The sequence below is a fragment of the Gossypium hirsutum genome, chromosome A10 (assembly GCF_007990345.1).
Source record: "Gossypium hirsutum isolate 1008001.06 chromosome A10, Gossypium_hirsutum_v2.1, whole genome shotgun sequence".
NCBI classification, from domain to species: domain Eukaryota; kingdom Viridiplantae; phylum Streptophyta; class Magnoliopsida; order Malvales; family Malvaceae; genus Gossypium; species Gossypium hirsutum.
In genome coordinates, this window is record NC_053433.1 from 110,965,472 (window position 1) to 111,037,560 (window position 72,089).

Here is a 72,089-nt window from a genome sequence, read left to right on the forward strand (position 1 = left end):
GGAGTGTGTGATGGTGTTGGTAGAAGCATGGGCGATGGCTAGGTATGGGGTGACCAGGGATGGTGCTAGTGTCAGAGGAGTGGAGGAGGCTGAAGAGGGGAGAGCGGCTGAAGACTTTGGTGGCTAGGGTTTGCTGCTGAAATTTTTTAGATAGTGGGCTTGGGTTGTTAGGGTTTGTAAATTGGGTTTGGGTATTGTATTATTGGGTTTTGGTTGTAAATGGGGTTTGAATTTTGGGTTGGCTGATGTATTAGTTGGGCTTAATGGGTATTGGGCTGTTTATGTTAGGGTAGGTTAGTTGGGTTTTGGGGTTTAATGGGTTAGTGATTTAATGGGGTTTGAAATTGGGTTGAGGGATTATAAAACTGTAAACGGGTTCTCTGTAATAGTAGCTAAAATTGGCCTGTACAACACCTGTGTACTATTACACGGCCTATTACATGTACGAGTGGTCGCCCGTGTGTCGTCGATAGACTAGTTTTCGGCTTTCGTTGAATCTCTTTTTTAGTGCGTTCGGAGTACACACCTGATATCTATTCGATGCAAAAGCACTCCCGAGCTTCCCCAGACTTAAAATCAGAATACCTCATTCCTTTAGAACTAAAACGAGTTTAAATCGATTAATTCCCAAAATGTAGAGTCGGCTTACCGCTGCCCAAAATGAACTCAACACCAAATTAAATTGAACCCTAGCCTTTCAACCTTCTCCTAATCGCCATCAGATACAAAAAAAAATTAGTTACCAATCGTTCGTTGTAATACCATAACAAAAAGAAGAGAGGTACTTACCAACCCGTATACGTGCACATAACATTGCGAAACAATAGGAAAACTAGATCGAAAACGAAACAATAGGGAAGGAGCAATGGATTTTCGGCAGAAGAGTAAAAGAAAAGAAAGGGGAAAAATTTAGGGAGATGAACAGTTTTCCCTACGGAGGAAATTTGGGAAACTGATCACCCAAATCCTACTACCTACTCTATCTCAACCACCCATTACTCATATTTCCAGTACAACTCAAACTCTAAGCTATCTTACCGAGAAAAACAAATATTCCTACGCTTATGCAAAGATTCGAACCCAGAACCTCCAGCAGACTGACACTTTGCTTAACCACTAGACCAGCACGCCCATTCTGATAAGCTTTTACAAATTAATTCCTATAAGCCTATTATCCAAAGATAAGGCTTTATTCAAATGAAAACCAAAATTTTACCCAATCTAAGTATTGAACTCAAGACTTCTCAGACACTCCCAAAACACACAGCCACTAAAGCAGATACAGGTTTGTGTAAAAATTTTACGGAAACAATTTTATAAAATTTGAGGCGTTGCATAACTAAAAACTATTCTGCACTTACGCAGATTCGCGACGATAGGAAAATAACGAAGAGTATAGGAAGAGAAAAATATAGGCGGCGATGGAAAAAGGTGATGGTGTATTGGACAGCAGTAATAGAGGGTGAAAGTGCTACTGATATGCAGCAATAACGTTAAAAAAAAAAGAATATCAAAGTTTAACTTTTAGGAAGAAGGAAATATGAGCAAAAAAATAAAATCAAATAGGAGGAATTCAGCTTGTTTGACTTTAATGACACGATCGCTTATCTACTTGCACATCCTGGAAATCAATTTAGCTTGCTCAACTACATTGGATCTAATACAGACGACTTGAAAATAGGAAATTTTACATTTGGACTATACACAGTCTTGCTCATATAAGGCTTCCACTTATGAGATTTCATAGAAGTATAATTAGAAATACATATTTATAGGCGTTTGACATTTTGGTGTATTATACTTGCGAATTCTTTCATCAATAATTGTCTTTGCAGACTCATGTGCAATTATTTCCCTAAGAGATTATCTTTGAAGATTCTCACTTGTGGACTTATCAAATAAGACCCACAGATAATTCCTATGGCACGTGACTTGCACTAACAAATACAGATAGCTAAGTAAGTTATGCCTTAGTGAATAGTTTCTGTTGCGGATTGTTATTAGTAACTTGTCCTAACGGGCTCAAGTTTGTAGGATGCTCTTTATGGTTCATGTTTCAGACTCAAGTATACCGATCCATAATTGCGAAACATATAGATGGATTCATAAAAGAAGACTCCTATGTAGGTGCGAGTTTATAGATGATTTTCCATATTGTGGATATATACACATTTCGCACCAAGTCTTAGACAAATACATGCTTGAATAAGCAACTCACTCATTATAGATTTATAAAGGAAATGATTTCTCATATAGAAAAAAGGTTCATACTTGCAAACTATTTCGTGGACTTCCCTAAGGCGGAACCCCACGTATAATTAGCATGTAAGTGAATCAGGTGGACGGCCATGTCTTACATATATAGACTCATAAAATGTGAATTCCTAAAAGGAACTCCTTATATAGAAAAGATTCACATATGTGACTTTCCTCGCGGACTTCTACTGGATTATGCCATGCAAGTGAATCTAGCGGACCTCCATGGATTATGCCATGTAGGCGAATCTGGCAAACCTTCTTGGATTATGCCATGGCCATGGAGTTGCTTTCATTCATATGACTCAAAACCTTAGACTCCACAAAGTCTCATACTACTCTGAAAGGGTTTTCATACTACCCATAAAGGGCTTTCATACTACTTGTAAAGGACTTTCATATCCATGTGCACATATTCTCCATACAAACGAACTGAACCTTTACAAAGTCGATTATCATTAATACTCATTCACTGTACAATCTACCCAAACCTCCACAAAGCCGAATAACATAAGACATAAAGTGCACAGTGTGGCATAACACTCTCTATTATCCTCCAATATATCCTTCCATGTAACAACTTGTTTTTCAGTGATTTCGAGACCACAAATTCGAAGAGTGAGTCTTTAAATATTATAATTTAATATTTACAAGCCAAATATAATATTATATTAACTTTTAATTTGATAAATTTCGTTAATTGGACGAATAGTTAAGTTCAAGTGGTTTGTCCCTAAAGTCAAGTGATTTAAAAAATAAGGTATTGGGACCTTATTTTAGTAAACTGAGCCCTTAAATATTTATATTAAATATTTACGGAGCTAGGTATATTGAAGTTTGGTCTAAAAATTTTAATGTTTAGATAATTAATTAAAGAAAAAGGACTAAATTATAAAAAAAATGTAAAAGTTAATCACTATTGATTTTTATTAGTTAAAATGCATGATTAATTTTTGTTTAAGGATCTAAATGGTAATTAAACCCTTTTTAATGTTTTTGTACGGTTAGTGGGTGAATTAGTTAAAAGAATATGTATTTTATAATAATAAAATTATAAATAAAATATGTTAAAATAAGTAAAACAAAAACTATCTTCCTTATTTTTGTTCTTCCACCGAAATAGAAACATAAAACCACCATGTTTAAAGCTTAAAGGATTCGACCAAGTTGTGTTCACACATGGTAAGCCTTTGTTAATCCGTTCTTCGTAAATTTTATATTTTTGAGATCGTTGTAGCTTAGCTAAATCAGGGACTAATTTGTGAAACTTTAAAATGTTTTGAGTTATGTCATTGATGAATTGTGATGTTTTTAAAGTTTGATGATAATTATTAAGCTCGATAGTTAAATAGAACTATTTTGTAAAGTGGTTTTGGTTAGTTTTAAGTTTAAGGACTAAATTGATAAAATAATAAACGTGGCATGAAATTCTTGTGATATTTTAATAAATATGGGCTGTAATTGCATAGAGAAAAATTCAGCTAGCATGAAATTGGTTTAATTGTGATAGATTTGAAAGTTTCGGTTTTGGGGACTAGATTGAATAAAAGGCAAAAGTTTAGTGTAAAAGTGTAAAATGTTGATAAAAAGTCAAATATGCGAATTTTATTATTTAAAACCATTTGAATTGGATTGAATTGAATTATTATTGAATTGGAGTCGTGTTTGCTGCAAAATCGGTTTAGGTAAGTTTGTAAAATTAAATTAAACAAATTTAATTGTTGTTTTTGTGATTTAATACCTATCTACATATGTTGTGATTGAGTTTATTTGTTTGATAAATGGTTAGCAATGAAATGGATTAAGTTGCAATGTTAATTAAGTTAAAAGTTATGTTAGAAAATGGGAAACTACATAAAATGAAGTAATGTGTATATGATTAAATGATATAGATATGAAACATGACCCGTATGAACCTTGTGAATGCTTAGTATACAAATGACATGTCATTAGGGTTATTTATCATTTCTGGTGCTAGCCTTGGATGTCCTACCGATGGCTGTGGTCCTGCATTTGTTGCGGATTCTCCACAGTTTATGTAAGCAACATCATGTAGCCTAACATCCCGACCCACAGCTCTTGTGAGAAATTATAGTTACAGATTGTGTGATCATTTACAGTCACAGCTTGTGTGAGCATTCTTCCCGCGTATCCAACGCTATTTCATTATGGTTCATCAGGTGAAAAAAAATGAATAAATGAAATGTTTATATGAATCAGTTATATGGAAATAGATATATGAAATGGTTATATGAATTAGTTATATGGAAATAGATATATGGAATGGTTATATGAAAATAAATATACGAAATGGTTATATGAATCGATTATACGGAAATAGATATATGAAATGTTTATACGAAATGTTTTTATACGTATAGATATGTAAAAAGGGATATTTGAAATGAAAATGTTAAATGTTAAATGAATAGATGATGGATGATTAGTATATCAAATGTGTTTACTTGTATATTTTTTATGACATGAAGAAGTTACATGTTTTCATATATGTAAATTTACTAATCTTGTGAGACTTGTGATATGTATAAGCAATTAAATGAACTCATAACCTTGATTATGATTTTTATTGTGAAAGGTTTTAGTTAAATCATTTACGGTAAGTTAAAGTTTACGTTCAATACGAACTTACTAAACTTTACACAAGCTTACCTTATTTTGGTTTTTCTTCCTTGTAGATCATCGGATACGACTTGTCAATTGGATTACTTTTGGAGATCACACTATCCAAAAACTTAATCAGTAACTAATTGTTCACTTTAGTCCGATTATAAGTGGCATGTAAATAGGTTTTGGTAGATATATATGTTATAAGCATTATGGACATGTTTTGTGTCAATTAAAGTTTCAGATGTATATATTAATGAAAATCTCAATTAGTATTTTGGTTGATTGTGGTGTGTGATAGCAATGGTATGTTTTTGGTTTTAAAATGCATTTTGAATGGTTGGTTTGGTACAAAAGCTTAGGTAGTTTGGTAAACCTTGGTTGATGATTTTGGGCATGATAAATGAGGTGTATTTGATAGTTGAATAACTATGAAATCTTAAGTAGTTGTAACACCTCTAACCCATAACCGTCATCGGATTAGGGTTATAAGGCATTACCAGACAGACAAAACATTTCAGACCAATTCAGAATCACAGATATCACATAACATTAATACATAGGCAATTATCTACAATCCATCTCTTATGAAGGTCTACGAGACCTAAATCATATTTTTAAGGACAGTCGGGACTAAACCGAACACATTCATCAATTTCAAAACTCAGAAAAATTTTCAATTCTATTGATGTCACACGTCCGTGTGACCAGGCCGTGCCAAAACAAGGCATACATACTGACTTTCACCCACGGCCAACAGACACGCCCGTGTACTATGTCCGTGTGATACTTAGCTAGCTACTGACTTAAGCCCACGGTGATATGACACGCCCATGTGTCTTAACCATGTGGTCTTAGGAGCTTACTGCTTTGCATACACGGCCACAAGGCACACCCATATGCGCTGGCCATGTGGCACAATACAGGCTTAGTTTAAGCCAAATTGCCACCCCTTTTTGGGTCATTCCTACAAGCAACATTAAACAACATTTATACCAAAATTTTTAGCCAATTCCATGCTCAAAACATGCTTTACTATAACTGAATCATCATCATTCAGTAACTTATTCAAATCCATACCAAAACTAAGCACAAACATATCATTTGCTAGCCAACTCTCATAGCATAACATATATACATGTCAAAACTTACATACATAGATATTCCAGCCTATACATGTCATACTTAAAATATTTACACTTTCAAAAATACCAAAATGAGTTCGATAGAGTGGTGACAATGCTCGACTATCCCCGAGCCTTCAGTAGCTACGATAACTGTAAAACAGACAGATATCACACATAGTAAGCTACAAAGAGCTTAGTAAGCTAAATTCAATTGGTTTAACTATTAAATCATATAAAGTACAAATCAACAGCAAGAATTCATAACCATTTCACAGAATAGTTCATGAGCCTAACCATACTCATTTGCTTGTATACATGTCATATTTCATTTCCATGATTTCATACATACTCGTATTCATTATTTCACAGAAACAGAGTCTGTCATATTCAAAAATTTAGTATGATACAAACGTACCTGTATAGATTATACATTTTATATATTCATTCCCATATCTCGTATTCTATCATCAGACGATTCAGAAACGATACAGACACTCATAAATGGGTACAATGCCGACGTCCCAGACGTGGTCTTACATGTAGTTCAGTTTCAATGCCTCTGTCCCAGACAGGGTCTTACACAAAATCAGATACGATGCCTATGTCCCAGACATGGTCTTATACATAAGTCTCAAATCGAGGCTTGTGTCCCAGACATGGTCTTACACGATATCTCAGATCAATGTCAACGTTCTCTTAGAAACATACAGAGCTTTTCAGATACTAGCATATTATTGGAGTTTACTAGAAATTTATTCATCAGGCTCTCAAGGCCTTCCAATACAGATTATAGTTTGCATGCATAGAATTTTTTCAATTTAACACGTAATTGTAATTTGACTTACCTCGTACGAATTTCGAACGGAAACGAGTCGACTATTCAACTATTTTAGACTTCCCTTGATCTAAGTCCAATTTTCTTTGTTCTTGATTTATTACAATTCAAATTAAACCATTAAATCATTCATTTCATTCAAAATAATCCATGAACACATATTTAGAGCACTTTGCATTTTAACCCATACATTTTCACACTTTGACAATTTAGTCCATTTTTCACAAAATCACAAATATGCAAAATTCACCAAGACTATAGCTTGGCCGAATATACATAGCTTCCATACAAGCCAAAAAAACATATTTAATTCACAATTTAGTCCTTCAACACCTCATTTTCACAAATTAGCCCAAATAGCTCTATTCCATAAAAAATTCAAGAATAAAGTATGATAATATCACATATATCTTTCATAATTCATATAAAAAAATTACAAAGCTCATATAATCAGCAATGGCACATTTCATTACCTTCAATACAAACAGTAATTCAAACATGGGTTTTGAAGAACACGAAGCAACGATAACAGAAACGTAGAAATTATCAAAAACAGACGAAAATTCATACCTTAATTAAGGATTAAGCTAGCCGAAACCTAGCTTGATCTTTTCTATTCTTTTTCTTTCAAATAATCGACCAACAAAGGTGAAAATGCCTAGCCATTTTATGTTTTCTTTATTATAAAACATATTATTACACAAATAACTATTTTAACCTTAACTATTTCATTTTAAAATCCACCAACTAATGTCCATATTTGTCCACCACTAAAAAAATGGTAAATTTGGCATTCAAGGGCCCTCACTTAAATAAGCCAAATCAAATTGGTACTTTTAACATCCAGCACACAGCTTTTACACTTTACGCGATTAGGTCCTTTTTGCAAATTAATCACAGAAACTTCGTAGATATAAATTCACATATCACAGACACAGAAAATAATATTACAATATTTTTTTCAGAATCGGTTACGTGGTCTCGAAACCACTGTTCTGACTAGGGTCTAAATCAGACTGTTACAATAGTTGTATTTGAATGGATTATGTGTTAATGTTTGAATTGTGGTGTCGATGAGGGCATATTCGTTAAGCACTTAGGTTGAATGGTATTTGGTATATTTTGGCATATATTGATGTATTTTAGGTAGGTTTAATGAATGGAAATGGTATGACTTGTGGCCTAAGTGTTTTGGATTGAATTTTTTTTTTATTTCGAAGGCACTTTTAGATGCACCTGCCACATGGTTTTGTGCCATACACGGTCACTCCACACGACCATGTGGCCTATTTAATTTTGGTGCATGATTTTCCCACATAGCATCAGGTTGTTACAGGATCATATGACCTTGAGATAAACAACATTAAGTTGTTACACGGTTTGGCCACATGGCCCTGTGACCCTTGTTTTTAGTTTTTTCCATATTTTTCTGTTATGTTTCAGATTAGTCCCTATTTGTTTTTAAATTTATTTTAGGGTTATGTATCTTTATTTAAAGCCTGTACTTGTATTCATGCTATGAATTATGATTGGTTATGAATATTTGATATTTAAATTTATTTATGAATTGCTTTACATTGTTTTTAAATTCGTTAATTGTTGTAATACTCCGTAACCTTAATTCGGTGACAGTGACGAGTTAGGAGTGTTACACTCTATACTCCGCATATCATTCATATACATACATTTTATACACAAGCACTCAACCAATACTATTGTTAATACACGACACATTATTATACCAAAATTTCATCTACACAACACGGTTAAACTTACAGTCTGTCATGCATTTGCATATTAACACACAACATGCAACATGACACATTAACATTCAGCCGTAGAATAACTCATCATTTTCAGAACACTAAGTTAAACATACCTAGCACATGATACTAAAGAAATAAATGAACAACCATTTGAGACTTGTATTCTAGAAGTTGACACCAAATTCATCTACTTAGCTTTTCCCTTATTCTTGAGCCTCCTTAGTTAATTAAACATAACAACCATTTGAGAAATCCAACGAAGACGATTCACAACCATAAGACTCATAAATTGTTTTGCATGTAGAGTGTAATGCCTCAAATTTTGGGCCTAGAAGTTTTGGGTTTTGAGCATAGGGGCAGTGAGGTGATGGCACTTAAGTGATTAGTTGTGTACTTTAGTGACAGAATGGGCCTGCTGGTCTGGTGGATAAGTGGAGTGTTAGTGTACCTTAAGGTTCTGGGTTCAAGTCTTGGGGTATGTGTTTTAGGGAACCTTTTTATTTTTTATTCATTCATTTTTAGTTAATAATTATAAGTAATTATAATTATTAAATTTTGTGTTAAGAAATTAGATTATAGTGATTATTTTTATTTTCATTTTTATTTCTATTTTGGTTATTTTTGGACGTTCTTCTCTACTTTTTTCCTCTCCCACTTCCTTTCTTTTTGAGGAATCTTCAGTTCTGACTTGGGGTTTCAGGATTTTTGCTCCTCTACCGCCATCTCAGATTGCAATAAACAGGTGTGGGATTTTAAACTGATCTTCTACTTTCTGTTTTTATTTCATTTCCTACTTCAATTAATTGTATCTTGATTCGTGAGTCTCTTTTCCTACGGCCTTTTGCAATGATCATTCGTTTCTGAGCTTTTAGATGATAGTAGTGCTGAGAAATCACTCTTTTTCGATAGGGTGAGGTTTTGGGATCGTTTTGATAGTGAAAACAGCGAAAATGAGGCTGACTCGAGGTGGTTTTGTGGCCTCCTCGATGACCACACGAGTGTGTGCCTCGGCACACGGCTGTGTGGATTTGGGGAATTAAGGTCAAGGCTAAATTGGGTGCCACACGGCCATGTAGGCTGAGTTGGGGATTTTTGTCGGAAACCACACAGGCGTGTCTCATGGGCACATAGACGTGTGGGTTCGGTAATTAGAGATTTTGAGTTTTGCGGTCACACGACCGTGTAACTGATTTGGGGATTTTAAGGTTTTCACACGGGAGTGTGTTTCGGGACACACGACCGTGTAGCTAATTTAAGGCCTAAGGATTCCACACGAGCGTGTGTTATGGGACACACGGTCGTGTCTGATTGGCACACGGACATGTGACACCTTCACACGGCCGTGTCTGCTCTGCTTCTGAAATTAGTGGAATTGGACAGTGAGTTACACGGCCTACTCCCACGGCCGTGCCTCTACACCTCACAGGTGTATGCTTATGTCACACGACCGTGTGCTACCCTTCACACGGGCGTTTGGACCCTCACACTGCCTGAAGTGCTCCACACGGCCAGAGAACATGGGCGTGTGGCCCTATCTCGCCAGACTTTGGGTTTTAGGTCAAAATAAGTTCAAATGTGAATCTGTGTGTTGCAACCCCCAACTAAGCCTTACTAGGGGTAATTATGACTTTGATTTGGGCTTGATATGTGGGCAGTTGTGATTGGTTGTAAGATATATTAGATTCGAGATACGAAGGTACACATGTTTGATTCTATAACTGATTGACTGGATGTGTATGTCTGCTTTTGATTGACTGCCTGAATTTGTATTCTGAATTGTGTACATCTGACTGCATACATACATACATATGCATAAATCTTTTTAGGTGGGATGTTGAAGAGAAGGGAGATTTACGATTTGATAGTTTGTCTACATTCTGAAAGCCCTTAACAGGTTATAGGAGGTCCCAATACCCTAAGGGTCATGGGTGGTCCCAATACCCTAAGGGTCATGGACATTACTGATAACGATATAGCGGTTTATTGCCTTACACTGTACCACATGTACGTTAGCTACGCTACGTACTATTATCTGATCTGGCAGTTATACTGCACGTCTGTACCGCGATTCACTGCATTGCATAGTACAGCTTATACGCTAGCCTTGCTGCGTAGCACATTTGATCTGGTAGTTATACTGCATATCTGTATCACGGTCTTCCGCATGGCACCGTATAGCTTGCTGATAGCGCTAATACCCAGAGGGTTGTGGACAATGTAGATGATCATCATTGCCGAGCAAACTGGGATGAAATCATATAGATGGGTTGATTAAATCCCCATAGGAGGTATAAGGATAGATGGGCTCTTCGAGGTCCTAATTGAAGTGTAGGGATAGGTGGGTCGATTATATCCCCACATGAGGTATAAGGTTGGATGAAGATGATGTGTTGGTTGGATGGGTGGGTTGTTTTGTAACTCTTTCACACTCATATGCATCTGACTGACTTTGTTTGAGTGGTTGATCTAATTGACTGAATGCATGTGTGATAGAATGTATTTGACTATTCGCTTGAAAGTTACACGTGCCTGATAGTAATCTGTGTGTTTGACTATTACTGTACTAAGTTGGGCTAAAGCCCCAAACTGATACTAATATCGATTCTAAAGAGGGCGTAAACCTAGATTATGATTGTTGAGAACTACCGTTATTGTGTTTAATAGAGCCATATGACTGTAAAGTTACATATGGTCTGTATTTGATTTAGTTGATTTGTAAGTATGTTCTATTTTCGAACTGCTTCTAGTTTTCTGGTTTTACCCACTATTGAATATCTGTTTGATCTCACACTAAGCTCGAGTAGCTCACCCTCTCTTCTGTTTCCCCTTTCAGGTAAAGTTCTGGATTCTGGACACTGGACTCAGTACACGGAGATCTCGGATAGTCTTAGTGGATAAATTATGGTTTTTGTTAAAATTTTAATTTTATTCATTATTCGGTTAAATTTTAAACTGTAAGGATTTTTTTTAGCGCTGTGGTACAATTTTGATTTGTGATTATATTCGTATAGTTTGAGCTGGTTTTACATTGAACTTTATTTTAAGATTTGTACTGATTTGCTAATAAACGTTTTAAATGATTTGGTTTGATAAGATAATTTGTTTTCCAAATTTTCTTTCCTGCGATCACTTCGGTGATCAATGTAGCATTCCGATTTCGGTCTAGACTTCTAGGCGGTGTTACATAGAGGCAACTTAATAATTATCCACAACTTTACCCATTACACAATAGAACTAATCAATTAACTAAAATCCTTAACTTTCTTCTATTTTCTTAAATTCACTAATACATAGGGGTTAGAAAGCTTACCATCTACAAAAATTTTCAATTTATTAGGCTCAAACTTGAGTCTCTTCCCTCCATGTATAACACTCCTTAATCATTCTCTCTCCCAGAACAGACCATAGTAAAAGACGAAGAAAGAACAGAAAGAAAGAATAGCATCAGACAATAATGTCTCTTCTTATATAATCCTCTCGTACTTCCTTCATCAAAAGCAATTGTAGATATCCCTAATCATCATGTCTCCCACTAAGAATATTTCTAGTTCAAAAGTAACTGCACTAAAGGTTGAAAACTAATCTTTTATCAACCAGTCCGCAAATTGCTCTTATTTACATTAGAGCCCTATCAAATAGAAAGTTTTTCAAATCAATACCCAAAGCTACCATTGCAACTCAAGCTTTAACATTTCTGGGTGTGACATCATCAGACGTCTGAAGTAATAAAGCATTCCACACCTTACCAGTAAAACATAATCCATCAAATGTTCAAAGATTTGCCCCTTTTTGTTCTCAACCATCGGAGGTGTACTAGGATTGAGTATGGTTGACTTGTTAGTCATTGCCACTACCCTATTATTGATAGCAGAAACCTGCATTTGCCTATTTGTGACGAAGGTCTGTTAGTCCTCCCTCCCCTCCACACAAGTATGACCATTTTCTGACTAAGATCGTGAAAATAATAAAGAAAAGAAAATTTTGAAATAGATAAAATTGAACAAGAATCCCAAGTAAATTTTTGAAACGACAAAGTAGTCTCAGGCAAAATAAAAGAACAATTTATAAACTTCTTAGTTATTCTTCATAAAAGTGTCGTTTTAAAGACTTTAGGTCATGATCGATAGCATTTGGCCACCTACACAATGTTAGATGCTCCTCATCATGATTACTACTCCCCAAAAGAACATTGCATTTATGACAACTATCTGATGATGCTTCACCTTCTCCAGCAGGATAAGCCTTTATTGGGGCCTCTGAGCATGTCTCACGAAAGGCCACTTTATAACCTTCCGCTCGATTGGGGGCAATTGTTATATCTCTCTGCCAAACAGACATGTGTTAGTCCAAAAGGTATTGTTGACTCTACATTGACTTCTTGAGCATAACCACCCATCTTACCTCAAATGTAACCATCTACCTAAGCTTAAGGGTGAATGTTATCCTAATGTGAATACAATTCCAAGGTAATAAGGAGTCTATTTAGGTTTAACTATCTCGTATTGATAGAGTCTCATGATATGTGACAATGATTATTCATTACCCATTTAACTGGATTGAATGTATATCCTGACACGTTATACTCGCGGACAAGGGGACCTCTCTCATAAATACTCTGAGAAACGAAGAATAAAGGATCAGCCTTTTAGCACCTTAAAGTTACTCTAAGCACTTGTCTACCCAATTAGCCTATTCTCTTATCCTTGTCCCAGCTGTCAAACTCTACAAGTGAATCGGCTTCAATTACCTCACCTTGACCTCCTTCTTGCTTCACCTTATCCTCTTCCTTTATAGTAACTTATATCAACAAATTTTAAAAACATATATTTTTTTAACAAAGTCATATCTAGATTATTCTTAGTAAACCTACGTTTTCAAAATTTTGTATGATATAATCGTCACTATACATGAAACTAAGGTTTTATTGGATCAAAGCAACATGTTAACATTTGCAAGTGCTGTACCATCCGCTTGCATACAAATGTTTCCATTTCTCTGGATTCCCTCTTTCTTTCGAATCTTCTCTTTTACTTTTGTGCTGCATAAACTTCCAAAATTTCAAAGAGAAAAGAACTCCGAAAGGTGTTGGAATAGCACTAAGATTCTTTGTAGAACCTTTATGTAAATAGTTGGGTTACGTTTTAGCATATAAGTGGTTCAAGAAACAAAGCTCAATAGGAAAATCATTGAGCTACCAATACTATATTTATAGTTCACAGAGCTGCAGTTAAATATTATAATAATATTGTGTATATATCCAATATATATAATTAGTTCTGACTTCATAGTTAATTAACGGGAAAAAACTTGACACATTCAAAAGTCTTTATCTGATTGTCTATTTCCACTTAAAAGATTATATTGTCATTTTCGTCGAAATAATTTTGATTGCAAAGCTTACCTTAGTTAGCTTATACCTTCATCAAATTAGTTCGTTGTGTTTAGGAAATTGAGCCGAGATATGTGTTTTATGAAGAGAATTAATTAGCGGGTTGAATAATAATTATGATTTTTAATTTGGAATAAGGTATTTGTGTTTTTTTACAACTATCAAATATAATTCTTTGGATTCTACATGAAGATTTAATTAATATTGTTAATTATTTTAATCAAAATGTTAATATCAGTTTTCCTTAAGAACATTGTTTTAAGAGAAAAATATATATATATTTTATCATGACAAGTTTAAATAGATGTTTTTGAGGAAAAAAAACTTAATAAGAGTTTTTCCCGTTATCTTTATTGTTACATTACTAGATTTAAAAAAAAATTAAAAATCTCGCACCAAAACATTTAATAAAAATTTTTAGTAGTGGTAATAACTAGATTTAAATTTTTAAATCTGAAAATTAAAAGTACTAAATTCCTAAAATTAGGAGGAAGATAACTAAATTTCAAATGTACGGAGTATATAAAAACTTACAACATATTTTAACTTTTAAAATTTTTTGTCTAGAATTATTTATAGCCTCTCCCTAACCCATAAATAAGAGAATAATGCGTTTTAGCATACTCGAATCCACATTCTCCTACATTGATAATTGTTGACACCATTTTTTGGATGAAAAACGGGGTCGACTTGGGTTTTGACGAAAACAAAAAAACGGGAGTCGCCACCGATCTTTTTAGATGAGGTGTGATCGGGTCACCTCGAAAAGTGGTTGTTTTTAATAAACGGTTTGATTTTATTAAAACAACAAGTTTGGTCCATGAAATTCAGAAAAATGGGTTCGGGAGTCGGTTACGCACGAGGAAGGATTAGCACCCTCGATACGCCCAAAATTGGTACCTAGTTGATTACTTAATGTCTTAATGTCGAAATTTTAAATACGATCCTTTCTTTTTGAATAAAATGAATTGGAAGATAAAGCTCATTTATTTTAAAGAAATAAATTGTTACACTGAGTAAGTTAGAGTGCAACATTTCAAATCCTCAAAATTAAGCTTATTCTTCGTCTTTTAAAACCTATGCATTTTAAGGAGGATATCCGATTATCTGAGTCAAATGAGAAAATCAAAACCCAGTAAGTTAGGGTTCGATTTCACAAAATTTCTAAATATCGAGCATTGCCTTTATTTTTAAAATCCTCGTCTCGAGAAAATAACATGTCATATCCAATGCGTTAGGATACAACGTGTCGAATTCCCGAGAATGAGCTTTTTACTTATGGGTTTTGATTAAAAAGGATGCTCGGTTATCTAAGTTCATCGAAAAATTTGAAGCCCAGTAAGTGAGGGCACAATTCTCGAGAACTATGAGAACGAGGCTTTTTTGAAAATTATGAAATAGGGTGATTGTAGTGCTTTGATAAAACACGATTTTTACAAATATGACATGATTGAAAAGTGATGTATGACGTAAAAGATAATATATAGTTCAAATGCATATCAAAGAATAATGAACAAATAATGAATTAATACTAACAAACATAGCAACAATAATCTTTATTGTACATTATGCTAATATCAATATCTACATTCAAAAACTAAAAGAAAACGAGTCAATTAAGGCAAATACGGACCAAATGTATGAGTTTTGAAATAACTAAAAAATATATAAAAATGAAATTATATTTATATTTAGATAAATAATATATAAATGAATATTTGAAAGGAATTAAAAATATGGTTAAAAATAAATACTACATAGAATAATAGTGTCCAAATAGGTTTTAAAGTAAATATTATATAAGGAATAAGTCACAACACATTAAATAATATATATATATGTGCACGTATACATGATGAAGATTAAACAATAATACATAATAATTTTTGAAACGAATGTATAATAAACCCAAAGTGTTAATACTATTTTATTTATTATATAAAATAATACTACATTAAAAATACGTGATGAAATTAACCATTGATATAATAATACTCAAAGTAATAATATAAATAATAAAATTATAATACGTGTACATAGATAAATAAACATATAAATAATAGAACTAATGTTAACAATAGTAAAGATAATAAACTAAACAAAATTAGTAATAATAATGAAACAGAGGATCAAATTGACACCAAAGCTGAAATTAAAGGAAAAAATCTAAAATAAATAAAAGGGAAGGTCCGAATTAAAAAGCGCGAATGACATGGGGGACTAAAAGGGTAATATTTCCCACCCTCCAAAACGCAGCGTTATGGCGAGGACCGAAATGAAGCGGACATCAAATTAAAGGGCGAAAATTAGAAATAAAAAAAAATTGATTTGAACGCGCTGCAAAAAGGGGAGGACCATCTGCGCAAATATCCCCAAAATGGAAAACACGCGGATCCTCCTGGTAATGGGTCGGGTCGACGCGCGGATCCACCCCCACCAAAACGGCGCCGTTTTATAATTAATATAAATATAAAAAAAGGGCCCAAAAATTTCATTTTCATCATTTTTCTAAAAAACAAAGGGCTTTCTCTCTCTCAGGCCCCCAAGGCCTGCCAATGTCCGGCTGCCTCTGATCATCGGGCCACCGTCCGTCGGCCACCGTGCACGGTGGTCGGAGTTCCAAAAATGGGCCTTTTCGACCTAAAATGATCTCCTGAACCCCGATCCGAGCCCCAAAATACCAAAAACACTCACTAAACTTAAGAAAAGGATGAGGAAACCTTCGTTCCCCTCAGATCTGGTGCCGAAGACGAAGAGTCACCCCGACGACGCGATCACGGGATGACTCCGGTGAGTATCCCTTCCTCCTTTTTGACTTTATTTTAATGTATAAAATAAACAAAAAATAAAAAATAAAAGACGAAAAAAAATGATGTAAATCTGAAAAAAACTTTTAGAAACGTGTTTCTGTTTCTTTTATTTTCTTAATGTTTGTCAAAAGCCCCCTCTTTTACAATGTATTCGGCTTTTGCCAAAAGAAAAGAAGAAAACATAAAGAAAAAAACCATTACAGTTGAGGCCCCTTTACATTTTCTTTTTTTCCCTTTATATAACCGATTACAATACCTATTTATCTATTTCTATTATTTTTTTGTTTTTGCCTTTGCCTTGCGTGTTTGTTTCTCTCCTTGCAGGTGGAGCAGGTAGAGCGACGTCAGAAGGGCAGGTGATCGGCGGAGTTAGTGGCGGTGGCAGAGGGTAGGTGATGGGTGCGGCGGCTAGGGTTAGGGGTTAGGTTTTTCTGAAAGTGTTTGGGTTATTGGGCTAGTAGTTGGGCTTTGGGTTTGTTTTGGGTCTTGGGTTGGTTTTAGGTTAAAATTTGTTATTGGGCCCTGGGTCAAAAATTGGGCTTGTACAGCTGCCCCTCTTTGCTCGTTGTCGTGTAACGATAACAGAGCAAAGACTAAGAAAGACCAATTTTTGTCCAGTCTTTGCCGAGTATTGACTTCTCTTGACGCTTCTTTTCAAGTAACTTTATTCTAGTCCACTGTGTCTTGTTGCGTCGACTCACTCCACTGTAACTTCCAAAAGACAAAACTTGTAGCTTCAATCCACTCTATTGTAGCTTCAGGGAGTAAGGTCCATCATTTTGACCCGCTCCACTGCAACTTCAGGGGGATAAGATTCGTGACTTCAACCTGCTTTACTGCAACTTCAGAGAGACAAGGTTTGTGACTTCGCTTCCATCTATTCTACTACAACTTTAGGGGAATAAGATTAGACATGATAAGAATCACTATCTTCTGTCCGCTCCGCTACAACTTTAGGGAGACACGCCTTATTGTTTTCAGTCTGTTCCACTGCATCTTGAGGGAAATAAGACTTGTATCTTCAAACTACTCCACTGCAACTTCAGGGAAATAGGATCCGTAGCCGATCTACTCCTTGCTTCAACCTACTCCGCTGCAACTTCAGGGAAATAAGACTTGATACGATCTACTCTACTATAACTTCAGAGAGATAAGATCCTTTATTTTAATCTGCTCCACTGTAACTTCAGGGAGATTGGATTATCGACTTCAATTTGCTTCGCTGTAATCTCAGGGAGATAAGATTTCTGGCTTTAGTTTGCCCCACTGTGACTTCAGGGGACAAGATCTGTAATTTCCAACCTATTCCACTACAGGTCAGGGATATAGGACTTATGGTTTGAATCCGCTTCCTTACACTTGAAGATAAGATTTGCTGTCTTTGATCTGCTCCGCTACGGCTTAGGGAGACAAAATCTGTAACCTTTAACCAGCTCCAATGCAACCGATGGAGGCAAGGCTTTGTTTTTTTTTTATCTGCTTTGCTGTTAATGCAGGAAGGCAAGATCTGCTTCTTTAACTAGCTCCACTGCAATCGATGGATGCAAGGCTTTGTTTTCGATCTGCTTCGCTGTTAATGTAGGAAGGCAAGATCTTTTGTCTTCAACCAGCTCTATCACAACCGAAAGAGGCAAGGTTTGTGTCTTCGATCTGCTTCGCTGTTAATGCAGAAAAGCAAGATCTTTTGTCTTCAACCAGCTCCATCACAACCGAAAGAGGCAAGGTTTGTGTCTTCGATCTGCTTCGCTGTCAATGTAGGAAGGCAAGATCTTTTGTCTTCAACCAGCTCTATCACAGCCGAAAGAGGCAAGGTTTGTGTCTTCGCTGTCAATGCAGAAAGGCAAGATCTTTGTCTTCAACCAGCTCCATCACAACCGAAAGAGGCAAGGTTTGTGTCTTCGATCTGCTTCGCTGTCAATGTAGGAAGGCAAGATCTTTTTGTCTTCAACCAGCTCTATCACAGCCGAAAGAGGCAAGGTTTGTGTCTTCGATCTGCTTCGCTGTCAATGCAGAAAAGCAAGATCTTTTGTCTTCAACCAGCTCTATCACAGCCGAAAGAGGCAAGATTTGTGTCTTCGATCTGCTTCACTGTCAATGCAGAAAGGCAAGATCTTTTGTCTTCAACCAGCTCCATCACAACAGAAAGAGGCAAGGTTTGTGTCTTCGATCTGCTTCGCTGTCAATGTAGGAAGGCAAGATCTTTTTGTCTTCAACCAGCTCTATCACAGCCGAAAGAGGCAAGGTTTGTGTCTTCGATCTGCTTCGCTGTCAATGCAGAAAAGCAAGATCTTTTGTCTTCAACCAGCTCCATCACAACCGAAAGAGGCAAGGTTTGTGTCTTCGATCTGCTTCGCTGTCAATGTAGGAAGGCAAGATCTTTAACTTCATTGATCTGTCCCTTGGGGAACATGACCTGTATGTTCTATTTTATGAACCTAATTGTGCCTAGTGATTAGGATGACATAATCAGAATGAATCAAATGCTCCTAACTAGATATGTATGAATGACATTTGAATGAATGCAAAATGTCATGAAGATGATTCCTTAATGCTTAGGTTAACATCACGTAAAAACTTATTAAGGTTTTATCACTGACGTACTACAACGCCTTTTTGCTCGTCTGGTATATCCAAAGAAACACTTAATCTGGTTGCCCCCCACTGTAAACCTTAAAGTTTAATCTATTAGGGCACAAAATTTGTACCATCATTCTCCCTCTACAATCCAAGGGTAGAAATATGGTTTTTCCTCAATCCTCTTTTATCACAATTCAAGGATATAGGATCTTAATCTTTCTGGTCCCCCTTACACCATTTCCAGGGTGTCGTTTCAAAGACTCATGCACAAATGAAGGCTCTCTTCTCCGAGGTAACCTCTTCCTATTGCCTAGTGATCATTGCTTGCTTGTTTATTTAAGCTTTTTCATTGACACGACATCTTGTCATTTTGTTCAATCAATGCATTTGTTCAACAAAATCCAAAGAGAAAGTCCAAACTTAGACTCTTCCTTCTCAAATTTCCAACCTTCAAATTTGGCATGTTCTAAACAATAGTCCTGTTTCAGGTTCCTGTATTATTTAGAAACTTTTCAGAGTAATATGCAAAACTTCCTTTGTGAAAGTTTTATTAGTCCATTAATCATTATTCCAATGCTTGCAAAAAGGTCATAACAATGGATAAGAATAAAGTTGGTTCTGAGCATAGCTCGAAAGAACAAATTATCGAAAATAGTGAAGAAGGACAACAAAAGAATTAATTGGGAATGTATATCTTGGAAAGAAAGAAAAAGTATTCCAAGAACAACAAATAACATGAGAATTGGGTGCCCCAGATATCACAGCTTGGACTTCTCTATACAAACTTTCTGAAGACCCTTTTGAGTTGGACATGTGTTTAGGAGATCTAAAATGCTCTGTCGATGCCCCCAAGATGTCGCCTATCCTTTCCTGTTGATTCAGGCATGGCAAGATCAACACATGCCTCAATATGAACAAAACTTGAGCAGCTTATATCACCTCATGCCCCATTTTGATCAGTATTTGAGCCGCCTCTTTCGGGTTTTCAACTCAAATCCCCTTTGGCCTAAGGTGCCCTTTGCGGGTTTTCCCCTTAGCCTCTCCATTTTTACTTTTTCATTTTTCATTTTTTTCATCTTCTTCTTCTTCTTCTTCTTTTTTTTTTTGAATCAAAGTGCCCTTTTGCAGGTTTTCCTTGGTCCTTCCTTCTTCTTTAAACGAAGTGTTTCTAGACTGGATCCGAGTTTATAGGATTAGCAATCTCACTCAGGATCACTGCTCTTCTAAAAATGGTCTTCTTTACAACATAGGGACTTTCCTAGTTTGGCATTCATTTCCCTTTAGAATCCTTTCGTTAAGGAAGAATCTTTTTCAACATCCAGCCCTCTTGTGGAATTCTCTGAGACGAGCATGTTTATTATGGGCTCATATTATTTATTTATGGTACATCTGACCCTGATGAATAGCTTTTAACCCTTTTCCTAGGGCCAACTGATCACATTGCGATTGGATCCCTTCAACAAGCAATGAGGGGATTCTAATAGGTAGAACTACCTCAATCCTGTAAACCAAAAGAGAAGTGTTGCCCCAGTACCGATGTTCGACAAACAATGAGGGTAAATGGTAATTTCTCACGTCAATCCTCGTAAGTCTCAGTCATTTTCCTTCAATTTTTGATGTTCAACTCTAGGAACTTCAGTGACGAATCGTGGTGTCCACTTCTGAGCTAATTTGAGACTTCAGCTATCGTGCTATTGTTTAACCTCAATGCATTCTCCAATACTCTCTTCTCTAAAATTCTGTATCGGTATACGATGACTTTAGCTCATGAAGTAGCCTCTCAAAATGAAACAATGCCCATTAGAAGTCTTCGATAATGGTGATGTCCATGCCCCATTGTGCTCAAAATTTGAGTCGTCCTTTTTCGGGTTTTCAACTCAGATCCACCTTTGGTCAAAGCGCCCTTTGCGGGTTTTCGCCTTGGCCTCTCCTTTTTTCTTTTTTCCTATTTTGACTTTGATTTTTTTGATTTTTTGATTTTTTGAATTCATGAGATTAGGCAAGTTCTGGTCATGCTTTTCGACCAGAATCAATGTTATTCTAAAGTCTTCCACATAAGATCTTCCACTTTCATCTTGTATGTGAGAAACCTTCTTTGGTACCAGATTTCTTTCATAGAGCCCTTTTGGGACGCAACTACGACAGAAAAATTTGGATCTCTATCTTTAATCAGGATAAAATCCAACAACATCTTGAAGGGATGGAAACTCAACTTCAAATGGGTAAAGCTATGCTGACTCAACGAGAGAGGCATTGCCCCGACAAAGAATTGCATCGTTCGCACTGTAAATTTCTGACATCGTGCTGTTGTGCAAGTTTTATTATAAGAATCGAGGCATACCCTGGTATGATCATACAAAGACATCTTTGAATTTTTCGTCTCTGTAGGCAGGTCAATTCTAGTCTTCATCAAGCTCACAATTTCTAATGATTCACTGAGAGGTAGGATCTGTTTATCCTTTTGTTCTACCATCCTCAACAAGTTTGGAGATAAGCTACGCTCTGTGTCAACTTCAAAGTCGTGAGATCCCTCTAAACACATGTCTCGCTCAAAAGGAGATTCTAAGTTTGTGGCAGTGTCATTCATGTCGTTGATATCCAGGGACCTATTGTAGGTACAAAATAATATATAAAGAATGTATGAATTTAAGAATAATTATCTGCACAGTATGATTATGAATGAATGAAAGAATGATTTGGATGGAAGAATAAAAGAATAATCAATGAAAAAATATTAGTTCAAAAGATCGCAAAGATGCATTCCATTAAAATAATGACGTTCAGACATAAGCCTTTTTCACAAAAGACTTCTTGTTGCTCTAGGCTGAAAGCAACAAGTGTGTTTTGAATATTACTCTGAGTAAGCTCTAAATACTACAAAGGTTTCTTTAGAACACTCCCAGGTTTATAAGGGCGAACATCTAATAAGATCCCTTCTTCAGTTGCTTGTGCATTGCATTCACTCCACTCGTCAATTATGATTGGGTAATGGATTTTCCGCAGTGGAGGAATCATCAAATTTAACGATGCCCATACTGATAAGCCTTTCAACCAGTTTCTTAAAGGCAATGCAGTTTTCTATGGAATGCCCCGTATTTCTCGCATGATACTCGCATTGTGCATTCGCATCGTGCCATTTGGGGTACGGAGGCTGTGGAGGTTTCGTGTAGAGAGGGGCGACAATACGTGCGTTGAATAAGCTTTGATACAACTCCTTATATGACATCGGAATTGGCGTGAATTGAAGGTTCTCAGTGCCTTGCTTCACATACGATTCTTGTCTAGATGAACCTTGCTGACTAGTAATCACCTTTCTTGGCTGTGCAATCGATTTGTTGTAGGTGTTCACATTGCTTACCTCATTTTCCTTCTTCTTTAAGTCTGACCTCCTATTATTTTCTCCAGCATCAATCTTTCCACTTCTCACGGCACTTTCAATCATTTCACCGCTCATGACTATGTCTGAAAAACTCTTCGAAGCACTTCCTAACATGTGGGTGATGAACGGGGCCTTCAATGTGTTGATGAAGAGCATCGTCATTTCTTTCTCTAGGAGTGGCAGCTGAACTTGGATAGCGACCTCCCTCCACCTTTGTGCGTATTGCCTAAAACTTTCATTAGGCTTTTTCTCCATATTTTGAAGGGTAATTCTGTCAAGGACCATATCAGCTACATGACTGTATTGTTTCATAAAGGCTTGTGCTAAATCCCTCCAAGAGCTAATCTGGATACGCGTCAATTGATTGTACCACTTAGACGCTGCCCCTGTGAGGCTATCTTGAAAGCAGTGTATGAGCAGTTGGTCGTTGTTGACGTATCCGGCCATACGCCTACAGAACATAGTAATATGAGCTTCTGGGCAGCTGGTCCCATTATATTTCTCGAATTCCGGCATCTTAAATTTGTAAGGAAGCACCAAATCCGGAACTAAACTCAGATCTTTCGCATCTATTCCCCGATAGCCGTCGATACTTTCTATCGCCCTAAACTTCTCTTCAATCCATTTCCATTTCTCCTCAAACTGCTTTGGTAACTCCTCCTTCATCTTGTCTTTCTCCGCTACTTCATCGAAGTCCGGGACAACCAGATTATCGTCAGGACTAGAACCAGATCTGCCCTGAAGGTTCTTCGGTATTGAAGCGTCACCTTGAAAGTGCTGAGGCCTAATCGAAACAGAAGATCTTCGTGGATGTGGTTCAATCTGAATTTGCGCTTGCGGAGGCGTGTATCCTGGAGAAAAAAGTGGCTCATCATTGTTTCCTTCTTCATCGCAAACCACAGGATTTTTCCCTTTATCCACTCCCTTGGTTATTAATTGCGTCAATTTAGTCATTAGTTCATCCTGAGACTCCTTCATCTTTTGTGCCATGTCTTTCTGGATCTTTTCCATATGTTCTTTCATTTGCACCTGTAACTGGTCTTGCGTCTCTTTTTGCGTTTGCTCCAGTTTCTCTAATCTTTGATCCATTTCTTTGGCTTTGCGACGAGTACCGTAAGGATGTTTGGTTGATTGGTTTTCCAGATTAGCTGAAATAATTTTACATAATTAGGGTCACTTCGTGAAAATCTAATGCATATGATGCAATGTAATGCAAATGCATGAAATGAATGCCTAAAGAGACGTTGATTCTGATTCAATTACATTTAGGAAACTTTTCTAGAAAGCAAATTCCCTTACATAAAACGGATACATGTACGACCTCACCCTCATATTCCAAGAAACAACATCGATTTTTTTATTCATCCGCATGTTTGAGGTAATCTCACCAATAGATGCCATTGCTAGCTCATTTTCTTGATCCTGGTTGCGATCCATCATCTGCCCATCTTCATAAGGCTCGTCAGCTTGTTGAAGGCTTTTGGACAATCGTCTCGAATCCCCAGGCCACCAAGCAAGGTCACGAACTCTTCCATCGCCATTCTTGTGTTTCTCAGAATATGTTTGGGAAGTCGTATTGTTTTCCACTTTATCAAGGAATTCGTATTCCATGACAAGCTTTCTAATTTAGTAATTGGATTTGAATCCATATCTCTTTCCTAAAATGCAATGCAATCATAATCAAAACAAAACAAGATCGGTTAGTAAAAAACAGAAGCAAACAAGGAAAACAAAAAGTACCTAATCGGGTAGATACTAGGGGTTTGGAGTGGCTCTACCTAGGTTAAGTTCCTAAGTCTACTATATGAGGGTTGGTTCTAAAGTAAGGGTACCCGAACTAGCAGATTCCTCGATCCTCACCCATTATAGGCTCATACGGACTGAGTTCAGTTCAGGGGAATACATTTCCCTATGGCCATGCGGAGATGAAAATCTCACGAAGACATAGGTACGGATGTATCCCGAAAGCGATTCACTATCCCATGCGGAGGTGAAAACCTCACGAAGGCGTAGCTTCTCACTCCCACTTAAAAAGGGTGTGACCAACGGTCATGCAATGCAATGTGCAAAAATAAATCTGAACTTAAACACAGCAATTATGAATCACAATGACGAAGATCATAATAAAGATAAATAAAAATACAATGAAAGGATCGTATATTTAAACTAAGTTTTTGATTTTTGACAAAAAGACAAAAAGTAATCAACTCATGGCTTGACTCTCGTGTTTCGTCCCCAGTGGAGTCGCCAAGCTGTTGACACCATTTTTTGGATGAAAAACGGGGTCGACTTGGGTTTTGACGAAAACAAAAAAACGGGAGTCGCCACCGATCTTTTTAGATGAGGTGTGATCGGGTCACCTCGAAAAGTGGTTGTTTTTAATAAACGGTTTGATTTTATTAAAACAACAAGTTTGGTCCATGAAATTCAGAAAAATGGGTTCGGGAGTCGGTTACGCACGAGGAAGGATTAGCACCCTCGATACGCCCAAAATTGGTACCTAGTTGATTACTTAATGTCTTAATGTCGAAATTTTAAATACGATCCTTTCTTTTTGAATAAAATGAATTGGAAGATAAAGCTCATTTATTTTAAAGAAATAAATTGTTACACTGAGTAAGTTAGAGTGCAACATTTCAAATCCTCAAAATTAAGCTTATTCTTCGTCTTTTAAAACCTATGCATTTTAAGGAGGATATCCGATTATCTGAGTCAAATGAGAAAATCAAAACCCAGTAAGTTAGGGTTCGATTTCACAAAATTTCTAAATATCGAGCATTGCCTTTATTTTTAAAATCCTCGTCTCGAGAAAATAACATGTCATATCCAATGCGTTAGGATACAACGTGTCGAATTCCCGAGAATGAGCTTTTTACTTATGGGTTTTGATTAAAAAGGATGCTCGGTTATCTAAGTTCATCGAAAAATTTGAAGCCCAGTAAGTGAGGGCACAATTCTCGAGAACTATGAGAACGAGGCTTTTTTGAAAATTATGAAATAGGGTGATTGTAGTGCTTTGATAAAACACGATTTTTACAAATATGACATGATTGAAAAGTGATGTATGACGTAAAAGATAATATATAGTTCAAATGCATATCAAAGAATAATGAACAAATAATGAATTAATACTAACAAACATAGCAACAATAATCTTTATTGTACATTATGCTAATATCAATATCTACATTCAAAAACTAAAAGAAAACGAGTCAATTAAGGCAAATACGGACCAAATGTATGAGTTTTGAAATAACTAAAAAATATATAAAAATGAAATTATATTTATATTTAGATAAATAATATATAAATGAATATTTGAAAGGAATTAAAAATATGGTTAAAAATAAATACTACATAGAATAATAGTGTCCAAATAGGTTTTAAAGTAAATATTATATAAGGAATAAGTCACAACACATTAAATAATATATATATATGTGCACGTATACATGATGAAGATTAAACAATAATACATAATAATTTTTGAAACGAATGTATAATAAACCCAAAGTGTTAATACTATTTTATTTATTATATAAAATAATACTACATTAAAAATACGTGATGAAATTAACCATTGATATAATAATACTCAAAGTAATAATATAAATAATAAAATTATAATACGTGTACATAGATAAATAAACATATAAATAATAGAACTAATGTTAACAATAGTAAAGATAATAAACTAAACAAAATTAGTAATAATAATGAAACAGAGGATCAAATTGACACCAAAGCTGAAATTAAAGGAAAAAATCTAAAATAAATAAAAGGGAAGGTCCGAATTAAAAAGCGCGAATGACATGGGGGACTAAAAGGGTAATATTTCCCACCCTCCAAAACGCAGCGTTATGGCGAGGACCGAAATGAAGCGGACATCAAATTAAAGGGCGAAAATTAGAAATAAAAAAAATTGATTTGAACGCGCTGCAAAAAGGGGAGGACCATCTGCGCAAATATCCCCAAAATGGAAAACACGCGGATCCTCCTGGTAATGGGTCGGGTCGACGCGCGGATCCACCCCCACCAAAACGGCGCCGTTTTATAATTAATATAAATATAAAAAAAAGGGCCCAAAAATTTCATTTTCATCATTTTTCTAAAAAACAAAGGGCTTTCTCTCTCTCAGGCCCCCAAGGCCTGCCAATGTCCGGCCGCCTCTGATCATCGGGCCACCGTCCGTCGGCCACCGTGCACGGTGGTCGGAGTTCCAAAAATGGGCCTTTTCGACCTAAAATGATCTCTTGAACCCCGATCCGAGCCCCAAAATACCAAAAACACTCTCTAAACTTAAGAAAAGGATGAGGAAACCTTCGTTCCCCTCAGATCTGGTGCCGAAGACGAAGAGTCACCCCCGACGACGCGATCACGGGATGACTCCGGTGAGTATCCCTTCCTCCTTTTTGACTTTATTTTAATGTATAAAATAAACAAAAAATAAAAAATAAAAGACGAAAAAAAATGATGTAAATCTGAAAAAAACTTTTAGAAACGTGTTTCTGTTTCTTTTATTTTCTTAATGTTTGTCAAAAGCCCCCTCTTTTACAACGTATTCGGCTTTTGCCGAAAGAAAAGAAGAAAACATAAAGAAAAAAACCATTACAGTTGAGGCCCCTTTACATTTTCTTTTTTTCCCTTTATATAACCGATTACAATACCTATTTATCTATTTCTATTATTTTTTTGTTTTTGCCTTTGCCTTGCGTGTTTGTTTCTCTCCTTGCAGGTGGAGCAGGTAGAGCGACGTCAGAAGGGCAGGTGATCGGCGGAGTTGGTGGCGGTGGCAGAGGGTAGGTGATGGGTGCGGCGGCTAGGGTTAGGGGTTAGGTTTTTCTGAAAGTGTTTGGGTTATTGGGCTAGTAGTTGGGCTTTGGGTTTGTTTTGGGTCTTGGGTTGGTTTTAGGTTAAAATTTGTTATTGGGCCCTGGGTCAAAAATTGGGCTTGTACAATAATCATATCCATGTCAATCGAACTAAGACACCATTGACAACTTATAAAGTTTTAAACTATAATTTAATAGAAATAATTAATTAATTTAACGAAAAACATAGATTAAAAACATATAAAAGGAAATTGAAGTTTTAGAGACTGAAACCATTTAATTTCTACCAATTTTTTTCTGTTTCCCAACATTATGTTAAATATTCATTAATGTAAATATGGAAGTACGTCTGTAGTATTAAGTTTGGACGGCTGGCAGCTCCTAATTTTCACCTAACATCCTCTAGAAATCTACTCAATTTCGTGCGAGAAGAACACATCAAGAAAAGTGAATGTAAAGATGACCTCTCATTTCAGCATGCTGTAAAGCTAGTGGATGGAATTAATTGGCCTTGTCTATTCGAGATTATCATTTGGCATATGTAGAAAAAAAGAAACTTATGCACATTTCAAGGTCTTTTTTGGAGTTCCAAGGAGGTTATCAAGGCCTCCTTATGTTGGGCAAAGCAATATGTCACTGTATTTGGATCAAAAGGCACTAAACTTTAAAAAACGGCTTTTGTTCTTGGTTCTTCAGATGGTTGGATCTATTTAAACACAGATGATTTGGTCAAATATGAAAATATGTTTGCAGCAACTGGAGGGCTTTTGAGAGATCAAAAGGGATCTTGGATTGTTGGCTTCACAAGGTATTTGGGAAATCGTGAAGTTATTGATTCATAATTATAGGACATTCTGGATGGGTTATAAATTGCCTTGGATCGTGGTTTCCGAAAAGTTCTCATTCAGAAGGACAATCTTGAAGCAGTCAACCTCATTCATGAAGGATTTCATGAAGGTTCAAATTCTGCTTTAGTTACGAAAATTCTTTTGCAGTTAAAGCTTCTGAGTCATTGGAATCTTCAACATATTCCAAGAGAAGAGAATGGAATGGCAAATATGATAATCAAGTTTAGGAGAGATAGGGAACCAGAGATGCGGTTAGTGGATAAGGATTATGTTTTGAGTTTTCTTAATGTTTAATTTCTGAATTGTAATTCCTTTTTTTCACAAAAAAGAAAAAAGATGACGTCTCATTTATTTTAAATAGATTGATAGTCAATAAATCAAAATCATAAATGTTACATTCCTATTCCCATATGTTTATCACTCAATTTACATAATTCACATAATTTTTTAATATGTTAAATTATTTTTATAACTTTTTAATTTATTCTTTTTTAAATGATTAAATTAATCTATTAATCTGGTTGAATAAAAATTTATCGGTCTAACAAATTTAGGACTAGTTTTTCATTGTCTTTGAAAAGTTATGTGAAAAAGTATTTTTTAAAAATACTTTTGAAAAGTTCAGTTTAAAATTTAAGTGTTTAGTATCTCTGTAAAAAATGATTTTGAGAAATAAAATATCTATGATAGATATGATATTCTAAAGTAAAAACTAAAAAAAATATGCATTTAAATAATGTTCAAATTTATAAATATTATGATATTTCAGTAAAATATAAAAAAGAATTTATTGCAACTCATTATTAATATTTATATATATAATATAAATTTTAAATATTTTATGCAATCAATATTAATTATTTGTAAAATTTAATATGAATATAAAAAACCATATTTTAAATATTAAAATATAATCATTACAAATTCAAATATACAATGTTATATATTTGAAATCAATTCAATAGGAAAATATTTGTACACCCAATATTAATATTACATAACATGCATTAGATTATAAATAAGGGTTAAAAATATCATTTGACTCTGAATTTTTTTTTTCCAAACACAAAAGCTAGGAGCTAGTTTGGGACTTTAGTTGTGATTAAAAAATGTTTTTAAAAACTGTTGTGGGCGAAATATTATAGTTTGTTAATTTCAAGTATTTGGTATTGTTGTTAAAAATTACGTTAGAAAGTTAAAATATCCATTTTAGATATAATATTTAAAATTAAAAATAAAATAATTTGGATCATATTTATATAATTTTATATAATTATACATGAAATATGCTTTTTTAAGTAATTAATAAATTATTTGTAAATTTAATGATAAATGAAATATTTTAAATTTTGCATATAATGATAAATAATTTTTAAATAATTAAATATAATGATATTTGTAATATTTAAATAATTTGATATAATGATAAATTATATTTAAATAATATCATAAAATATAAACTAATCTAAATATTCAAATATATTTTAAATAGTAAACATAAATAATATTATTTTGATAATTTCACTTCAAAACGCATAAATTAAAAACACTTAAATTTCGATTTTTGTTATTAGGTGATAGAACACTTTTTAACGCCAATTGAAATCTTAAAAGATGAAGTGTTTGACATTACAAATGAGGTTTAAAAACACTTTTTAACTCAAAACCTCCAACCACAATTTAGAACGAGACTAAAAATTATAACTTTTATGTATAACTTTCAAAACTATCTAAAAATTCTTGTGTCTTTAATCTCGCACCCAGTGCTTATAATATTGCCTTAAAAAAACAGAAGAAGAAGAATCTCGGTTTGCATGTTTCTTCAATGTTTTTCTTAGCATAATATTTGTCCAAAATTGGATTAAACTAAACACAGCTGAAAAGACAAATCTGGAGTACAAAATATAATTAAAGTCTATAAACTTGTTGTGTGTCTATTTATGACAGCTTGACAAATCACTGACAAACTTGTCTAAAAAATTTAATGAAAACCAACCAAACTTGCACTAAATTTCTGTTGTCTGCGAATCCATCATTCATACGACCAAAAAACAAGAATCCATCAGTCAGGCTAAATTATTATGTGAGGAATAAACTCTTCAATAATTATATATAATACAAGGGCATGTGTTCTTATTTACGTTCAAGAGAAAATACACAAAACTTTATACTAGCTTATACAAGAATATTCATATAAAAATCAAGAATATTGTATAATAATTTTTAACATATGGGATCGTATAATTACAATTAAATTTAATTATTATAATGTATGATCAAATTAATAAATAAAATGTTGAAACAAAATAAGTTGAAAATTGTTGAGTGGCACTCGACAATGTCAACTGCAAACTACGATTAAGGTGGTTAAAAATTTGTCTTATTTATTTTGACAATTTAATAAAAAATCTTTAGATCTGGTTATTTGTTGTTTTATTGAAGATGTTTTTGATTCATCTATGAAAACTAATCTCTGGCATTTGAAAACTGGATTGGATTCGTATGAATCAATTAAGTCCTTAGAATGTAGAGATTTAATCGAGATAGTGCTGTTGATTTTGGAGAGTATATCTTCGAGTGATTTTATTTTATTGACATTGGTGTAATAACTATTTTTAAGGAATTACTTTGTATTCACTTAGATTCTATGTTAGCAAGCCGAAACTAATATTTGCTTGGAGGCTTGTATAAATTTTGTATGAGAGTTTATTGGGTGAATTCTAATCTGTTCATTGTGGAATTATCTTGTGAGAGAGTGCAAACTGATATTGTAAACATTGTTGAGTGTTTACTGCTCAAGTTCTCAGGGGACAATTTGGAGGTGAGTGTTTTAGTAATTAAGTACAAATGTGAGATCTCTATATTTGAAAAGTGATAGAGTATGAATCACTTATTGTATTGTGAATTAAAGATAGTGTAATTACTCACTGAGCTAAACTCTGCAAACAAAGAGAAATTGAACTGTGTAAACAAACATTAAAGTTTTTTAAGTTTTTGTTTACACAGTTTTAACAATGTTAAATTATAATAGCTAGTACAGTCTAGCGTTCCATTATAATTATCGTTTTAAGCAAACAATTAACTTAAAATAATAACATAAAATATATTTAAATTAAATTTAAGATAAATTTGAATAAGATTTACATATGATAAAACTTAAATCAAACTAAATTTATTATATTCAGCTATTGAGTAGTAATAAATGGATTAAACATCTCAAAATCTGCAGTCTTTTGAAACTTTTGGCAGTTCTAATATGACAAAATGATATATTCTTTTCAGCTATCTGTCCACGCTAGTTTAATGTTTTGGATAAAGATTTAAACAATCAATCACTATTTTGAGAATTTTTTTTTGGTTTTATTTCCTACAATGATTAAGAAGATAATTCAATGGAAGATTGATGCAAAATATGATGAAGAGCGGGAAAATGATGATAATTGGACAATGACAATGAGACAAAGGCTAGTGGACTTACGTAAATGATTTCATCTTCTAAATGCCAATCATCATTAATTCACATCTTCGTAGGCAAATTAATTAGACACACATATATATTTCATTATCGGCAAAATGCAAGTGTAATGCTCACTAACTTTCAAAAATTTTGAAATTTGTATATATATCATACTTACGACGTATTTCTTTTTGGAATAGAACTGTGAGGTTCCCGAATTCAATTGGATAATAGTTTATAAGTTGAGTGCTATACTGTGCAAGCTACCTCTAGAAGCCTAAGAGAGCTAATGTTACATGATGAGAGTCACTTAAATCGCAATACTTGATGTGATTCGCATTTTGCGTGTTTTATAGTAAGGTTGACGAGGAAATCAAGCTTTAATGATATCATTTATAGTGTAATGCACGTAATTCGTAAATTTAGTTAACTCGATTATTTTGATTAGAAAAGTCCATTTATTGAAAATACTTCACTCAAATACATTTTATCTTGCATAATCATTGACATTTGTTTCTTACATATTTTAACATTTGGTTCTTTTTCAATCACATCAAAATTTATCTAAGATAATTTATAAAGATAAAGACTCTCTCTGACTTTCAAGTCACATATTAAATGCTCATCTATGACTCAATGAACCTACAACTGAGTGAGATAGTTGACTTCATTTGGGATTCATGTGAAAAATCTATAAATACCACCATCATCAAAAAGATAGATAAAGACGACACACATTGTTACTCTGTTCAAACATTCTCTCAACCCCTTTTTCAAATTACAGCTTTATGCATACACACTGTGTGAACCATCATCAATAACTTAATATCATCTTTGTATCAATATGGTGAAAAGTCTAAGAATCTATAATAAAACATAGGGTTCATATAACATTTGATATCTAAACTTGACATTTTTTTCTCTAATTTGATACCTAAGTTTTTCTTTTTTGTCCAAATTTGTACGTAAACTTATCAAATGTTTCCCAAAATACAAACAGTGTTAGTTTTTTTATGAGGAGACAAATAGCTAATGTATGACCTACACGTGATAGGTGGCATAGAATTTAATGATAAGGATGATTGCATTTATTTGGAGTTTCCTCTGTTCTGATATTACTTTGATTGCTAATTGTAGGAATGATTCAAGAACGCATGCTTAAAGCATGAGCAGACACAAAGCCCTCATTCCCAAAAAAAATTGTAAATATCAAAGAAAATTGGTATTCAAAATTTGTGTTTTGAGCTATGCTTAGTAAATTGGGTAAAAAGACCTCTCTAGTCCTTCTCAGTTTCGAAATTGAGTAAACTGGTCCCCCTAAAAAAATGGAATAATTTAATCTCTTTCAATTTTGAAAGTGAGCACATAAGGATAATTAATCACAACGTTAATGTCTTTGTCAATTGTACATAATTTTGATTGGTATAGTAACAAATTTAGCATTCCATGTTTACATATTTTGTCATTTTGGCCTTAATCTTAAAAAAATTGACAAATTCAACCTCAACATTTACACATTTACACAAATGTTGTGGGATAAATTTTCTAAATTAGGACCAATTTGATAGAACTTGTAAACTTTGAGGGCCAAATTTATTATTATACCAATCAAAATCACATACAATTGATGGAAAACATTAACATCATGATTAATTGTCCTTATTTGCTCACTTTCAAAATTGACAAAGATTAAATTGCATTGATTTTTTTAAAGGGACCAATTTACTTAATTTCAAAATTAAAAGGGACTGGATAAAACTTTTTACCAACAAATTGATATTCAAGAAGAAAACAATAGTTTTAAAAATCCCATAATAAAATAAATTCACTGTGTTAAAATTAAAATTTAAAGTAAATTAAACTAAATTAAAAGTAAATAAACATTTAAAATATAAATAAAAAAGAAATTTCACGTAACTTGTCATGAGTTTAAAGAATAAACTCTAGAGTAATTGTACAGGGATTACTTACCAGAAAAATTATTTGTATTTAAAGTGTTGTGAGTTGTCGGTTCAATTTTAGCTTGATTATTATTAGTATTATTGTAAGATGTGAGTTTGAGTGTACTGAAACGCATTATCCTCCTATTTGAGAGTTAATAAGAGACTACAGATAATTTTAAACATTATATTAAAAAGAACAAATATGATAACAACCTATAAATAGATTAACGGTGGTGTGAGTTAGGGCTAAACCCTTTTTAAGCATCCAAGAAGTCTAAGAATTGAAATGTAAGGTAGATTTCGTCACCATGATTTGTGCTTAGGTAACCAGCTATTTCTTGTCTTTGATTTGAAAGAAATTGCAAAGGTTAATCTGTACTAGCTAGCTAGACGGGGAATCTCATCTAAATAACAAATTATATAATCAAATCCTACATATATATATCTCAAAATTATCTGTAACAGTAGCATTTAATTAATATTTCAAAAGTAAATTTATGATGTGATCAATTATTCACATAAAAAAACCGATCTTAATGAATAAAGAATCTGCTTCTGATAACGTAAATGTAATTAGTCTTACCTACTTTTCTAATCTTTTTGATATCTTCAATTTAGTGTTTGGTTCATCAGTTAAATTAAACAAATTTTAATCATATCAAAATTCTAAAAAAATAAAATTAATTGTAAATCATTATGTATATTAGAGAAAAAATTTTAAGTAGAATTTGAATTATAAATTTTGATAAGTTAAAATATAATTTTAATGTGATTTTATCATATATTTTAAAATTTAAATTTTATTTTTCATTTTAAGAGGTTAAGGCTTAAGCCTCTACTTATCTTTTTTGGCGTTGCCCCTTTATATATGAGGAGAGTCTACTTATATTAATATAAAAAAGAAAAAAAATAAAGTAGTTTTACATAATTATATAATTTTTTATACGATTAATATTTTAACAATTTAACTGTTGTAAATTGAGTCTTAGTTTGTTTGGCATGAATATTGTTGCCAATGTAAGAGAACGTGGGTTCGAATGTGCTAAAACGCATTATCTTCCTATTTATTAGTTGGGGAGGGGCTACAGATAGTTATAAACATCGTGTCAAAAAGAACATATATGATCAAAACTTATAATGAGATTGTTCAAAAAAATAATTCAACTGTCATATTTTTATATTACATTCATATAAATCATACATATCAAATTTGGAATATAAATTAAAATTTTTTAACTATTTATATAAAAATTTTAACGGCTAAATTGTTGAAATATATTAAGTAATTTTAAAATTTTACATAATATTAATCTTAAAATATCTAAATTTACTTTAATTTAACACGTTAAAACCATCCTTTAATATAAAAAAAAAGCTTGATAATGCCAAGGCACATCACCATTATTAATGCTTAATGAAAAGACTGATAAAGTCTAGGTAATTAATGATCATAATTAAATTATATAAATGTCTTGCAAGGTTACAACTAGAGTTGTCTATAGGTCGGCCAAGTAAAAATTTTAAGCCTGTTTTTAGGTTTGGACTTAGTCCGACCCTAAAAATAAATCTAAAATATTGTTTAAATTTAACCCAAATAAAATTGTTAAAATTCAAATTCGATTTGTCTGTATTGAATTTTTTATATTATTATTTTAAATAGAAATAAATTTAAAAATATAATATATCAAATATACTAAAAATATTAAAATAAATATTTTTTAACAAATCGAAAAAAATAAAAAAATGTATACTTAAATGATACTAAAATAAGTGCAGCTTAGCAAACAAATATTTCTAAGATAGTAGCAAAATTAATAATAAAACAAGAGTTATCAATATCTAAATGATAACAATAAAATAGTAGCAATATAATAGTGAAATGACAACAAAACAATGAAAAAATAGTAAAAATAACAACAGATTTTTTTACAAATTCGGGTCAGGTCGGACTGAACCCGAACAAAAGAAAAAAAAACTTACCCAAAGCTCAATCAAACTTCCCACTTTTCAAACGGACCAGGTGTCCCGACCATGGTTACAACCAGGGCGAAGCCAAGGGGGCTGGCATGGTCCCCAGCTCCCCCTAAAATGTAAATTTTCTCTTTTGGTCCTTAAAATTTTCTAAAAATTTTAAATTAGTAAAGGTAAAATTACACTTTGGCTCCCCCTAAAATTATAAAAATTCGATTTAATCTTTTACAAATTATAAAGATATAAATTATAAAAAATTAAAATTTTATCCGACCCCCCTAACAATTTGTTCTAGCTTCGACCCTAGTTACAACACATTTATTTTATTTATATTTTGAGTATTATGAATTGAATTTGACCACTTATGAGTCAATTTTTACTAACGAATCACATGGTTGCAACTTGCAAATCTATCCAATTCACCAACTAATTTATTTTATCATGTAGGTCCAAATTACTATTAGAATCGTACAATATTTTATTTAAATTTAAATATATTAATATATGGGTTTTTAATATTTTAATACATAATTTTATTTTAGAAAAGCCTTATGAACTAAATGATAGAAAAAAAATGTTAGCGAAAAATAAAATAAAAATTTATGTAGCTTTTTATTTCTTTTTCTTGAACAATCAACTAGAAATCTGGAATGGTTTTTTTATCAACTTTATTTTAGCTATTTTATATGTTTCCTAACAGGTGTCCTCTGCTCCATTGAAATATTTATTTAAATGTTATTATTTCTTGTTACTTTTGTATTTATTATTATTATTATTATTTGGTTAACAAGATTCCTTTCTTTGTTTTATTCAACTACTCATTTCCTTGTCCATTGGCAATTGCATTGATACAGCCCTACACCTCATTGATTTAGGGGCTACTTGTCTGCTATAGAAAATCTTTTCAATTTTCCACTAATAATAATAATTTAAATTTAAAAAATTAAATTGCATTTCTTTCATAGTATATCCATATCTAGGGTTTAAATTACTTTGAATCAGTCAATCTTAATTGAATCAAAAAGTAAGCTTTATTTAAACATAAAAATATAGTGGAGGTTTAGATATTCTATTATTGGAACCAATCACAAAAAAAAAAAATTTAAAAAAAGAGAATAGGGTAAACTATATTTAAGGTCATTAAATTATTAGTAAGTTTATGTTTTGGTCATTCAACTTTAAAAAGTTACAAAATGTTCACTGAACTATTTAGAAATTTCCGTTTAAGTCATTGAACCATTTGAAAATAAGTTATTGGGTTGTTAAGTTTTTTTTTTCTTTTAAAAGTCTTGTTAGCGACCTCCAACTGATGATTTGACGATCAATATGGTGGATCAATACTCATTGACAAGTAGAAAAACACACTTTAGATCCAAGTTGATCTGCCGATTAGTGTCAGTGATCGGAAAAGAAAGTTGTTTAGATTTTAATTTGTAGATTTATGACGTTAAAAACTGTTTCATGGAAAAAAAACTGAATTGTAGAAGGGAAAGGGGAGGAGAGATTTTTTATTAGTATAGGCAATATAAATAGAGAATGCCATAGATTAACAATTTTAACATCTTAGTGAGTTAAATATAAACTTTTGAATAGTTCATAATCATTTTATAACATTTTAAAGTTAAGTAATCAAATCTTAAACTTATTAATAGTTGAAAGAGTTTATATGTAGTTTACCAAAAAAATATATAAAAGAGTAACTAAAGAACTTCTTCGTGATGTACTAGATATAAGAATTTCTTGTCTTGTTTGTCCATACTGGCATATTGGACTGTGATGTGTGATATACATAATTAATAGAATTTTTTAATAATAGTTTCTAAGTTGAGTTATTATTAAAAAATGAGTTATAAATATTTTTTATTATTGAAATTAAATAATTATGATGATGTATGAGATTCTTAGCGGAACTCGTAGATTATGGTGTAAGAAAATTCATGACTAATGAAGATAAATAATTGGGTTGAAGTTAAATCCTAGATTAATATTTTGAGATGCTGATCCAACCACATATGGTATAATATAGTTTTTTTTTAAAAATTATAATTACAATTATATTAATAGTTATTAACAAAATCAATTATTATAAAAATTAAAATGAATAATTAATTTATTGTACTTAATTAATCAAAATAAATTTGGATCAAATCTAGACATAATGAGATTTAAATACAGAAATCTCAAAATTCTAAGTAATCTTCTTTATCATTAAGCTAAATTCTCATTAGTTAATATATTATTAATTTGAAGTGTTATAATATACATTGATAATGACAGTGAGAATGACCGCAAAATAATAACAAAGAAAAATAAGAACACGCAAATTTTATATGGAAAACCCTTATCGAGAAAAACTACAAGAAGAGGAGGAAGAATTTACTAATTTTAAAAAACAACAATACAAGAGATTTTCGGCTATGCTTTGTCTTTAAGGGTTAAACGACCTTTTTGTAATCAAAGCATAATAGAAGAAGTATAGTCTTATATGGATTCAACTTGTGCGGCAAGGTCCGTACTACTAAATTTTGTCTCTCTATTTTATTTCTTTAACAAGTGAGTTACACCCAAAACTTTTCAAACCGGATTAAATAAGATTCGGGTCACACAACTCTAACATGAAGATTAAAAAAAAGGACACATGGATGTTTTAATATTCTAACTCTTAAATTTTTTTAATGCATTTTTAAAAAATACTATTATATAAGCCAAGTAAATTTAAAAATACATAATATAGCCTACTTTTAGTATGTATAAATTAACTTGCACCAACCTTAGCTTTTAATTGATGAAAATCTTTTTGTCTTTTTATAGTATTATCAATTTTTTAAAAAGTTGACCTTTGACTGTAAAAATTTTTAAACTTTAAAAACAAAATAAAAAGTTTATCATTATTATTTGTTAGTTTCTATGAATCTCTTTTAACCAAATAAAATCTAAAAAAAACTCTAATTATTTATTTAAACTCATTTTTAGTATTCATAAAATACAAATTAAGGTTCCATGAAAATATTTTATTTTTCATTTTCATTTTTAGAAAAAAAGTTTCATTTTTTATTTTAAAAAATTCAAATGGTAAATAAAAAATTGTTTTCAATAATGAAAACATGAAAACATATTTGGTAACTATTTTTATTTAACAAAAATAAAAAAAAAATTACATTTGTATGGATTTTAACCATGGTACCTGATTTAATATTTGAAAAATTGTTGAAAAAATATTTTTGCATTTATCTAGATTTGAATTGGGTTAAAGCATCTAAATTTATTTTTATATTTTTATATTATTTTTTTAATTTTTACATATTTTAATTTTTGTTTTTTTGAAATTATTTTAAAAAAATTAACTTAGCACATTTTCTTTAATATTTTTCATTTTTTAAGTAAATGAAAATGATTTATGTTTTCTTAACCCAAATAGAGTCTTAATGTGTTAAAAAAAATACAATAAAAAAGAAATAGAGAGGGCATAGAATTTCCATGCACCTACAAGTGACTTGAAAATCTCTCATGGGAATGTGATGTGTATATAAACACCCTCAAACTATTCCTTTTTCTTCACCTACTCTTTCCTCATAGCTCTTGTTTTCTTTTATGTGTATTATTAACTTGCCTAGATCTTCATTTATCCAATAATCTCTGTTTTCTTTTCCTTTTCAAAATGTTAAAGCCCTTTTTTTTTCATCTCTTAACCCTTTTTTGGGGGTTCGTTTAACTTTGAAGATTGAAGAACCATGAAATATAACAAGAGAAGAAATTAAGAACCCTTTTTTCTCTTCTTTATTTATTTATTTTGTTTTTTTTTGGGTTTTCAAGGTAAGTTGAGTTGTCAACTTTACTCAACTTTGATGTTTGAAAAAAAAATTGACCCACAAATTTAAGAACCATGAAATCTAACAAGAAAGAAAAGTATGTGGTACTAGTAGTTGGGAAGTGTGTTCTTTATTTTTAATATTTCACAGACTTTTTTCTTGTTTTTGAAAGGTAAAGTCATTTTTTTCTATACATATTAACATATAAAATCATTTTTTTTCAGATTTTTGCTTATTTTCATGCCCTTTTCTTTTGTTTAGTAAAGCTATACATATTTTCTGTATTTAGGGTTTCGATCCATTTGTGAAATGCCAAGTTGCCATATGCTAAAAACAAATTCAACCCTTTGTTCTCTCTTTTCTTTTTTTCTTTTTTTTAATTTCCTGGAAATTTCACACTTAGTTTCAGATTTATCAGTCATTTTTTGCTGATGCAGCATCTTCAAGATTCACATGCAAAGTATAGTACGGCCAGGCCATAGCTTTTGTTTGAAGCATGAGAATCTTGATGATGCTGCATCGGCCATTAATGACTCCATAACTCATCCATAATGGAAAAATCTTTATAGATCTTTCAATTTTCCACAGCTTTTTTGGCAACCATAAAAGGTAAAACTCCACTTAATCCTAATACCCTTATTTTGGCTTCTTCTTTTATTTATATATATGTGTGTGTGTGTGTGTGTGTCTGGTAAAAAAGCTGAATTAATATTCGACTGCTGTTGTTTCTTTTTGCAGTACATCACGATGATGATGATGACTTTTAATTATATCAAAACACATGAACTGTTTCAATTTGATGAAATTAAGGTTAGAAGAAACTTATATATGTAGTTTTAGAGATTATAAGTATTATTTCCCCCCCCTCTTCCGTACAACCCCAGTTTCTCTTTTTCTGTGTTTTAATACTCGTGTTAGGGTTTTGAGAATTTAGGGTTTCTTTTTAATGCCCTTTATCAGAAGCTTTTTTTTTTTTGCGTTTTTGGTATTAATTTCTTGTAGTTCATCCACAAACCTCAAATGGGTTTCTTCTGAAAGGTACAAATACTTAATAGTTTTTTAAAAAAATGATCCTTGAATCTCTTGTTTTTGCTAGTTTGAGATCTATTGTTGTGTTCTTATTTTTGAATTTTAGGATAAATTTCATGGACCAATATTTCTCTTCAGTTCAGGCTTTTGTCAGCTTTCTTCTAATCATTTAAGGAATCTGCAATTTAAAAAAAAATCTTTTTTTTCAACATATGCACATTAAATCCTTGAGACAGAAAAAAAGACATTAATAAAATAACATATTGTACTCCATGTTCCTGAGTGGTTTGAGGAAGTATATATATGTATATAATTGAGGCAAATTCCCAGACTGAAACGTCCCACATGCAAAACATAAGAAAAAACAAATTATACATACAAGCATTAGCTGTAAGTCAGCAAAAAAAATGGGAACCAATATGATTCTAAATTACAAATCTGCATTGCATTATCTTTCAAAATAGCACATGATTATACATGGAGACATCATGGGGTAAATGATATGATGGACTTTGTTGTTTGGTACCTGAGCAAATTAACTTCAAATTTTCTTTTTCTTTTTTCTTGGATATCACGGGGGTAAATGCTATTGAATCCAGAGCAAGACCCTGAGAAAGTATATAATTTAAGAAACATACTTTAGTTATAAACTTGCCATGAAGCTTTTGGGGAATTAGCTTATAGTGAAGTGAGAAATGGTGATATGAAACCATGTATTTTGTGGAAGAATTTTAAAAGCCATAATAAAAAGCAGTGGAGAATGGACGCCTGCTGGTCGAGTGTACGGTAAGGATTAGAGTTTTAACAATGTGAATGAAAAAAAAGTTAAAGCACTATTTGAATCCTCAATTTTTTTCCAATTTAATCCTAAACTTAGTAATTGTTTCCATATTGAGACTTAAACAATCTTTTTCCAAGTTAGTATTTGAATTTGACAATTGCTCACACATTGAGGATTGAACTTTAGGTTTTTCAAGAATTTATTAAGGATTAACTTGGACAAAAGAAATTTAGACTTCAATGTGAGAACAATTGCCAAGTTCAGGACTAATTTGAAAAAGAAATTCAAGCCTCAATGTAGGAATAATTGCTAAATTCAGGGGCTAACTTGAACAAAAAAAGTTTACCAAGTTCAGGGGTTGGGGGCTAAACTTTTTTTTTTCTAAGTTAGCTCATGAACTTGATAATTATTCTCATATTGAGACTTGAACTTCAAGGTTTTTAAGGTAATATCAATGACTAACTTGGACAAACAAAGGTTATAGCTTAAACGTGAGATTGTCAAGTTCATGGACTAACTTGAAAAAAAATTATAGATCCGATTCAAACACAAAATATTAATTTAACCAAAAGAGTCTAGGAAAGCTTTATCTTCTATTTAAAAAATTGACCTGATTCCATTGAATTTAGTCAAAACCGAAAGTAATTATGGGTATCAACTATATACATATAATTATATATATAAAGTGGTGGCATTTAGTGACAAAAGCTATTATGTCATTTTTGACAATGGAAATGAAAGTGTGATTTGAATCATTCCTTCTTCAAACAGGTCCACTCAGTCTGAAGAAAAAAACAACTTCAAAGTGTACGATGTTATCCGAGCAAATCAACCCTAGATGCCCATGTTTACACTATATATAAAATATATTTTTTTGTGTTATGCTTTATTTTAATTATATTTTTCATGTAATATTCCTTTTTTTTTCAAGGTTTTTCATGTAATATTCATATCAACGTGTATAGGCTTTTGATGGTAATGTTTGGGCTGAAAATAATTCATTTTATACACTATCATCACTATATATATACTGTTTCATTGAATTTAGTTAATAATTTTTTCTTTTTCTTTTTTATTTGTTGCTTTCACTATTTATTTATTTTTTAAGTATTTGTTTTTAATGCAAATATATCACACATAAATATGATAATTTCATTTTTCCAAAGATTTTTCAAATAGATTAATTTTAAAAAAAATCAAATATACCAATCCTAAACACATATCAATAATATCCAATATTCTCCCAAATAAAATTAATAGTTCTTCACTCTTTCTAGCCAAATAATTATTTTACTTATACAGGTGATATATCTTGTCTTCACCTACCCTAGGGAAAAGCATTATTGCAGTCGGCACTACATACATATACACATTTTTAAAAAGAATATATATTCATGACCATCTATTTATTTTAATGCATGACAGCCTTCTTTTTATACATAGAGTACTATGTTTGCTTCTTAATTTCTTCACGCTCTCCTCGACCCTTCAAGCCATATGCTATTTATACATCAAATTTAAGAAACACTGAATCAGACAAATTCATGGTCCCCTTCTCACACATTTCCTTTGATTAGGTAGCTCTACAATAACTCATTCGATTGATTTATATAGTGAATTCTATGATTCTTCTTTTAATCTTGGATTAAAACAAATTAAGTAATATGGTTGGGCCATGAACATGTGTAGTTGAGCAGCAATGGTCCCCCCTGGGAGGCATGATGATAACAAAGAGTTAAGGCTTTGAGAAAAAAAAAATACAGTAGGAAATTGAAGGGCGATGATGATGAGAAATGAGTGATCATTATAATCCATTTACATTGTACGTTCCGATTTTAGACAACACAAATTTAAATGACGGACAGACAGCTAGATTTGTGGGATTTATGACAAGCATTAAGGTTTCATTTACCATACATACATATATATAACATTATTAAGGTTTTATTTACTGATGCATATATGTCTATATATATATACTATGAAAGAATTCAAAATTAGGGTATAAATGAGACACTAATATTTATGAATTATTCGAGTTTGATTAAGAAATTTAAACTCGATTTGGTAATTATTGAGCTAAACTCGAGCTTGAGTTATTAATAGAGTTGAATTTGAGCACCATAGTACTTGATTCAAATAGTCATCAAGCCTAACGAGCTTTTCGCTTTAAGAATTTCAAAAATTAAAAATCAATTAATCCCCTATAAACTTTTTATCAACTTTTTACTAGTAAGACCCTTTGATCGACATTGTCCATTAGGAATTAAAGGCAATGCTGACATGACCATTAACAGATGTCATGTCAACCAATAAAGATTGACATGGTGATCCTCGTCAACACTAGATGCTAATGTGGCACTGCCACATCAGTAAAATAAAAAATTTCAAAACAAAATTAAACTTTTTAAAAAATATCTAAAAAGAACTTAGACAACTGATTATCCAGATTCATTTGATTTTGGACATGGTGTCCATATTCATTTTAAAATTATTAAAAAAACGAATTTTTTTATAAAAATCATGAAAAGTTAATTCAAAACATAAAATTTATAAAAACATAAAAATGTTATAAATTAATTAAGATGGTAAAAAATCATAAAATTTATTGAAAGTACATGACAATTATAAAAAATCATAAATTGGATCTTTTCATATACATTTGGTATTTCAAATCAATTATTTTTTCATATAAATATATTCAAAATTAAGATAGATCATTTTCAATTGAAATATAAGAATGTGGAATGTAAGTATAAATTAATGGCATTAAGTACACGAACGTATATAAGAAGTTAAACAAAATTTAAAATATTGAATACTTTTAAATTGAAATAACTGGAATTTTAATATATATATATTATGGTTTGATTGTAAATTTAATGAGCTTTTTATAATTCTTTTATGTTTTCTTATAGTTTTTAATTATTTTAAAATTTTTATAATTTTAATAATTTTTTTAATTTTTTATTCTAAACTGAATCTTGATAAATAGGTGCTTGAATTCAAATGAAAATGAATAATTATTTGTCTAGATTCATTTTGATTTATATTTATATTTTTTAAATTTTTTATTTTATTTTCAGCAATCAGTGTCGATTTGACGTCTATTAACGATCATGTCAATGTTTTTATTAATTTTTTAATGATCAATATTGGTCAAAAGGTCTTATTGGTTAAAGTTATAACATAGATGTTCAATTGGATGCACAAAGTTGGGAGAGGCTTAATTGATTTTTTTTTTTGAAATTCTTTGAGGACCTTTTATACTATTAAGCTATTTTTATATTGTAAAATACAATTTTACCCCTATTATATAAAATGATGTTAATTACGAACAAACTCGAGCTTGAATATGAACAAGCTTAATCAAGCTCCAGTTTGAACTTGAATATAAAAATTATTAAATGATCTTAATTGAGCTCAAGCTCAAATAGTTGGATTATGTCTCGACCCCAACTCGTGATTAAGAATTGATGTTGGAGTTGAGCTATTGTTACCAGATTCAAGCCTTAGGTGCATTAAATATGTCACCTTCTATAGAATCAAAATAGTATTGTAGCTTTGGTATGAAGGGTAACAATCTGAAAGGAAATGTTGTTGTAGCTAATAAGCTAAGTGAAAATTTAAGAAACAAGTGAAGGAGAAGTGAGAAGGATAGTGGCAAAGACTCATTATATATCATACATAAGGTGGAGAATCTAGGGAACAGAGGAGAATGAGAGTCAGAAAGCACAAATGCCTCCATTCCCACCCCTTGAGGTTGATTACAGCACTCCAGCTCAAGTCTTGAAACTTATAATCCTTCTGGTAATGCTGATGCTTCCAATTCTGATAACGCTAATGGGTTCAAGCCTCCCAAATCGCCATGATTGTTTTAGGTTGGAACGTAAGGAGATTCTGGTTGACTCTAATGTCGTATCAGTGTCACCAATTCACTAAGAAATATGAGATTACTGTTTGCTTTTTAATGGAGACTATAAACAAGGTAACCTTTTTTGTAATGCTTTAGCTTTGAAATGGGGTTTTGATTATGTCGATAGGACTTATAGTATAGGTCTTAGTGGTGGCACTTATGTAATAAAAAATGCATTTTCATCCTTTTTGTCTTCGTATTTTTATATCATCTTTAAATAAAACTAGGCCTGATCATGGGTCAGGTCATCTGCCAAATCCCGAAGGCTTACTCGAAAAGGGAGAGTATTTGGGCAAAAGTATAGGTTCGAAAAATGGATTTAGACAAAAAATAAGGCACTAGATCTTGGGTAGAATTTTTATGCCCAAGCCCGGCCTGAATCAGCTGTTTTGTTATCATTTCGCTATTATATTGCTATTATTATTTTTTTGTTATTGTTTGAATATTGTATAACTCTTGTTTTATTGTTAATTTTGCTACTATTTTAGAGGTATTTGCTTGTTAAGTTGCAACTATCTTAGTGTTATTTAAGTATAAATATTTTTTAATGTTTTTTCAATTTGATTTATTTTAATGTTTTTAGTGTACTTGATGTGTTATATTTTTAAAAATTTTTTATATAAAAAATAATCTAAAAAATTTAATATGGACAGGCAGAGTCAAGCTCGATTTTAGCTTTTTTAATTTGAATCGAGTTTTAGTAGAATTTTAAGTCCATATTTTAAGCTGGACCTAAAAAATTTAAAATTTTGTATCAATTCAACTTAAATCCAACCTGACCTGACCCATAATCAAGCATAGGTCGAACTCACATCCTCCCAATGCTGTTGCAATAGCAACAAAGTGAATGGATGTGAAAATGAAATTGGCCCAAAATGAAATTTGAAAAGAGGACAAAAAAAACATTGTTGGACTATAAATTGCCCCAAAAATCTTAGCCCAAACCACAAAATAATCTAAAATGTTTTAGATCATGAAACCCAAAAATTATACACGAAATTAATGTTCTCCATCAACGAGTACCAAAACCTTTAATGCCTGAGCTCTGTTATTCTCAAACAACAATTCTCCCCCAAAAAAATGAAATTGAAAAATTTCCTCTCGATTCCAATTTTTTCAGTGTTTTTGGTGATGGGTTTTGTTTATTATATCACAGTTTTTATTTTAATTGAAGATTGGGTTGGTTTGCAGACCTCAGCTGGGTCTTTAAATTCCATGATCTTCACCACCTTGGCTTGTCTTTGTGTCCTGTCTTTCCTCGTTGGTGTCCTTACTGACCCAGGCCGTGTTCCTTCTTCTTATATCCCTGATGTTGAAGATGCTTCTTTTGCCTCAGATCAAGAGCCAAAGAAAAATGTAAGATTTCCCCCCTTTCTAAAATTTTGTATTGAATCAAATAGTTTCAGAGAAAGTTTTGAATTTTTGGCCCAATTAGGTTTTGATGATATTTGGGTTTTCCTTATTGACTAGGAAGATTAGGGAATGAATATGAAATTTTGGGTCTTAATGGTAGATCTTGGCTTTTATTTCCAGTTTCTTGAAATTTTGGGAAATTAGGGTTTTTTTTTTAAAATATACTCATTTACGTTTTTTATTGGATCTAATATTGACCCTTAAATTTTCCGTAACATGTAATTTGCCTATGGTTTTATGGAAATTAATAAGAGAAGATTATGTTTGTAGCAAGAGAATTTTGTAGTTGATAATTTGTTGATGCAAAGATTGTTAGCCCATATCCATTATAAGGTATTGTCCGGTTTAGAGGTCTAAAGATTGTCCTTTGAGAAAAAGAGTCTCAATAGGAAAAGGTGACTCGCATTATATCAATGGAGGATCATTATGTACTCTTTAACTTCAGTGATGGATAATTTAGGTTTTAGAATAAGAATACTGTGACGTATTGTTCGTTTTAGAGGTCTAAAGACCGTTTTTTGAGAAAAAGAGCCTCCACAGGGTAAGTATAACTTGCTTTATATCGATGGAGGATTGTTTTACTGCTTGGGAAACAAACTTCGTTATGTAATCTGACTTCAGTAATGGATGATTTAGGTTCTACAATCAAAATATTGCGACAAATGTGCTGCATATAAACCCCCGAGGACACATCACTGCCGGGTTTGCAAAAGATGCATACTAAGGATGGTAGGACATTATCTTTAACCAATTCTTGTACGAGTAAAAAAACTTCTTTGACCTTGAAACTTTTGATAATGGTTTCGAATGCTAAATTGAGTGTAGGATCATCATTGCCTGTGGATAAATAATTGTGTTGGTTATTGGAACTATAAAGCTTTCTTCAATCTTATACTTTATGCAACCATTGGTAGCATCCACTCCTCAGTATGTATCATTTTCTTCTTGTCTTGTTTTTTAAAACCCATTTGATGTTGCCCTGAGTTGTAATATAAAACCTGTCATTGTTAGGTAATTGTAATAAGCTGTTTCCGTCAGAAGGACTGGAATTACAGTGGAACAACTCCCCTCAAAATTTTTTATGTAAGTTGTAGTTAATAGTATGTAGTTAAATATATGTATCTGCAATTTATTGTTGTTACAATTAATATCGTTTATCAAGTGTATAAGTTCTCGCAAGTGCCTGTCCTGTTTCTAAATTTATTTGGTAAGTATGCGGGGAGAATCATGTCTGCTGTAATCTTTTTCCAGCTAGTAGAAAGATCATGTATTTTTCCAGCTGAGTATGAAGCAAATCCATGTTACTTAGTCTTGGGAATGAGTTTAGAGTAGGAGTATGTGCTCTACGTGGATATACTCTCTTTTTTTTTGTATGTTTTTCCGTATATTTGGAGAATCTTACCCCTATATCTGTGGCCAAATGTATGTAGGATACACCTTCAAAAAATATATATATGTGGGATACAGGTGTTGTACTTGAGTACTTTAGGGAAAACGAAGTGTCAAGGCAACATAGAAGTAAATACAAAATCTAGATGGTTACGGCTTTTACCCATTGTCTTTTAGATCTTGTGCAAATTCCGGTTAGATATCTCCGAACTGTGTTGATCCCGTACTCTTTTACGTTTTACCCTTAATCCATCCATATCCTCTTATTTCAAATATAAACTCTGGCTTACTTTTTAATTTTACTTGCATCAGTTTTCTTATGAATCTGTGCGGATTTCTCTTCTTTATATTAGGGAATATGTTAAAGTATCATACTAGAAGCATGCATTTTTACTTTTTAGGTTACGCTTGATTTTCTGATCCCAAACATGGAAGAATAAAAACAACCCTAATCTGGCCCCAGCCTTTGACAACCTGAGTTGCAAGGTCCCAAAATAAAAAGAGCTAACTGGCCTTTCTTATTTGGATGCATTCTATTCCAGGCTTGAAATTTGAGTTTGAATATAGTGAACTGAATTAAAATTTGATGCCCGTGTATGACATCCATGTTTGAAGCTTATCTAGGCATAGGTATATGGGGATATGAGCAGCCAAATGTATGACATGCCTATGCTGGACACATGCCTGTACTCAAACCTCACATGAATTCGAGTAATGCAACTTTTAGACTCACACTCTCCCTCCCCCAACCAGGAGGAAAAAAAAGTGTTCTTGCTCTTCAATCCAGCTGTTTAAGAGTTTATAAGCTATTTAACAAATTCTCAGAATGTGTTGTAGCTTGCGTGTGGATTAATGATGCTTGCATTATCAGTAACACTTGGGACTCTCTTAGGTTGGCATATCTACCTTATAACTCACAATATGACAACCATAGAGGTACACCATTGACTTACTTCTCACAGTTGACTGCATTGGCTTGAATTAGTGTCCTGTACAATTGTCTAACGCCACCTTCAAATTTCCTTTTGCCAGTATTATGAGGGAATACGAGCCGCATGGTTGGCAAAGAAATCCGGGCTGAGCTATCGTCATCCATTCGATATCAGTGTTTACAAAAATATTACCTTGGTACTGGCCTCCTTTTTTCTCTTTTGTTCGATTATTATCTTTGCTTATATGTGTTTTATTGACTTCTTAATCAGGTATTGGGTCCCAACACACTGAGATGGTTTTGTCCGACATCAACGAGCCATCTAAAAGACGGAGTTAACTTCCCCACTTTACGTGATACTTCATAGATGTTTTTCACTTCAACCCGAGTTGTCACCGGAATAGTCCTATACTCGCATATAATTATCATATTATTTACAAAGGAGAAAGGATAGCTTCAATGAGTTGTTGGCCTCAGTGGGTGAAAATGAAATGGTCAACCATAGATGTATGCTTTGCCTTTGTTGTTCTTTTACTTCTTTCAAGTCTGTGTTTTCAATTCCATTTTGTAGGAATTTTATACATCAAGTTTTGTCACATAATATGATAGACTAAGCAGTTCATACAGGTTTACAATTGAATGTAAATTGTTGAAATGAACATAAAATATATAATCGTTTTAACTTAATTGATGCATTTAAATTTATTCCATTGTTTATATTTACTAGTATGAATTTCAATGTCGCTGAAATCGGGCTGAAATCGGACTAGACTGATTGGACTATAAACTAGCTGGTATACCGGTCCAAATAAAGGGGAAAAACTGATTGAACCATGGTTGAACCGCAAACCCTTGATCGGATGAGCAGGTAAAAGAATCGGTTTTTTACATTTTGGGTCATATTTCCCAGCCGGAGAAAAAGACCAACAAACACTAGCTAAAGCCAACAAAAAAAAATAAAACAAATAAATTAAAAAATTAAAAGCAACCTTAAAACTAGTCAAATAAATCCAAAGGAATGTAAAAACTACAAAGCTTTGAATCTTTGCAGCTTAGTCGTCCAAGTCCTTCGTTGAGGTTTATTACTGAATTTCCTTGTTTCAACTTTAGGTTCTAGAATAACCTCCTCATCTTCTCTTCAGTCTTCTCATATCTCAAGCATTTTTTAAAGATTAAAGAAAAAGGAAGGATGGTAATCAGAGTTTTTGAAGATGAAAGATAAAAAAATGAGATTTTTTTAAGATAAAAAAAAAAAGAAAAGAACGGCAAGCAGACTAGTAGAGGCATTTGAAAGGGTGGGTTTTTTTTGGGTAAATTACAAAAATAGTCACTTTTGTTTGCCTCAAATTACATTTTAGTCACTTATGTTATTGTTTTCTTATGAAGTGGTCACTCTACTGTTAAGCTTCATTAACTCCTTAATGGCAGGCCTACATGGCAGTCCAAATTCAGTGTATCTGATTAAACTACTTTTCACACTTTAGGAGCTTGAAATTAAACATTATCATTAGGATTTAATTATGTTTTAGTAAGTTTTGTTAAGTTCAATAAAATGTGCAAATTGAGTCTTTTATTGACCTTGGGGGCCGAATGAGGCCTAAAGGTGAGCTAATGAACTTTATAAGTGTGCAGGAGACTGTTAGAAGACATATTAAACAGATACTGGCCGCTATGTCGCAACACGAAATGATAGATGTCGCAACATAGGGAGCAGAATGAAGAAATCATGAAATTGCCTTCATTGTCATGACATAGACTATAGGTGTCACGACATACCTCTGAAGATATCCCAAACAGAGTATACTAACTCCTATGCCGCGACACAGGTCCCGATATGTCACGACATTGACTCTAGATGAGATTTAAACACGAGTCAGAGGGCGTTTTGGTTTGCACAATCAAACTTAAAGCTCGGGAACATTAGCTAACCTAGGGTTAAAGACGATGACCACCTAAGATCTTTAAATAGGCTCATTTATCACATATAAATGACACCATTTGCTTAGCTTAAAATTAGTCTTTTAAATTCAGTTTAGTTCTCTCTCTTCTTAAGTTAGATTTATTTCTACTTGTTCTTTATTCTATTTGGAGAGATCTAAATTGTGGAGACAATTAAACCTTAGTAAACTCACATATATGTCAATTTATTTAGCATGCTTTCTCTTTATGTCGATTTTATATTGTCTATGGAGACCATGAGGAACTAATCCCTCTATGGGGGATTAGCGAGTGGAGGGATAATCTATTAATTATTTTGTAGGGATACTCAATGGATCAACTGTTTGGAAAAGGAAGAACGTAAAACAAACCCTTGGCCTGACAACCCTGGGAAGTCATCAAGGTGGGAATTAACCCAAAATTGGTATTGCCCATCTGTGAACACCTTCACCCTAAACCGATATAGACTGTGAGTTCAGAAGACAAGTAGTCATTGTAGACTCATTATTCGAGTAGAAGATTGAAAAATCCTACTGAGATAGTGACTAGTTGATTAATAAGGAATCGAAAGTGACAATTGATGGGGATTATTAAAGCAAGCTAGTCATCTATAATTAGACTTGATTATTTTTATTTTTCAATCTCTCTAATTTTATTTCTTTATGTTGTTTTATTTTATTATTCATAAAAACCATAAAAGCTCCTTTTTACCTTGACTCTCGTACTATAATTAACTTAAAATACTAATTAGATATTTTCGCGTTTATATTAAAATTGGTCTAGCACTTGCCTCCCTTGGGTACGATCCTCGAAGTACTCACCTACTCCGCTGTAACTATATTACAACTGGACCTGTATACTTGCGGATACCACCTCATTTATATATTTTTTACTGTAGTATTCACATTTTGGACGTTAGTACGTCTAAAGGCGGTCAAGTCCACCAACATCACCACTACCTGCGAATATCCATATGGCTCGTAACAAGAGAACCTTAAGAGACTACGCATTACCAAGTTTGGGCATGGTTCAGGATAGTATAACGAGCCGGGCTATTATAGCAAATAATTTTGAAATTAAAACCCGCAATGATTCAAATGATCTAGAATAATCTACAGTTTAGGGGCACAATAACAGAGGATCTGAATCAACATTTAAAATGATTTCTCCAATTGTCAGATACTTTTAAGTGCAACGAGGTCACTGATGACACAATTTGTAATAGCCTAAATTTTTAGTGGTGTCGGAACAGTGATTCGAGATCACTAAATCCGAAAAATGAGTAGAAAAATATTAATAATTTAGTGAATATAAGTTAAATGTGAAGTTAGGAAAATTTTTGAAATAGCGAATAGTGTACTAGAAATAAATATTAAAAAAAATTAGAATCGAAAATGAGGTATCGAGAGTTTGAAATTTTTAAAACGAGCCATAAATATTTATGGAGTGTTAATAAGTTAGTATTAAAGTTTCGTCAAGAAATTTTAAAGTTTCGATGGTTAATTGAATAAAAATGACTAAATTGTAACAAATGTAAAATTATGAAGAATGATTAAATAGCTTAAATGATAAAAGAAAGAGGGTTTAAAAGGCAAATAGACCCAAGGTCTATTTGGGCTGGACGGCAAGGGGTTTGAAATCAGCAGGAAAATTGATGAATTAAGGACAAAATTGGAATATTGCAAAATTAACTAAATAAAGCTAGGACTAAATAGGAAATATCTAGATTTCTCTTCATTTCTCTTCAATTCAGCAGCTAAAAACGCCATAGGAGGGTTCTCTAAGCTGATATTTCATAATTTTTGCACCAAGTGAGTTAATCCTTGCCTTTTTCTTGTAATTTTTGTATTTCTAAGACTTTTATAACTAGGTCCTACTATTAAATTCATTAGTTTTTGATTTCATGGATGAAATTGAAAGTCACCATGGTTGAGTGCTGTAAGTTTATGATGAAATAGAATGAAATTAAATCATTAATTTGTTTATGATATGATTCTATTAGGTAATTTTAATGGAAATTAATTTTTAGGACCTAATTGTGAAAATGTTTGGTATTAAAGTCTATTTCTAAAATTTTGATTCCTAAAGGTTGTAAACTAGTTAAAGGTGATAGAATAAAGTGTTAATTGAGAAAAATCAGCTCAATTGAGAAGCTAATTGAGTAGGGACGAAATTGTTATTTATTAAAAGCTTAGGGGAAAAATGGTAATAAACAGCTTGCACTAAAACAGTTTGGACAGCAGCAGTAGACTAACTTTGAAAAATCACCATAAATTGTAGGAATAGAATTAGAAGATGAAAAAAAATATGAAATTAAATCTTATTGAGTCTAGTTTCTCATAGAAGAAACGGTGTAAGCAAAGGATTTGTAAATCATGAGATATAATTAATTTTGTGAGACAAGGTCATAATGAATTCGAGTTCCCCTGTTCTGAATTTGAAAAATCATAAAAAATTGAATAAAAATAATTAGGGACTTAAATTTATATGTCCAGAATTATGAATGAGCCTATTTTCAAAAGAAACAAACGAGAATATCATCCAAATTCTGTATGAAGAGATAATTAATTTTTAGTGAAGAAGGGTTAGAACTGTCAGACAGCAGAACAGGGGTGACTTTAAAGAATAAACTGCAATTATTGGCTAAACCAAAAATTCTGAAAATTTTATGATAAGAATATATGTGAGTTTAGTTTCAGTGAAAATTAGTGGATCCTAATTTGGAGTTCTTTAGCTCAAGATAAAAATAATTTAGTGACTATGACATGGATGGACAACATTGAATATACATAGGTAAATAGTAAAATTGCAGATAATATTACTTGTAAGCGGGTTATAAACATTAAGGATGTGAAATAGAATGAATGTGAAGTCAATACTGATAAGTGAAAATTTTATATTATAGATCAAGAAATTGAGGATAAACGAGGAAAAGAGAAAATTCCGGAATAGTTCAAGAAATCTCTACAACTACTGCAAATTGTTCCGGGTAAGTTCGTACGGTTAAATTATTAAATTTCAATGTTATTTTATGAATGGTGATTAATATTTATGTATGTTAATTGTTTAAAATAATTAAATCATGTACAAAAGTTACGAAATTGAACTGAGTAATTCGGAGGAACGGAACGCAGGAAATGAGTACGATCGTTTGGTGAAAAAGATGAATTGACGGTAAATTACCCAAGTAAACGAGATTCAGCATTTGTTGCGAACTCTCGTGTTTGCTTTCTGTTTAGCTCTTACGAGCTTCCGTTAACTCATATGAGTTTCAATTAACCCTTTTGGGGTTTCAGTTCAGCTCTGATGAGCTTCAGTTAGCCTTCGGGCTTCCGTTTAGCACTTATGTGCTTCAATTAGCCTTCGGGCTTCCGTTTAGCACTTTTGTGCTTCAGTTAGATTTCGGTTTCAGATCACGATGTACTCAAATCCATAAGTCGTTCCTTAAATTGACAAGTCAGTAAGTCGTAATTGTAACGTGTGGAAAAAGAAATGTAAATAATGTTATCATTATTTTTGAGCTCAATTAAGTAAATTATTTTTAAAATGAGATTATGATTTACAGGATGAAAGTAACTTACTTGAAATGTCCATATGATTTGAATTTTTGAAACTAATATTGGTAAGGTTTATGGTTTAAGCCGACGAACTTACTAAGCTATAGTTAGCTTACCTATAATGTTTATTGCTCTTTGTAGATTAACGGGAGGGTCAGAGGATCGGATCATCACGCTCAAGTCACACTATCTCGATTTTCCGGTAGATTTTGTTATAACTACTTTAAATGGTTTATATGGCATGTATAGGAGCTGATGTGACTATGTTTTGTATCAACTCATGAATATATTAGTTAAGTTAATATAAGTTGATATATGATATGAATGGAAATTAATTAAGATGTTTAAATACTACTTGAAAGTATGAATGAATATAATGTTAGATAAAATAAGGATTAGTGATATTGTTATAAGACGAATATGATTTGGATGAAGATTGTATTTGTTGAGTTGTTGTTGTGTTGAGTTAGTTGCAAATTTGAAATTGCAGGGAAGGTTATATGTTTCTAAAGGGGTTATATTGAATTTTTTTAAAAATAATAATTATTATTATATTATGAAAAATTTCCGGAGTACTTGAATAAGTCTCTATTCATTTATAATACATGATTTAGGCCTCAAGGGTTCATAAAAGAGACTTAATGATTTAATTTTAATATATTTGTTGTTTATTCATAATTTTTTTTGTAAATTAACCAATATGTTTGGTAACGCCTCGTAACCCTATTCCGGCGACGGTTTGGAATTAGGGGGTGTTACACTATTTATCTTTGATTGTTTCCTTTTTCTTTGATTGATAACGTCTTTTCTTGGTTAGATTCATGGCATCATGGTTTATCGCGATATGGTATGAGCTAGGAAAGGTTTTGCAAAAGTTCTTCCCTATTAGCACAACGGTTCAACTAAGAAGAGAGATTGTTGTCTTTAGACAGATGGAAAGAGAAAGTTTCTATGAGGTATGGGAGCGTTTCAAAACATTGATTCAAAAGTACCCGTACCAAAAATTTCCTAAGTGGATGCGACTGTAGGTGTTTTATAATGGGTTGGATGCGAATGCAAGATCAAGACTAGACGGAGCAGTAGGAGGAGCCCTTATGAATAGAATGTACGAGGAGCGTATAAAATCATTGAGAACATGGCATTAAACTCTTGTCAGTGCCCAATTGAAAGATTTACATATGGACAAAAATCTACCACGATGAAAGCTATCCAAGAGGATAAGAAATATCACCATTTAGTGGATAGATTTGACCGTATCGAATCTACTAATAAACCATCTATGTATGGAGAAGACAAACCGCTCTTTCACTACGTCAATAATTCCGTCAAGAAAGTAAAATATATCGACAATAGGGGTGGAAATCCTTATTCAAATACCTACAATCCTTGCTGGAGAGATCACTTGAATCTGAGATGGGGAGGAAACCAATGAGGAGGTAGCTGTTTGAATCAAGCCAAAAATACTAATTATCAACCTCATTATTTATAGAAACCTCAAGAAAGGGTCAACCCAAGTGATCATATTGTATATGGTCAACGACAGGATAAAATCGAGGGAAAGGTGCAGTCAATGAGAATAGACGTAAAGCAGGTGCAATCTGAGTGCACCAACTTAACCAGAAAATTGACTGAACTTGAAGACCAAATGAACCAATTGATGAGTATGATGGGTGACATCAAAAGGAAAATTGGCACTGGTATCCCCAGCAATATAGAAAATAATCCTTGGAGGGAAGTTCAAGAGCACGAGAAAACAATAGCACATCGATTGGGCAAAGTACTGAGTAGCCCAAAAAATCCCACCCTAGAGGTAAATAAAGAGAATGCTGACGATCTTAAGAGAAATCCCTAGAAGATGAATAGAACCAGAAGAGAAAATTGCATCGGCGGTTGAACTAGAGAAAGAAATCATTAAAGATGCTGTCGTTACAAAGATCCCAATCCCTTCAAGACTAAAAGAGAAACAAAAGCGAGACAATGAGAATTTGCAAGTTTTTTAAACTTGTTCAAAACATTAAGTCTAAACCTGCCTTTAATCGAGTTAATTGAGAAAGTTCCTAAGTACGCTAAGTTTTTAAAGGAAATCATGTCTAGGCATAGGAAAATTAATGTAGAAGAACAAGTTAATTTAAGTGTCTCCTGGAGTGTTATTACTTCAATACAGGTTCCCTAAAAATTGAAAGACCCGGGAAGTTTTACTATTCTCATAAAGATAGGGAGCATTCATTTTAATAGAGCTCTATGTGACTTAGGGGTTAGTATTAATTTAATACCTCCATCTATTTTTGAAAAACTTGAGTTGGGTGATCTCAAAACCACTCAAATAACACTACAGTTGACTGATAGATCCTTAGTACATCCGAAATGAGTACTGGAAGATGTGTTAGTTAAGGTGCGAAACTTTATTATCCCAGTAAATTTTATGATTCTTGATTTTGAGGAAGATCATGAGATACCGATCTTACTAGGTAGACCTTTTTCTAGTCACTTTTAGGTTCACTATTGATTTATAAAAGAATGAATTACTATGAAAATCAATGGTGAAACTGAAACCTTTAAATGTGGTCATCAACCGAGCAAAGAGGATGGTAGGAGAACGTTAGGTGAGAAGTGTAAAGAATTATTTATCTCTAACACTCCCAAGTCAAGGGATATACTTTTTTTTATGTTTCCAGAAAGAATAAAAAGATTTAAGGAAAGGGGCAAGCGGTCAACAATAGAATGGCATGACAGACGATGGACTAATGCTGATAGAATGGAAAGATCGTCCAGCTGCAAATGGATGATACTGTAGGATGAATCCGATAGTAAAACTCAAATTATTCTGTTTCAAGCTAAACTGTTGTAAATTATTGTATATGTTCAGCTAATTGTTTAGTATAGATTATAATTTTCATTAATTTTTTGTTTTATATAAACCTTAGCACTCTAGATAATGGAATTTCGAGTAAAAACAGAGGTAGTGTGGCAATAGAGGGTCACTGTGTCGTAAAACTAAAGGCAGTTTAAACAAAATTGAAAAAAATCTTTTCAATGTCGCGACATGAACTTTCTGTGTCATGACACCAAAGTCAGTATACCCAGAAATCCAAAAATCTAGAGTGTGTTGCAACATTGAACCCCGATGTCACGACAATGGTAAACTCCAAGGATGTCGCGACATGAAACCCCTATGTCGCAACATCGCTGTAATTTTTTGCAAGGTTAACCCGACCCATTCGTGCAACCTAGTGGCTTAATCCCTTATTTACCTAATTTTAACCCTCCAAAACCTAGTTTTTAACCTAAATACAACTTAACTCTTATTTAAACATCCTTTACTTCTTTTTCTAAAAAATATCTCTCAAAAACCTTAAACCTTAAAACCTATTTTCCCTTTTCTCTTTAAATTTACTTAGGAAAATTTCCTCTTTTATCATTATTTGGTGCAGAAAAAAGAAGGAAACATAGCAAGGAACGAAGGAAAAACACGGGTGACAAGGAATCCAACGTTTAAATGTGAGGTTAAGAGTTCCTGACTCAACTTTTATTGTTCCATTAAAATTACTTGCTTAAAGTTTTATCAACTAGCAGAACTAAACATGCCTCCTAGAAAAGTTAGGCAAACTATTGAAGCAAAACCATCGATGAGTCAAAATCCCTCTAGTTTTCCAAATCTGAATGTTGGAAAATATTTGAATAAACTTTAAGGAAAGACATTCATTCAAGAGAAGGGATTTGACTCATCCATGGTTCTTTGTAAAGAAATATGGCATTTGGATAGGTATCATAAATGGGAGCATTTTTAGACGATCCCAAAGATAATGTCGTGGTCCCTGTTGTTCAAAAATTTTAGGCATCCTTACAGGACTAGGATTCTAGAAACACCGAAGGCTTTATGTGGGATATAGTACTTGTGTGAGGAAAAGAAATGTGAGCAACCTTTTGAACTATTTGTGACTTTTATAATGCTCCATACTATGAAAATGATTTATGAAACTGATTTAGAATATTTTCGGGACATAGATATGAACAACATTATAAATTTTTTAACTAAAGGAAGAGGCAAATGAAAATATCGCCTAGGTACCAATATTCCACATCATTTCATCAAGCTATTATGTTTCCAGAGGCTAAAATGTGAATTTAACTTGTGTGCATGCAAATAGTCCCTGCTTTAAATGTTTCTAATGTTAATACCTTTCGAGGAATTTTATTGTATGCAATTTTGCAGAAAAAGCAAGTACGCATAGGAAAATGGATCCACCAAAACATGAAGAGATGTATCAGTGACCAGAAGGTTGGATTTTTTTCCTCACTTATTGACGACCTTATGCAAAAAGGCAGGTGTACATATGACATCCACTGTGCAATCACAAAAACCTTCCTGACTATTATCAGTGACAACAATACATAAAATTGCGAGCAAAACAAATAAAAGATTGGAACAAACGACAACAAGAAACAACAACTACACCAACTTCATCACAGTAGTTGTCACAAGATATTAGTGAGAGTAGTCATCCAAAGCTAGATTGAATGATACAGTGGATGCAAGAGTTGGGACCAATTTTTTAAGAATTTACTAAGAAAAAGAACATCTGGGTCCCCAATTATACACTTGACATGTTTGGGCCAAAGAATCTAGAACAGGAAGAAGAGGCACATGAAAACAAAGAGGAATGGGAGGATGAAGAGAACGATGGAAGCGAGGAAATAGAGTTTGAGGAAGGCTATTGAAAATTTGTATTTTTGTTTTTAAATACTTTTATTAATTTTTGAATGATTTTGATTTAGACTTTTTAGGAGTAGAATTAATAGTCAATTTAAATTATATTTCATTTTGTTTAAGTTTTTTTGTGTAGGAACCCAACACGAAAGAGACACAAACAATTCGAGCTTTACACTATCAAAGGAGGAAACATCCACCATTAGTAGTTGGAGTAACCACGATCAATATGGTAATTTTTTTCCTTATCTTTTTATGGGCTACACATTAAGAACAATGTGTTAACTAAAGTGTGGGGGTAACATAGGAAATTTGTTTAGAATTTGTACACTTTTCTTTGATTTTTCTTGTCGTTTTTGTCCTTGAACTTGTAGAAATACAAGTTATTGGTTAGGAGCATGTACATAGGTTACTTATTTTTACAAATAAATTTGGTATGATGATAGGTGATTTTAAAATTTTTATTATTAGACTACTAAGTTCTATACGTTAAACTATAAATAGGCATTAAGCAATCAATTGTACCAAAGGATATAGAAAATACAAGGAAATGAGCGTGCTAGTATGAATGATAAATGGTTGAATTTAACTTTGTTTGATTGATTAAATTTGTGCATACTAAGATGTTTAAGGGGTAACCTAAGGCATTGTTTGGAACACATCCAAAGCAAAAAAGCTAACCTATTTGTATTTCACCTTTAGTACTGATTTTTTTAACCTGTTGACACTTCTTGAGGAACCTCATTACAAACCTCGAGCCTAAATCATCAATTTGTATTTACCCTTTTTTTTTTTGGTCCTGCACTGCATGACTATAGATGTCTATCCATACGTATTGAGGGTTAAGTAGATACATCAAAGAAGAGTTTGTAAAAATAGAGTGAAATAGGAAACATTGGTGTGATATGAGAATTATAGGTTTGCCTGAAAGTGTAAAACAAAATAATAATTCAACAAGAAAATTAGTACGAGTAGAGAAAGTCTTGAAACAACGAAAAAAACATTCGTCAGTAAAATAAGCTGAAAAAAAGTGACAAAGTCATAAAAGGAAAAAAAAAACTCGTTCATTAGTGCACAAGAAACTCTTAAGGTAGCTGTAGTTACTATATCATGCTATGATTTCATATGTGGAGAAACAAGGACGCTGAGAGAATGAGAAATAAGGTGGTGAGTGGGTAAGAGTCACTAAGGGGGAAGAATAGGGATCGATACGATGTGCCAAACTATTTTCGTGTTTGTAAACCTTTTGATGCTTATTGTCTTTGAATTCTCTCCTGTCTTAAGCCTCAGAAAGTTACAAGCTGAAAAGTTCTATGTGACCTAAATATCCTTATACATGAATGGACATTATATTAAACAATCGCATAAATAACTATTTGTATTTTGCTTGGATATCCTTGATTATTTTTATTTTTCAATCTCTCTAATTTTATTTCTTTATGTTGTTTTATTTTATTATTCATAAAAATCATAAAAGCTCCTTTTTACCTTGACTCTCGTACTATAATTAACTTAAAATACTAATTAGATATTTTCGCGTTTATATTAAAATTGGTCTAGCACTTGCCTCCCTTGGGTACGATCCTCGAAGTACTCACCTACTCCGCTGTAACTATATTACAACTGGACCTGTATACTTGCGGATACCACCTCATTTATATATTTTTTACTGTAGTATTCACATTTTGGACGTTAGTACGTCTAAAGGCGGTCAAGTCCACCAACATCACCACTACCTGCGAATATCCATATGGCTCGTAACAAGAGAACCTTAAGAGACTACGCATTACCAAGTTTGGGCATGGTTCAGGATAGTATAACGAGCCGGGCTATTATAGCAAATAATTTTGAAATTAAAACCCGCAATGATTCAAATGATCTAGAATAATCTACAGTTTAGGGGCACAATAACAGAGGATCTGAATCAACATTTAAAATGATTTCTCCAATTGTCAGATACTTTTAAGTGCAACGAGGTCACTGATGACACAATTTGTAATAGCCTAAATTTTTAGTGGTGTCGGAACAGTGATTCGAGATCACTAAATTCGAAAAATGAGTAGAAAAATATTAATAATTTAGTGAATATAAGTTAAATGTGAAGTTAGGAAAATTTTTGAAATAGCGAATAGTGTACTAGAAATAAATATTAAAAAAAATTAGAATCGAAAATGAGGTATCGAGAGTTTGAAATTTTTAAAACGAGCCATAAATATTTATGGAGTGTTAATAAGTTAGTATTAAAGTTTCTTCAAGAAATTTTAAAGTTTCGATGGTTAATTGAATAAAAATGACTAAATTGTAACAAATGCAAAATTATGAAGAATGATTAAATAGCTTAAATGACAAAAGAAAGAGGGTTTAAAAGGCAAATAGACCCAAGGTCTATTTGGGCTGGACGGCAAGGGGTTTGAAATCAGCAGGAAAATTGATGAATTAAGGACAAATTGGAATATTGCAAAATTAACTAAATAAAGCTAGGACTAAATAGGAAATATCTAGATTTCTCTTCATTTCTCTTCAATTCAGCAGCTAAAAACGCCATAGGAGGGTTCTCTAAGCTGATATTTCATAATTTTTGCACCAAGTGAGTTAATCCTTGCCTTTTTCTTGTAATTTTTGTATTTCTAAGACTTTTATAACTAGGTCCTACTATTAAATTCATTAGTTTTTGATTTCATGGATGAAATTGAAAGTCACCATGGTTGAGTGCTGTAAGTTTATGATGAAATAGAATGAAATTAAATCATTAATTTGTTTATGATATGATTCTATTAGGTAATTTTAATGGAAATTGATTTTTAAGACCTAATTGTGAAAATGTTTGGAATTAAAGTCTATTTCTGAAATTTTGATTCCTAAAGGTTGTAAACTAGTTAAAGGTGATAGAATAAAGTGTTAATTGAGAAAAGTCAGCTCAATTGAGAAGCTAATTGAGTAGGGACGAAATTGTTATATATTAAAAGCTTAAGGGAAAAATTGTAATAAACAGCTTGCACTAAAACAGTTTGGACAGCAGCTGTAGACTAACTTTAAAAAATCACCATAAATTGTAGGAATAGAATTAGAAGATGAAAAAAATATGAAATTAAATCTTATTGAGTCTAGTTTCTCATAGAAGAAACGGTGTAAGCAAAGGATTTGTAAATCATGAGATATAATTAATTTTGTGAGACAAGGTCATAATGAATTCGAGTTCCCCTGTTCTGAATTTGAAAAATCATAAAAAATTGAATAAAAATAATTAGGGACTTAAATTTATATGTCCAGAATTATGAATGAGTCTATTTTCAAAAGAAACAAACGAGAATATCATCCAAATTCTGTATGAAGAGATAATTAATTTTTAGTGAAGAAGGGTTAGAACTGTCAGACAGCAGAATAGGGGTGACTTTAAAGAATAAACTGTAATTATTGGCTAAACCAAAAATTCTGAAAATTTATGATAAGAATATATGTGAGTTTAGTTTCAGTGAAAATTAGTGGATCCTAATTTGGAGTTCTTTAGCTCAAGATAAAAATAATTTAGTGACTATGACATGGGTGGACAACATTGAATATACATAGGTAAATAGTAAAATTGCAGATAATGTTACTTGTAAGCGGGTTATAAACATTAAGGATGTGAAATAGAATGAATGTGAAGTCAATACTGATAAGTGAAAATTTTATATTATAGATCAAGAAATTGAGGATAAACGAGGAAAAGAGAAAATTCCGGAATAGTTCAAGAAATCTCTACAACTACTGCAAATTGTTCCGGGTAAGTTCGTACGGTTAAATTATTAAATTTCAATGTTATTTTATGAATGGTGATTAATATTTATGTATGTTAATTGTTTAAAATAATTAAATCATGTACAAAAGTTACGAAATTGAACTGAGTAATTCGGAGGAACGGAACGCAGGAAATGAGTACGATCGTTTGGTGAAAAAGATGAATTGACGGTAAATTACCCAAGTAAACGAGATTCAGCATTTGTTGCGAACTCTCGTGTTTGCTTTCTGTTTAGCTCTTACGAGCTTCCGTTAACTCATATGAGTTTCAATTAACCCTTTTGGGGTTTCAGTTCAGCTCTGATGAGCTTCAGTTAGCCTTCGGGCTTCCGTTTAGCACTTATGTGCTTCAATTAGCCTTCGGGCTTCCGTTTAGCACTTTTGTGCTTCAGTTAGATTTCGGTTTCAGATCACGATGTACTCAAATCCATAAGTCGTTCCTTAAATTGACAAGTCAGTAAGTCGTAATTGTAACGTGTGGAAAAAGAAATGTAAATAATGTTATCATTATTTTTGAGCTCAATTAAGTAAATTATTTTTAAAATGAGATTATGATTTACAGGATGAAAGTAACTTACTTGAAATGTCCATATGATTTGAATTTTTGAAACTAATATTGGTAAGGTTTATGGTTTAAGCCGACGAACTTACTAAGCTATAGTTAGCTTACCTATAATGTTTATTGCTCTTTGTAGATTAACGGGAGGGTCAGAGGATCGGATCATCACGCTCAAGTCACACTATCTCGATTTTGTTATATTTATTTATGTTTGTTCTTTGCTCTATTTGGAGAGATCTGAATTGTGGAGACAATTAAACCTTGTAGATTCGCGATCAATCTTAATACAATCAGGTTCCTTCGTAAACTCTATATTGTCGATTTATTTATCATGCTTTCTCTTTATATTGATTACATATTGTCTATGGAGACCATGAGAAACTAATCCCTCTCTGGGGGATTAGCGAGTGGAGGGATGATCTGTTAACTGTTTTGTAGGGATACTCAACAGATCAACTGTTTGGAAAAGGAAGAACGTAAAACAAACCCTAGGCCTGACAACCCTAGGAAGCCATCAAGGTGAGAATTAACCCAAAATTTTATCGCCCATCCGTGAACACCTTCACCCCAAACCGGTCTGGATTGTGAGGTCGAAAGACAAGTAGTCCTTGTCGACTCATTATTCAAATGGAAGATCGGAAGCTCCTGCTGGGATAGCTACTAGTTGATTGATGAGGAACCCGAAGTGGCAGTTGATGGTGATTACTGAAGAGAACTAATCACCCATAATCAGATTCAATTATTTTTATTCTTCAATCTCTCAAATTTTATTTCTTTATGTTATTTTATTATTCATAAAAACCATAAAAACTTATTTTTTACCTTTACTTTCGTACTATAACTGACTTAAAGTACTAATTAGATATTTCCATGTTTAGGTTAAAATCGATCTAGCACTCACCTTGTAGAAGCCCAAATTGCCCGGGCCCGATTCCATCAAAACCCAACCAAACCTCTAAACCCACTAAAACCCTTAACCCATGACCCATTTACATCTACCCAAACCCATTACAAAACTTAAATATTAAACCCAATTCAAAAGCCCATTAAGCCCCCCCCAAAAAACCTAACCCCCAAAAAAAAAACCTAACCCAAAAAAAAACTAAGAAACCCTAGCCACCTAGCCACTTTCCCACTTGCCCCATTTTTCCTCCCATTTTTGATATCCATTGTCTACCACCACCACCTACAAAATAGAAAAAGAAATAATAGAAAATCATGTAAAATATGGCTATAAAAAGCCATTCAAAAATCATGTAAGAAAGGGGGGATTTTACAAAGATTGAAAAAGGAGACAAACACAAAAATTCCTTCAAATTTTGAACACAAAAGAAACATCAATAAAAAGGTTGCATTTTTTTCTTTTTTCCTCTTCTTTCGAATCTTTTTTCTTTCTTTTTTTGTGTTGTTTTTTTCTTTCTTTATATATACATATATTGTTAAAAAAATTTACCTTTTCCGGCCACCGTGGGCGGTGGCCGGCGCTGGCGACGGGCGGCGACCGATGACCCTTGGCCGGATTTCCTTTTCCCCCTCCCTTCTCTCTTCTTTCTCCCTTCCTTTTTTTTTCTTTCTCTCTTCAAAATGATTTTTTTGTCAAAAATTGGCCTTAAAGGATGTAGCGCTTTGCGATTTAGTCCCTCTTGCTATGTTATGTTTTGAGGGGAGGATTAATTGTGTTTTTGGTCCCCCACAGTTTTATGCGCGTTCTAATAGGTCCTTTCTCCTTTATATTTTTTAAAAAATTAGCCCCAAAGTTTTGATTTTAATCCAATTTTGGTCCTTTTTCATTTATTTTTCGTATTTACCTTGGATTTCATATTATTTTGCTATTTAATTCAGCTTTAAATATTAATCATGTTATATATGTAATATTGTTATCACTATTATTTTTATATATTGTTATTATTATATTATATTTAGCTATATATATTCTTTATGTTTCGTTTCTTACTATTATATGCATATATATCTGTTATTATATTTATTATTAATATTGTTAGCATTAGTACTTTTACTTAATGTGTATATAGATATACATGTACATATTAATAGTTTTTTATCATATGTGTATATTGTATATATTATATTTATATTATGTATATATTTTTTATGTACGTTTCCTAATATTTTCTTTTATTGTAGATATTATTATTATTACATACTTTTATTATATGCACATATATATATATGTATTTTTATGTACATATTATTATTTTATATTATTATTACCAAATATATCATTTTTCCTATTTTATTATTAGTACATGATTTGTTTTTTTTTTTCCTTTTTTTTGTAAATATCATTGTTATTGTTATTCTAATATTCTAGTATTCCATGTTAATATTTTTCATTAATGATATCATTTTTTGCGTCGTTTATCTATTTTTAATTTCTCACTTTAGGAATATTTTTTTCTTATGTTTTAATTAATTTCAATAAATAAGGCAATGTTTCACATTTTGGAACATCGAAGAATTGTGCCCTAACTTACGGGGTTTCGGTTCTCTCGTTGGTTTTAAATAGCTAAATATCCTTTTGAGTTTTGAAATACACGGATTTCCAATTTAAATTAAAAGACGACCTTGTGCTCGGGAATTCATGGTATTGTGTCCTAACTTACGGGATGTGATACTCCGACATCTCGAGATAAGGAAATCTTTAAACAAATTGATTTAAGCTAATTCAAGAATTTTAAAATCAGTATTAATAGAAAAGATCGTATTTCAAGTCCCTTCCCGATTTTTTAATTTTCGACATTAAGATAGTAACTAATCAATTCGGTACCAATTTTTTGGGCGTGTCGAGGGTGCTAATCCTTCCTCGCACGTAACCGACTCCCGAACTCATTCTCTCAAGTTTCGTAGACCAAAGGCCCTATTTTAGTAAACTAAAATTGATTTATTAAAACAAAGGTGATCCGATCACACCTGATAAAAGATTGGTGGCGACTCCCGTTTTAATTTTCACTTTCAAACAAAGTCGATCCCCGTTTTCAAAAGAATGGTTTCGACAGCTTGGCGACTCCACTGGGGACCTCGAGAGTCGAGCCTTAAATTGATTATTTTTTGTCTTTTGTCAAAAATTGAAAATCAATTTTAAATTTACTGCATTGCACGTTGTCTATTATTTTCACGACTCTCTTCATAATATGCTTGCTTTAAGTGGTTTAATTCTTTGAGGTATCTTTGCATATCGCATCGCATTATTGGTCAATTTCACCCTCTTAAGTGGAAGTGAAAAACTACTCCTTCGTGAGGTCTTCACCTCCGTATAGGATAGTTGATTGCTTTCGGGATACATCCGTACCTGCGTCTTCGTGAGGTTTTCACCTCCGTATAGCCGTAGGGAAATGTATTCCCCTGAATCGAACTCGGTCTGTATGAACCTATAATGGGTGAGGATCGAGGAATCTGCCGGTTTGGGTACCCCTACTTTAGAAGTAAGCAGCATATAGAGAGACCTAGGAGCTCACCCTAGGTAAAGCCACTCCGAACTCCTAGCAGTCACCCGACTAGGTGCTTTATTTGATTTATTTCTCCTGTGCTAACGTGTTTTGTTTTTGTTTTTTTTATATATAAATGCATTGCATTACATCATTATAGAAAGGAGGTATTGATTCATATTTGATTGCTAAATAGAGTAGTTTGTCATAAGAAAACGAATTTCTTGATAAAGTAGATTATAATACGGTTGTCTAAATATGGTCCAAGTGAACACATGAAAGAAGACTGATAGCCCGTGAAGAAATACAAGACTTTGCTTCATTGCCTGAAGACAGAAACTGACAAAGACTATTCGAGAGCCGTCACGTCTTGACCTTCTTAAAGGAGCTGACAAGTATCACAGTAATAAGTGAGCAACGAGTCGCAACCTGGATCGAGCAAAAAAGGAGTTAATACAGACATCTCTTGGAGAATTCGTCAGACTCGACCATAAGATCCGGATATGAAGAGGAAGATAGGTGTCTTCACTTGGAATATGAGAGAAAAGCCGTATATGTAGTCTGTTTTATGTAAAGGAATTTGCTTTCTAGAAAAGTTGTTCTAATGAAATTAAATTTAGAATCAATGCCTTTCTTTTTTTTCTTTTCTTTTTTTTTGCATTCATGCATTTGCATTACATTACATCAAAGAAAAGAATGTGTTGATTCGAAATTTGATTCCTAAAAAGAATAGTTTGTCATAAGGAAATGAATTTTTTGATAAAGTGAATTATAGTGCGGTCGTCTAAATATAATCCAAATAAACACGATGAGAGAAAGTTGATGTCCACGGAGGAATACATGATGTAATTCAAGCCAACAAAGGTTATCCAAGTGCATGACGAGAGAAAGATAGAAGTCCACGAAGGAATACATGACTGGATTTAATTACCGACGAAGATTATCCGAGAGCTGGTACTTTTTGATGAGTATCATGGAGATAAGTGAGCAAGAGATCGAGGCTCAGATTAAGCAGCAATGAGCTAGCAAAGGCATATTTTAGAGAATTTACAAGATTCGACCATGAAGAAAAGATCAGCGTTTACTTGGACTATGAAGGGCAAGACCGCATATGTAATCTATTTTCATGTAAGGGAATTTGTTTTCTAGAAAAGTTGTTCTAATGGAATTGAATTCAGAATCAACGCCTTCCTTTCTTTTGCATTCATTCCATACATTTGCATTGCATTGCATTGCATCATTGGCATTAAACTTTCATTAAAAGACCCTAATTAGGTAAAATTATTTCAGAACCGACAAAGGATATGGACCAAAGGTTGGAAAGAATAGAGCAAAGGCAAATACGGATGCAAGAGCAATTGATCCAAATTTAACAAGATATGTGAGAACAAATACTGGAACTCCAAAAAATATGATGGGCCAGTTAACCCATTTACTGGCCAAAGAATTTGAAAAAAAGAGTAGCCCAGTGGTTAATAGTGAGGATGATGAAGACATCGTCTATTCCCCAAGTCTTGCCCCAGTAAGCGTCCTGATCAAACCAAACATGCAAGGGGCACCCGTCATTATCGGACCCCAATATCGGACTAATGCCTCGGTACTGTCGAACTTCCCGATAGGTTTAAGTTTTAACCCAGAAAATGATCGAGCCAAACTAGTTGTTTTGGCAAATATGAGAGAAAAGGGAGAGTGGAGTTTAAAGGCCCCAGAGAAGAAGAAAAATGAATCGAATGATGCGAGTAAGTATAACAAGGGTCGTTCGAAGGCAACTACCAGCTATTAAGTTTTCCAAAGGCAAGGACCCAATCCGAGATTGAACTCGAGAAAACCCCAGTTCGTGTCCACCCCAATCACGTATAGGGAGTTGTACCATATTTTGTTCGACGCACATGTCGTATCCCCTTTTTACATGAAACCCCTGAAACCCCTGTACCTGAAATGGTACGATCCAAACACTAGTTGTGCATACCATGCGGGAAACCAGGGGAACTCTACTGAGAACTATCTTGCTTTCAAAAGGAGAGTTCAAGGACTCATTGACGCGGGTATCCTACGATTCGATAGTGCCAGTAACACCACGGGGAACCCGTTCCCTAACCATACCGAAGGGAATACGAGCACAGTGGGGAAAGAGGATGAATGGAAGGTCAGAAGATGTGTTTCAGAAATAAGGACACCTCTGCAGAAAATCTGGGAGGTATTGGTTAAGAAAGGATTGCTCTGTCACTCTGATAGAATTTTTGGAGAAGAAGGTCAAAGTTTTTGCAATTTTCATGGGATTGTTGGACATGACATTCAGTCATGTGAGGACTTTAAAAGGTTACTTCAAGACCGGATGGATAATAAGGAGATTAAGGTCCTTAACAAGAGAGAAGATGCCAATGAAAGAGAAGTATGCGTCTCTGATAGCCAATCATCAGGGCCCCCTTATAGTGCTGATCGACCGTTGGTAATTTATTACAACGCGATGAGAGAGCCGTTGAAACCACAGATGGTAATTGAAGTACCATCTCCTTTCCCGTATAAGGATAACAAAACAGTACCGTGGAGATATGATGTTAATATCGTTACACCGGAAGTTGAAAAGTCCAAAGCCATAACTGAAGATGTTGGGGAGGTAGGTCATTTTACTCGAAGTGGACGATGCTATTCTAAAAAAGTTGAACCGGTAAAGGAAAGTAGCGACTCGAAGCAAAAAGGGAAAATAGTGATGCATGAAGTCGAAGTCGAGCAAGAAATTCCACCCGTGCAAGAAACTAAAAAGCCTGTGAATGAGGAAGAAGCTCAAGAATTCTTGAAATTTATTAAGCACAGCTAGTATAGTGTGGTGGAACAATTGAGCAAGCAGCCAGTGCGAATCTCAGTTCTATCTCTACTGTTAAATTCAGAGCCACACCGGAATGCTTTATTGAATGTGTTAAATCAAGCTTATGTGGCTAACAACATATCTGTCGAAAACCTTGATAGGCGGGTAAACAATCTGAATGCGGACAATTTCATCTCTTTTAGTGATGATGAGATACTGCCAAATGGTAGAGGCTTGGTGAAAGCGCTGCATATTACGACTCGTTGTAAGGGATACATAATACCAAACGTACTCATCGATAATGGGTCAGCGTTAAATGTTATGCCATTGGCCACGCTTTCCAGAATACCGATGGATTTGTCCTACTTAAGGCCCTGTCATTCCACGGTAAGGGCATTCGACGGGACGAGGCACGAAGTCATGGGAAAGATCGAAATCCCTTTGGAAGTGGGCCCTTACATTTATGATGTCGAGTTCCAAGTCATGGACATTACACCCTCTTATAACTGCCTTTTGGGAAGACCTTGGATCCATTCTGCTAGAGCAGTCCCATCATCCCTCCATCAAAAGGTGAAATTTATCATGGATGGCTGTTTGGTCACAGTCGAGGGCGAAGAAGATATTGTCGCATCTGTCTCTACCGATGCACCGTACTTGGAAGTGAACAAAGACGCACTGGAATGTTCCTTTCGATCCCTTGAATTTGTCAATGCCACTTTTGTTGTTGAGGGAAACAAAATTCCGGTGCCAAAACTGTCGAGAAATACTAGAATGGGGGTCAAATTGACCGTAGGAAGGGGAGCTCGAGCAAGAAGAGGTTTAGGTAGATATCTGCAATGAATAGTCAGGGCTTTAAAGCCAGCGCACCACAAGGCCCGATACGGTTTGGGGTTCCAGCCTGACATGCGTCAAAGAAGAAGACAGTGGAAGAAGGATCAGAAAAGAAGGATTTCAAGAATTTTGGGCCGAGAACCAGAATGGGAACCAATAGAGTACCCTCCTTTGTCAAAAACATTTACATCTGCGGGAATGATGTACCCTGGACAAGATGGTCCACGAAACACGCCGTGGTTAATTGAAAAGGGTCTTCAAAATGTCAGTATAAATGTTATTGACAAATGGGCTGATGCGAGTAAAGATGTCTCAAGGATACGCCCTTGTCCTCCTGGTTTCATGTTGAACAATTAGACTGCCGAGGAGCTTCTTGTAGTTTATAAGTCTTCAGAGTAATGCTAAACATTAACCTTCTATTGTGTCCTTAGATATAATAGAATTCTTTTGTAAGAGCTTGCATTCGCTCTTTATAATTTAAATGAATATAAATGAAGATGCATTTTATCACGATTTTTCGCATTATCACTAATTTCATAATCATTTCTCATTTCATAGCCTATCCTTACATTTGCCTCATTGCCATGACATAACATTTTGTTTGTTGTTTCCAATACTTGGATGTCCCTCTATAGCTTCCTTTTCCATTCAACTTTCAGGTGCTCAGATATTGACAACATGAATAAGCCCATTACGAATCTTGAAATTGATTTTGAGAAAGCTGTTTGCTTAGGAGAATTTGAAGCCAAAGAAAATGCTGAAGATTATGTCTCGTCTCCTGAATTGTTAAGAATGGTGGAACAAGAGGATAAACAGATTTTGCCTCATGAATAATCTGTGGAAACAATAAATTTGGGCACTAAAGAGAGGAAACAATAAGTGAAGATTGGGACTTTTATTTCAGAGAGTACCAGGCATAGTTTGATCACTTTACTCCGTGAATACAAAGATGTTTTCGCATGGTCATACCAGGACATGCCAGGGCTAGATGAAGATTTAGTGGTCCATAAGCTCCCATTAAAGCCAGAATACAAGCCCATCCAGCAAAAATTAAGACAGATAAGACCCAAAATGCTGTTGAAAATAAAAGAGGAAGTCAAGAAGCAATTTGATGCTGGCTTCCTACAAGCCTCCAAATATCCAGAATGGGTGGCTAACATAGTCCCGGTACCAAAGAAAGATGGCAAAGTACGAATGTGCATGGATTACCGTGACCTGAATCGAGCAAGCCCTAAAGATAATTTTCCCTTGCGACATATTGACACGTTGGTGGACAACACAACAAAACATTCATTGTTTTCTTTCATGGATGGATTCTCGGGGTATAATCAGATCAAGATGGCCCTTGAGGATATGGAGAAAACTACCTTCATAACAATGTGGG

The 72,089-nt window shown here is 33.0% G+C and overlaps 1 protein-coding gene, 1 long non-coding RNA gene and 1 other non-coding gene across 4 annotated transcripts; 2 read left to right on the forward strand and 1 right to left on the reverse strand.

Moving 5' to 3' along the window:
* Positions 1 to 39,392: 39,392 nt before the first annotated feature.
* LOC121207712 (uncharacterized) lies at positions 39,393 to 42,390 on the forward strand. The gene is made up of 2 exons (XR_005902833.1): positions 39,393 to 40,233; positions 40,363 to 42,390. It is a non-coding gene; the product is annotated as an uncharacterized lncRNA (long non-coding RNA).
* A 3,910-nt stretch (positions 42,391 to 46,300) lies between these two features.
* LOC107937175 (probable protein S-acyltransferase 15) lies at positions 46,301 to 49,770 on the forward strand. 2 transcript variants are annotated; one of them, XM_016870019.2, is made up of 7 exons: positions 46,301 to 46,706; positions 47,400 to 47,492; positions 47,589 to 47,690; positions 47,775 to 47,846; positions 48,990 to 49,088; positions 49,185 to 49,280; positions 49,355 to 49,770. In XM_016870019.2, exons 1-7 carry the CDS (start codon positions 46,431 to 46,433, stop codon positions 49,448 to 49,450), a joined length of 834 nt encoding a protein of 277 aa, XP_016725508.1. In that variant the 5' UTR covers positions 46,301 to 46,430; the 3' UTR covers positions 49,451 to 49,770. The 2 variants fall into 2 exon arrangements, with proteins under 2 accessions (XP_016725508.1, XP_040934014.1); XM_041078080.1 differs by lacking the exon at positions 48,990 to 49,088 and having other exon boundaries at positions 46,309 to 46,706.
* A 5,708-nt stretch (positions 49,771 to 55,478) lies between these two features.
* LOC121209172 (small nucleolar RNA R71) lies at positions 55,479 to 55,584 on the reverse strand. Its single transcript, XR_005904289.1, has one exon. It is a non-coding gene; the product is annotated as a small nucleolar RNA R71 (small nucleolar RNA).
* Positions 55,585 to 72,089: the final 16,505 nt, after the last annotated feature.

Bases quoted from the DNA above. Each gene is read 5' to 3' on its own strand.
- LOC107937175 (XM_016870019.2), top strand. From the start codon at position 46,431: ATGAAATTGAAAAATTTCCTCTCGATTCCAATTTTTTCAGTGTTTTTG. The intron at 47,691-47,774 runs GTATGTATCATT...TGTCATTGTTAG, and splicing joins TTGGTAGCATCCACTCCTCA to GTAATTGTAATAAGCTGTTT. The intron at 49,089-49,184 runs GTACACCATTGA...TCCTTTTGCCAG, and splicing joins ACAATATGACAACCATAGAG to TATTATGAGGGAATACGAGC.